Raw genomic sequence first — 72,089 nt, 5'->3', positions numbered from 1 at the left:
GGGAACATTCGGCTATGTCTTGATAAAACAGCGTCACCCGACTTCTTTATGACAAAATTAAAATTTGACATGTTTTTTTATTGGCTATTTTTAGCAAAAGGGGAGGTTGGACACCACTAGACTTATTTATGACAAAATAAAAAATTTTGACACGTTTTTTATTTATTTTTTTGGTTTTTGACTATTTTAGCAAAAAAGGGGGTTGGACCCGATGAGGGTTGCCTACGTATCTCACATCCGGTGAGAATCAAACCCGCGTAGTTCGGGCCTCGCGAATAAGTAAATGAACTAATATATTTTTTTTTAATTGGAACTGTGAAAGAACTGCTTCAAAAGAAGAAAGGAAGTATATATATATATATATATATATTTTTGATTGATTTCTTTTTGAAATAAAGACTTGTAAAAATTCCTTTTCTTTTGATTTGAACTTTGAGAATTTCAAAAGTAAAAGGAAGTTTTTTTTTTTTGAATTTCCATTTGTTTTTTTTTATTCTAAAGAAAAAAAGAAAATATTTTTTGGAATTTTACTTTTGATAAAAGAAATGCTTCTAAAAAATATTTTTTGAATTTTGAATTTTCTTTTCAATTTTGAAAGAAGTATCAAAATATTTTCGGATTTTTTTTTAAAAAAAACATTTTTATTATTTTTGTTTTATCAACAATGGAAAATAAAGATATTTATATTATTTTTTGCAAGACATATCTTTTTTGGAATTTTACTTTGAATTTTCTTGGCAAGACAAATACTCTTTGCAACAAATAAAGATATATATATTTTTTGGAAATAAAAAAACTTTTCAGATTTATATATATATTTGCGACAAATAATGAAAGACTTTTTTTTTATTTTTTGCATTTTCATAAGCAAATAAATAATAAAAAAAAACAGTTTAAAAATAAGACTCTTTTTCATTTTCATTTTCATGGCAAGACAAACTATATATATTTTTCTATTTTTATTTTTGAAAAACAAAACAGAACAATGACTCTTTTTTTTTCTTTTCTTAGCTTTTAATAAAACAAACTAATAAGACATTTTTTCATTTTCTCAAAATTTCGGCAGAGTTTTGACAGTATTTGGGCATTTGTTTTCTTTTCAAAAATAAACAATCAATTCCCTAACCGTTATTTCTTTTTTTTTTCAATTTCAAAATATTATTCCTGATATTCACAAGTCAGTCAACACACAAGTCCGAATCAAATTAATGCGCAAGTAGTAACAAGTAAGATGCATCAGGATGGTCATTTTCATTTTTGGTGCACCTGTCCTAGACAGACCCAACCCCTGTGTTGAGCCTCCAAAGTCAGATGCACGTGATGCAAACAAACGTTCCTACTAGGGATCCGGCATGTGGCTTTGTTATACTAGGTTCAGAACCTGGGTGTTTGTTCTAGACCTGGCTTACCCGAGCGGACAGCTCGAGCCGAGGGGGGTAGCGTACCGGGAATACAGAAGCTTCACCGGCTTAGCAACTTGTCCGAACCTCGTTCTAAATTGGGATTTGACACTATACAGAAAAGAAGTCGTACGAAGTACACCCTTCTTCATGATTTAGAAGACTCAGAGAGGAGATGGGTTTCGGCACAGTTTATACACAGTTCACGTAATATCAAAGCGGTAAAAGCAGCATTTAGCACATTAGGCTCAAACATGTAAAAATCAGATAAAACCAAATATAACAATTTATATGAGCTCGAATTTCTAACCCTGAACCAGTGGTTCTGGGTTAAGTCCCCAGCAGAGTCGTCAGAGCTGTCACACCTCCTTTTTCCGCCCCCGCGAGGGTGCAAGGGAGTTTTTTTTCCAATTAAAGGACAATCGAAACGGGATTTGTTTAGTTATTTCAGAGTCGCCACTTGGGAGATTTAGGGTGTCCCAAGTCACCAATTTTAATCCCGAATCGAGGAAAAGAATGACTCTATTTAACAGTCTGCGCACCAGAAATACGGATAAGGAATTCTGTTAACCCGGGAGAAGGTGTTAGGCATTCCCGAGTTCCGTGGTTCTAGCACGGTCGCTCAACTGTTATATTCGGCTTGATTATCTGATTTTTATACAAATATGAACTTATGTGCAAGTTTTATCTTTTTACCGCTTTTATCATTATTTATTTTTATTTTTACAAAAATGTGAACATTGTTTAAAACATGTCTTTGGATTACGTCACATGAAATGCACTCGCAATCCGGAACACATTTTATTCAATGTTTTGGGATTTGGATTTGGGTCGTATAAAATACGCACCCGAGTTTAAGAAGATAATATTATTAAATACGCGCCTAAAGCGACTAGCGTATCATTATTTTGGGTAGGGCCGAGAAATTTACTAAACGACTCCTCCCGAATTCTAAGCAATTAAATGTACATTTATTGAGGGCCCCGCAATCTATACATTTTATTACGCGAGGCTCATCTCATTTATTTTTAAAAGACAATCCTAAAATGCCTATAATATTTTCTATTAAATCTGTCTCTACAAAATAAAATAAAATAAAAAATCTTAATTTATTTACATGCTGAAATTAACCAATAATATTTACTCTAAACAATATTTTTACCAAGTTCCTACTAGATGGCCTATTCGTTTGATTTTTGACTCGACGAAGTTACTACACCATTTATTTATTTAGGCAATATATGCAGATAGTTCAACTGTTAAGCTATCGTCGAATGTTCCACTATGTGTATTAAATAGCTACATGATTCTGATTTTTTGCAAACTAAATAATTTGTACATACAAATAAAATCAGAATATAATTAAAGCTAATTCAGAATTTCAACTCTTCATTTTTTGTATTCATGCTTCATATTCGGATTACAATAACCAGCTTTTCAGTTGTGTACCTGATATTGGAAGCAAAAGAAAATGAAGAATAGAATCAGCAGCAGCACTAAAATCAGTACAACACAGCAACAATAGCCCAGCAACAGTAACAACCCAGTAACAGACCGGTGGAGTAGTAATCCAAAAAACAAAAGCTTCAGCTTTTATGAAACAACAATCAATTCTGATTTCAAACAACAAAAGAAAACAGAATATTTTTTTAGTTTTTTTTATTTGAAAGCTTCAATAATTTTCGAAATTTTCTATCTCTTAAATGTTCAGCCCTTTTCTCTCTTATTTTCAGATTTGTTTCTCTCTCCCCTTTTTTTCTGTCTCTGTCTCGTGTATCTTTTCTTGTCTCCCCCTTTGTGTTTTTGATTTCAAGACATCTTATAACTCATCCCATAAATCTTTTAATCAATTAAAATCAACCCATTTTCTCTACCAAACCCATTATCTTCCCACTCATCCCCATTACATTAAATAAACATATCACACCACCCCATTATATTTTGTCCCCCATGCCTAACATAAAATAATGCAAGATTCCCCCCACTAAATTTTGTCTTGTCCCCCCTTTATATTAAATAACCATATCACAACCCACCCCATTTCATTTTGTCCCTCATGCTTCAAATAAACAATTACAAAATGTACAATTCCTAAACTACCCCTCACGACCTTACTAAAATTACCAAACTACCCCTGAACGTACTACAAATTACCAAACTACCCATCAGCTATAACACATCAATTAATCAAACTTAACCAAAATATAGACAATATGATTAATTTCTAACAATGTTCAAACAACAAATTTCATGAACATGATTTCTTCAACATTTCAACAACAAATCACATGAACACAAATTGAACAACAAAGAACAACTAAAATTTGATTGAACAATATTTTAGCAACAAACAATCCTATTTTCGGATTCAACAACAACAACAAACAAGTATATTTAGATTTCTAAATTCAATAATATTGAACTTAAAATCAACTACTCTAACAACATTACAACAAACAATTCCTATCTTAAACTTAAACAAGATTATGAGACAAATTCAAGAGATAATCATAAATGATAAACAAAAAATCAAACTATACACATTTCGGATTCAAGATCAAACAAACATAATATGAACATGAATTAAATCTAAAAATCAAAACGATGGATTCAAATGATTAAAACCAACATACTTCCCTTATTACAACTAAATTCTTTTAGGCAAATGACAAAACAAAACCTAAGAAGAAACAATTATGAACTTAAGCTTGAACTTAACAATATTAACAATTTCCGGAAAATACATAAAATACATGAAATAAATTGAGGAAACAATTAATTAAACTTCAATTTGTATCTAACTAATATTAAACTAACAAATATTCACTTAAACAATAATACAAACATGAAATGAATATGAAAACAACTAATTAAACTTCTATTTTGAAATCTGAAAATTAATTTTAACAAAGCACATGAACATGAACAAACTAGAAAAAATGATTTCAACGATAAACAACGAACAAAACAAGAATCAAATATTTAACGATTTTAACTTTTAGAAATATAAAAACGAAATATGGACAAAATAAAACTCAAAAACAACTAACCGGAGATGAATCAACGAAGAACTTTGATTGTAAACAAATCTGTCCGAGCCTCGACCAAAGCTCGAACAAATGACGACGAAGACGAAAAGAAGATGAAGCAGCCCGTAGCTACTGCCGCGACGAGCAGTAGCAACACGACGTCGAGACAGCAGCAGCGGCGGCGACAGGCAGCAGCAGCGGCGGCGACAGGCAGCAGCACAGCGCGGACAGCCATGGACGACGACATGGCCGACGTCGAAGCTCGTCCATGGCTGTGTCCGTTTGATTGTTTGGTTGAGATAGAAGCAGCAGCGACGGGGCTTCGAACAACAGAAGGAACAAACAATGGGCTGGTTTACACACAAGCAGAAGCAACTGGTGGCGACGACAGACTGTTTTGCCGGAGAAGATGAAGCTCGACCAAACGACGACGAACTAGAGCAACAATGGTGGACAAAGAAGATGAAGTGCTTGGGCAGAAGCTGTTTGGACGATGAGGGTGTGTCGAAGAAGAAGGTAAAGGGCAGCCATGGATGCTTGGTTGGAGCTTTGGAGGAAGAAGAAGAAGATAGGAGGGGGGGATGGTTTAGATTTTAGGGTTTTCTTCTTTTAGTTTTTGTTTTGTTTTGTAAAATGTAAGACAAAGGGGTTTGGGTCTTTTGGGTTATGGACTGGGTCGACCCAGTTCGAAATGGACTGGGTCGTAGGTAAGTTTGGGCCATTTTTTGGGCCTGTGGCTTGAAATTGAAGAAGATGCCCAATTTTGACTTTCTTTATATTTTTGCTCTCTTTTCTTCTTTTATTTTTCTAAAACTAAATTATAAAAATACTTAAACTATTATTAAGAATTAAATTAAGTTATAAAAGTGCAAATTAACTCCCAATAACAATTAACGCACAATTAAGTAATAATTAAGCATAAAATTGTATATTTGGACATTAAATGCTAAAAATGCAAAAGATGCCTATTTTTGTAATTTTCATTTTTTGTAAACAAATTTAATTAGTAACAATTATAGAATTAAATCCTACATGCAAATGCGACATATTTTTGTATTTTTTTATTAATTTAACAAATAAACAAACACAGACAAATACAAATAATTATCAAAAATATCACAAAATTTCACACCAAGGCAAATCATTTTATTTTGAATTTTTTGGGAGTAATTCTCATATAGGTCAAAAATCACGTGCTTACAATGCCAAATTGCACCTACATGACATGATTATGTAGTGGGTCATGACATGAGACTAAGGAATTTATCCAAAGGTGTTCAAATTTGAATGAAGTGAAAAAAGTTCTCCAACAAAAGGTATTCAATATATATTATATATGCCTCTAAAGCCTAATATTTTACCTATATATATAAAAAAAATTGATAAAGGATAGTCAATTGACCACTATTAGGACAATGTAGCTTCGCACATGCTATCAATAAGTTGTCGATGATGCATGATCACGCCCAGCTATGCCTCTTAAGAGGTCTAGCGGTCGTTACAAATATAATATGGTTTACAAGTTCGGAGTTGAATCCCATAGGTAATTAACTTATTAATCACAACCGCTAGTTTCGCAAGAATTCAAGTAATCAACTTTCAGAAATAAAAAATAATGATTTAACTGTTTTCTAACTAAGAGCAAAGTACTTAAAATGCTGTATTTTATAACTAACAGAGCAAATGTTGTGGACGAGATTGGAAGAGTCTAGAGTTATGATTTTCTCTATTGTCGGAATCCTCCCCGCTACTTTTTTTATAAATTCGCCAAAGTATTCTCTACCAATCGTCAGTACTTTGGGTGTCGTAATTCTCTTCCAAGAAACTACCATAATTTACTAGACTTATTATTCTTCCACACTATGCCAGCTAGCACTAGTTTACCGCTCACTATGATCGCACTTTCGTTATTCCTAATGCCACCTTTAAAACCTCCGTATTGATTCCTCATATACATTGGAAGTGATATTGTTCAACAAATACCTAAATGTATGTGTATCTTTCTCCAAGCAATACATATTAAATAGGCACAGTCAATTGAGAGCTCTTCAATCACCCATAATGAAAACGTAGATCAACAAGTAGAGAAAAATCAAAAGCAAATTATATATTAAACGCAGTAGAAAATCATCCTCCAATAGGTTCCATCAAACTCTATATGATAGAGTTTAGCTAATCATACTTGTATAAACAATCATCAGAATATCCAAAAGCATTAAACTACAGATTAAGGAAGAACAGAGAGAAAACTCTTGTGATTTGTTGCTTTCAAGTGTTCCCGTAGCCTTTTTGCCTCTCCAATAATGTCTTCCTCCTAAAAAAATAGGTTTGGAACCCCTATTATACATGTTAGGGGTATGAATTACCAAGTCCTAGCCAAAATAGGATAGGTTTCCCGTTTCGGCATTTTGAATCGTGCCTTGTGCAAAGATGGGCGACTAACTCTGTGTAGTGTTGTCTTTCGCATTTTGAACTGTGTCTGGCTCAAACATGGAGGCCAAAAACTATACTCCTCTAAATTCTTCCATTTTAACCTCAAATTATGCACAATTCTTCCATATCACCTCTGATAGATTCCTATATAAATAAATACCAAAATTAAGCTCGAGTCACAAATATTCACACTAAAACATGATCGTGGCATAATCCAAGGTAATTTACATACAAAAACATAAATTTTTAGCCTAACATCACCACAACACAATTAAACTCTTGCTTGTCCTCGAGCAACCTAACACTTTGCTGACACAACAACAGCCCACAAGACATCATACAATGGAGGAATATTTAGCAATTCAATGCACTACACCTATGATAATGGTTGATACCAACAATAAGCATGCACTTCTCAACTTTCACATGTCAAAACATGAACAATTCAAAACACTCAAACAACCTACCCATAATCACCCAACATCAAATATTGATTCATTGTCAACAAGCACTCTTGACTTGCACACTCACTCCAACAAGAAAGTTTAATAAATTTACCTATCCGTCGTGGAACCATGTGCCATCACCAAAAAAACAAGAGAGTATGTAGTCCACACATTTAAATCAAAAGTTTTACACATAAGTCAAGAATATTATGAACAAAAATTAACACTTAGATTCTGGAGAATATACTTAGAGTATGTGTTATTGACTTCGTAGGGCAGTGAGATCGATTCTTATCATTGGCCGAGTTTGCTTATAACAACAGTTATCAATCCAGCATCGAGATAGCTCCATTTGAGGCTTTATATGGCTGGTAATGTCGCTCCCCCATCGGTTGGTTTGAGCCCGACGAGTCTAGGTTATATGGTACTGATTTGGAAAAGGATGCCTTAGATAAGGAGAAGTTGATTTAGGGGCAACTTCGCACAACACAATCCAAATGGAAGAGTTACGCGGATAAGAAAGCGTGTGATTTATTATTTATGGTGGGCGAGAAAGTTCTCTTGAAAATCTCGCCGATGAAGGGTATCATGAGGTTCAGAAAGAAGGGCAAGTTGAGTCCGAGGTTTATTGTCCCATTTGAGGTGTTGAAGCAAGTTTGGGATGTTACTTACGAGCTTGCTTTGCCTCCCAGTCTCTCGGGAGTTCATCCAATTTTCCATGTTTCTATGCTCCGGAAGTACTGTACTGACAGGTCGCATGTGTTAGATTACCGCACAGTTTAGCCAAATGAGAGCTTGGGTTATAAGGAGGAGCCAATTGTCACTGTTGCCAGGAAGGTCCGTTATTTGAGGTCTAAGAAGATTGCAATGGTAAAGGTCTAGTGGAGGGGCCAACCAGTCGAAGAGGCGACTTGGGAGACTGAGGAGGACATGTGGAGCAGATATCCACACTTTATTCAGTACTCAGGTATGATTTTAGGACTTTGATCTAAAAAAATATGTTATTTTATTAGAGTCTTTCGTATAAATTCTATTTATATTTAGGGTATTGAATTCCAATCACTTCACGGGTATTTTTTTTATATTGGGTTTATGAGTATTTTTTTTTGTTACAAGACTTTAGGTTAGTAGTCTTTATTTTTATTTTCTGGGTTTATGGGTCTTTATGTTTCTCTTTTTTATGTTTAGAGTACTTCTTCAAGGTTTACGAGTATTTTTTTTAAATAATAAAACAGTCATTCAATTATTTTTCTTATATTTCGAATTTTAATATCAACTAAATTTTTGTTATTAAATCATGATTGGGAGTAAGAACATATATTAGCAATCACAAATGTAGTAAACTCAGTCAATTCCAATTTTTAAAAATTTAAGTATCAAGCTTAACTAACAAAATATTTTAATTTTAAGAATATAAAGAAGGAGAAATGTTGGTGAGATTCAAAAGTAGCAATGGTTGTTAATCCTAAAGTGCTATGTCATAGTAATTTTTTTTTATTACACTGAACATAGAATTTTTATTGGATAAAATTATAATTACAGTTAAATATTTAAAACTTGGGATGAGCTAATATTAAGATTTGTATCAAAAAAAATTCTCTTTAACATTAAGAACAAATAACTAAATCGTACTTAACCAAAAAAGTCTTTGATTTAACTAATTTGCAAAATTCAAGTTATTCTTTTTGAAATTTATCATATAAATCAGTTATAGAAAATCGTATTAAGAACAAAAAATGCAAACGTTAAACAATAAGGATGAACATTAGAAGACAATAAATATTCTAAGTGAGTTGACATTTATTATTTTTCTTTCTTTTGGTATTTATTTAAACAAATAACAACTCCCTATACATTTGGATGTAAGAAGTAACTTATTGTAAAATGTTAGCTTAGATTTTAAAACTTAGCATTTGATAACCTCATTTACATACTCATTTACATGTTTTTCCTGTACAAATATTTTATGATTGACGCTAAGCACACATACAACGCATCGTATACTAAAGTTAGTAATTTTAAAAAAAAATTCTAGTGATGTAAAATTTGTCTAGTAAGCGAAGATTTCATGTTTCTGAAGTTGGCCCCTTGCATATATTTTTACATCCTAAAAAATAGTCAATCTAATTTTCTCTTTTCAACTTCTAAGTCCAAGAGATTACTTTAGTTCGTCCATTTCTTTCTGTTGACTAGCTAGCGAGGGGCATAAAAAAGTGTGTATAGGATTTACTTGACCCCATAGCGTGTTTGATTGTTCGCCCTTCTCCCATTAAACTGACGAGTTTCGTCGTTATTTGATAAATGAACTTTAGCCCTAACTCAACGTCAAAAAATTATAGAATTGACTATCACCTCTCCTTGTAAATAATGCGTATTCAAGCACTTATTTATCTGATACATGTGACTTTCGCAAAGTAAGGAAAATCGCTGTGATATATATCATCATGTAACATCCATAGGTAAGTCGATTGAATAATTATCTCATCATACATAATTGAAGATATCTCTGTAATTTAACAAATTGGGCAACTTATCACTTCCTACATTGTATTTTCATCATGCCTTTTAAGATAGAAAGCCACCAATTTATAATGGAAGCATTCGAAGATGGAGAAGTAGTCGTTAGCTTTCTGATATACTTTTTGGACCAAGTTGCAATAGACTAAACTCTCTAATTTTTTATTTTTTGAGAGCTAAAGTCGTCGAGATAGCACTGATCAAAAATCAATCTAAAAAATTAAATGACGGATAAAAAGACTATTGGAAAGCATATCATTTATACAAAGTATGTCGAGCCAATTGCCAATATGTTGGGAAAAAATTATAGAGAAAATAACAAAAAAATCTTCAAAAGATAAAAATAAGGCTTGCTGGCATCCAATAATCAATACTATAAGTTGTCATCACTGGTTTTTGCTTTTTCCCTTTTTATGCTCTGCACTCCTTTTTACCCACTAGGGAAATCTTCCTAGGATCATTGACTAAACAAGATAATACACGAGAGAATATAAAAATGTAAGTCACTCTAAAATTATATCTGTATAATTTAAATAACTAGTTTGAATCATGGAATATGCTGTTAACATTTGTTTTAGGATAGACTATTTATATCACAACCTCTTGAATACGATCATTTCATACATAAATGCATAATACCTCGTATATTGAATTATCTTCTTTTTTAAGTCACCTCTTGTATTTATAATAGGTATCAAAGGTAATATATTAGGTATCGATTAAGAGAATAAAATCTTTAAACGATTGACTTCTTTTCTTTGTATTTCTCCAATTAAAAACAAATTCACGAAGCTACATTGACATTTGTTAAATAAAGCAGGTTTAAAGCTGACTCCAAGTGGAAACCACATGGAAACGTATAGCTTTTTGCCTACTAGTTGACTACTTGACTGGCTTTTGTCAACCGGCTATAGCCGGTAACAGCTTCTCCTAACTTCTTGACCGTCGGATTACAAGAGATGAGATTTAACGGTGGAGATTCTGAGATTCACCAATACGAGTTGACCTTGACTTTATTTATTTGTAGAGTAATCAACCATCTCGGCTGTTGCGCCACTAATATTCTGCAATATTATGTAGTACAGTCAAACGTCCATGTAACAGCATCGTTTGTTCCGAATATTTTTGAATGTCATAGTAAAATGCTATTATAGAGAACATATATTATAACATAACATTAAAATTGGTTCCGGAAAAACTTGACTTTTATAATGAAGTGTTGTTATAGAGAGGTCTGACCAGTGGCGAAGTTAGAAATTTCCGTAAGGGTCTTCAAATCTTAAAAAAGTGGAAAAAGTTTTCGACAAATGGTATTCAGTATGTGTTATGTATTTTTAAAATATAATATTTTATACACATACACAGTGTAATTTTTCGACGAAGGGTGGTCAATTGATCAACCTTATGACCATGTGGCTTCGACCATAGGTCTGACTGTATATGTTTATTATTATGATAGTGGTTCGTGTACCAACACAATTTATAGGGTAACTGTCCGTCAAAGTTCAAACAAATAAAAAAAATCACTTAGTACAAAAATTTGAATTCTGATCTCTTATATATAGTTTTCACGTGAAAATATGAATCGAAAATTTTGATTTATGTGTAAAAAAAGGTCAATGGAACGGAGCTTTGACATGACCAACTTTGTTTGAAGTGACTAACGTTAGAACATAGAATGAGTCTATGATTATGACTAGGTCCATAAATCTTTTGACAAACAACAATGCCAAATGTAATACAATATGTTGGAAAACGATCTTTTCCTACGCGTATATAGTGAGTGATTGTCAAGTCTTTATGGTCACCTTAGAACAAAAAGTCTTTGGTCATTTTCAATAGAGTTAGGACAATCTTTTCCTAATTTCATGTATTGTTCAACACGAATAGAGTATGACTATTCTACTACTTAGATAGCTAGTGACAATCGGGTGCTTTTTCATTTTCTTAATTTTTCTTCCCTTAATCTCCCCTTAATCATTTTGTCAAATTCTCCATTCTTTAACATATTCTATAGGATAATAATTTTGTGGCCTCAACGAGATAAATTACAAAGTACGTAATATGGCTATTTAATAAAAAAAGAAATTACCAATTTAAACTAATAATCTAAATTCTAATATGAATTTACGGTCTTGAATTGGTACAAGGTAAAAGATGCCTTGTACCAAAAGTTAGGGATAAGAGAGGGTGATAATAGTCTGTGAGTAGAATTATTCAAGCTTATTCCATGTGCTAAATAAATGAATTTGAGTGAAAAATGACATTAAACAGAAGAGTCGTAATTTTATTTTCTTGTAATTTAATTATGTCAACTACTGATTTTTGTAAATGGTTTGAGATAAATTATTGTATGTCATATCCTAGTCCAAATAGACTTTATAAATGATGGTATATCTATGTTACTTTGATGTTTTCGTCCATATGTTTTGTCTTAAAAAAATAAAGCAAGTGATTTCTGTAGTTACTCAGGAAACATGAACCCAACCGTAAAATGCCCCAAAACATTCTCTTCTCCATTTCCTATTTTCTTTTGCTAAATATTGCCATTTCTTCACAAACCAAAAATGATAACAAGAACCCAAACCATTAAACTTCCGGAGAAGAAGAGTCCGGTCACAATTAAACCCCTTCTTGGAAACAAAGGAAATATTTGATCCAATTCTAATACTGGGCAGGATTCGCTAGTCGCGACATAAGCCAACAGCAGTATGAATGAACACAAAAGATTACAATGTTTAGGTGTGACAGCAAGTCCATGGTCAAGATAATATTAATTGAATAACACGTGCTTTACTACCTTGAAAAACCCAATGCTGAATTCAACTGTAGTTTTCTGTTCTCATATTGTAAAAAAAAAAAAAAATTGAACTCTCTGGAAGCTTTATTTACGATGACTTTCAATAATCTTGGGCAACTTGCTCTTCTTCTGTTGATATTTGGCAAATGAATACCACACACCACCGGCTGTGTTGACCACCAAACCAGTGACATTCAAAGCATGTACTTCTACACCTCCCAACATGACAAACCCAAGTGTCTGAATAGGGAAACACTATTAGTGCTTATAATGAACCAAGGAAAATTTTGAAGTGAAAAATAAGAGATATCAACGAAACAATTTGCCAGCAACTTTACTTTCTGTCTTGAAGAAATAAAAGAAAACTTGAGGCTGTAGACAACATACCGTAGATCCAACTCCCTTGAGGACTCCAACAATCGTGGTAGTTAAAGCTGAGTTAACGATGGTACACAGGAACATAGTGTAGTTCAAGACAATGCCCATCACCAACGAAAGAATAAGAATTGCAAGAAATGATATTGAACTACTCTGTTCATGGGGGAAAAACCAGTTTTAGAACCAAAATAAGCATTCAGAAACAATAAAAATAGACAGTAACCTAGAGTTGCAATCTAAATCCTGGTCTCCGATTGTTCATTCTGAATATAGCAAAGAACCTAACCTTTTCAAATAAAATAGATAAAGAATTTGGAAATTCTCCTGTGGCTATGATAAGGAATAACAGAAATGGCAAAGACAAAAAGCTGTTGTAAAACATGATCTCAATTGATGAAAGCCCATCCTCTGCTCCTGATTTCTCCACTAACACAAGGTACATGGTCTGAAAAAGAAACAAGGGCATGTAACTAAGACGTATTTAATCTCAAATAAGTGAGATGATACATGCAACAAAATCACTAAATGATAAAAACAAGGCGAGACCTGGAAGAAAACAGAAATAAAGGCCAAACTGTATCCAAAAAGATCAAAGGAAAAATCTCCAAGCGCCGCAATAAGAACTCCAGTAGCAGTAAGTATAACAGAAAGTGTTACCTGAAATAAGAGAGAAAGTCCTATTACAGTAGGGTTATAAATAGAAATATAAAAAAATAGAGGTGGTGACACTTAGTAAATTGGTCAGCAAAATCTTGATGGGTGATTAATTGGTAGGCCATCATGGTCAGTAGATGGAAATTCTCTTCTACAGATGCCAAATTGGTATATCAGTAAAAAGGAAAATTTTCACATGTTTCATGTATCAGTTCTTTGAATTAATTGAAGGTAATGCTCGAGCTTTGATTTCATCATCAACAACAACAAACCCAGTGTAATCCCACATGTGAGACTCGAGTTTTGAATTAAAGAATACATACATTAAAAAAAAAAAAAGCCTCACTCTACAAACAAAAATAGGAAATAAACTAGTCCCAACAACTAGAAAGTAGAAAAGAAGAGAATATGCCATTACAAACGACATCATCAGCGTCAGGTATACAAAGTCTAAGAAGAGCAAGTAAGGGTGTTGGCATGTCAAAACGGAAAAAACAGTGGCCCCACCGGAACCAACAAGGGCGGAGGTAGGGTATTCTTTACGGGTTCGACCGAACCCTGTAGCTTTTGTGTGGACCCTGTATGTATATTAGAAAATTTATTAAATTTGTATTTATATATAATCGAGAACCCAGTAACTAAAACCTACTGTGGGTTCGGTGTCAAGTTCAAAACCCACCAACTTTAAATCTTAGCTCTACCTCTGGTAATCAATGTAATGGGCCCTCAAAGTGCAAGAATATTTCCAAGTTCAAAAAGGAGAAAAGGAAAACAAATGACAATAATCCTAGTCCCAAGAAGCTATACCTCAATAGCGATGCTCTTTGGTACCAAATTTTTTCTTAATTTACAACAACAACATACCCAGTCTTATCCCACACCGTATGGTCTGGGGAGGGTAGTGTGTATGCAGACCTTACCCTTACCTTGTGAGGATAGAGAGGTTGTTTCCAATAGACCTTCGGCTCAGGAAAACACAAGCACCACATTAATAAAAATACAGACAAGAAGGGACAGTACCAAAAGCTATATAAAAGCAGAATAAAAACAACAAGGTAATAAAGTAATCCACAATGAAAGAAAACAACAGTTAGTCATAAAAATCTACTGCCCACAGAAAGCGAGATTGTGTGTCAATACTACTGTTATGAACACTCTAGACTACCTACTCTACTACCCTAATTCTCGATCTTCATACCTTCCTATCAAGGGTCATGTCCTCGGTCAGCTGAAACTGCGCCATGTCTTGCCTAATCACCTCTCCCCACCTTTTCTTTGGTCTACCTCTACCTCTACCTCTCCGTAGGCCCCCTCCAATGTCAACCTCTCACACCTCCTCACCGGGGCGTCTGTGTTCCTCCTCCTCACATGACCAAACCACTTAAGCCGCGTTTCCCGCATCTTGTCCTCAATAGGAGCCACACCCACCTTGTCGCGAATAACCTCATTTCTGATCCTATCTAACCTGGTGTGCCCGCACATCCATCTCAACATCCTCATCTCTTCTACCTTCATCTTCTGGACATGAGCGATCTTGACTGGCCAACACTCAGCCCCATACAACAACGTTGGTCATACCACCACTCTGTAGAACTTACCCTTAAGTTTCGTTGGCACCTTCTTGTCACATAAAACACCGAAAGCGAGTCTCCATTTCATCCATCCCGCCCCAATCTCCCCATCCCCCTGAATAATAGACCCAAGGTACTTAAAACTCCCTCTCCTAGGGATGACTTGCGAGTCCAGCCTCACTTCCTCTTCCCTCCTTGAGTCTCGCCACTGAACTTACACTCTAATTATTCTGCCTTGGTCCTGCTCAACTTAAAACTTTTAGATTCCAGGTCTGCCTCCATACCTCTAATTGCGCGTTCACACCGTCTGGCGTCTCGTCAATCAATACAATATCATCTGCAAATAGTATGCACCACAGCACCTCCCTTGAATGTGGCGCGTCAGTACGTCCATCACCAGAGCAAACAAAAAAGGGCCGAGTGTCAACCCCTGATGCAACCTCATCATAACCGGGAAATGGTCCGAGTCCCCACCCATCGTCCTCACTCGGGTCTTTACTCCATCACACGTCTTTAATCAGCCTAACATAGGCAACAAGTACACCTCTAGCATCCAAACATCTCCACAAAACCTCCCTCGGAACTTTATCGTACACCTTTTGGCACTGTATTTTTTTAATCAACGTACCCGAATTTTAAGAGAGTGAAGTTTACCAAAAAAATTCACAAGGAGAAGCATCAAACTTCTCTTCTAAATTCTTTGGTCTGTGCAAAGAAGTTTCTAAAACCTCCTCAAGAAGAAACTCTTGGAACGGTATATTATACAAAATGGTAACATGTATCTAAAGTTATTAGGTTCTGGTCACTGTTGAAAGTATTGTTGCATTCCGACGCAAAGGTATCATGCAGGAAAATAGCTTCTTCAAGATCTAAAATCGTAATTTTTAGATATGACAGGCGGTAACGTTAACCCAAGCTAAGGATTATTTCCTACCTAATCCATTGTATTTCCTTGTTTCAATAGCCAATGAATTTGTTAAATGTGTGATACAACTTATCCAAATTCAGAACCTTCCTTGTGGTAGCTGGACCTAAGCGCTATTCTCCCTTCTTTACTCGTATCTGGTTCTTCACTTTTGTCTATTTTAAAGAAGCTAAAGCCACATTGATTCACAACAGTAGCTCCAATCACTCACAATTAACAAGATATTTTAGCTAATATATACCCCTTCTTATGCCAAGTGCAGTAGTGTCCTACCCCAATATCGGGCCCTCTTGTTGTAACACGAGCGTCCACTTTACCCCACTCTAAACATTTATTGCAGAGAAGCAACTGTCATGGCCAATGGACAGGAGTACAAGTATGGCACCTTTACATTTTTTTATAATGTACTACCTCCGTTCCAGTTTATGTGAACCTATTTCTTTTTTGGTCCATTCCAAAAATAATGACCATTTTCTAAATTTGGAAACAATTTAGCTTAAACTTCCAATTCTACTCTTAATGAGAAGCTTTTATAACCACACAAATACTTTGGGTCCCTTTTTGACTTGTTTAGGACCACAAATTTTAAAAGTCTTCATTTTTTCTTAAACTCTGCGCCCAGTCAAACAGGTTCACATAAATTAGAACGGAGGGAGTAATAAATTAGTTATTGTAATGGCAATTTGATAATTATAATACTAAATTAATATATGTATAGTAATTTTAAATTTACATAAACTATGCGCTTCATTTCTCACTTTTCGCCTCAAGTCCCATAGACCTTGTCCCTTTTTGAACTTTTTGCTTTTAAAAACACTTGCTTAGTTATGATAGTGGCTTGTTGAACAGACCTGCCATGTCATCAATCATAACTAATCCCTGTCTTCTCTAATGGGGATTTTGATCCCAGCTAACTATATAGCATAAGTGTGGAGGCCGGGTTTAAGCAAGTTTTGTTGGAAAGGCTCCAAGTACGCCCTCTTGGCCATCCACAACATAGGCTGATTTACAGATTTTGTATTTAATGCAATTCATATTTAGGACCCTTCAACTTCTGTTAAAGCCTATTTAGGACCCTATTTCACTAAGACTAGAAAGAGTTACTCCCTCCGTTTCAATTTAGATGAGGTAGTTTGACTCGGCACGGAGTTTAAGAAAAAAGAACACTTTTGAAACTTGTGGTCTTAAAAGCTTAGGGGGTAAAATCTTTGTGGGGCCATGATATTTGTGTGGTTATAAAAGCTTCTCATTAAGGCTAAAACGAAGAGTTTAAAATTTAATTATTTCCAAATTTAAAAATGTGTCATTTATTTTGGAACAGACTAAAAAGGAAAGTACCTCATCTAATTTGAAACGGAAGGAGCAACTCTTTTGCCAGCTATGTCTGTGACTACTTTGTCAGAGACCAGAGACACAATAAGTTCCCTGTATCTCTTAAGAGGAAGGGGTAGAAGAAGTGCACTAGCAAGCTAGCGAACACGTTCGGCTCTAAGCTAAATAGTTTTACCCTGTAAACAGTGAGAAAATGAATTAGGTAGACTGCGTTAGGCACTTAGAGATGCTCGTGATTCGAATACATCAGATTCGAGGTTAACAATAGCGGTTTAAGCGAGATTAGATAAGGGTTTAATGATTTATGTTAGCATAAGGGGACCCATAGTCCTAGGCTTTTCTCAAACTGATACTTCGCCAGGCTAATCTTTTAACTGTGTTTCGCTATATGCATTAGCTAATTGTTTCGGTTAATAGACTAGTCAATTGTAAGTATAAAGCCAACACAATTGTTTGGCCTAGTCTCACTAACAAGGGACCTAATAATTAATTCATATCTTCCCTACTCCATGTGGGCACGACCAGACTTTTTAGCATGGTATCTTACAAACGGCTTATCTTTTTAAAAGGTAATTTGGGTGATATCAACTACATAGTAGACTAAAGGAATAATGTTACCTCTATGTGATTTTCACTTGCTTCAAAATTCACCAAAGCCACAAACTTTTCATATCAACCTTCCACTCAGTTTCCTCACATGGAGAAAAGAAACCAAAAGGCATAAAACAAAAGAAGATGAAGGAAAACTAAAATGCAGAATCATAATATTGTTGTTTACAATATGTATTAGTAACATTTAATTCTCTAATTTATAGTGACAAGTACACAAATTTCTGTGTAGAATTCATGGAAAAACAAAAACAAAAGTAACTACGCAATTAGAGAGTCTATGAATTTCAGTATACTGCCAACTGCCAAGGCATATACTAGCTAATTATTTAAGCAAATCCTAACCTTAAGTTTCCACACTACCGGAGCGCAACTTTTATCAATTCCAAATAAAATACAGTATGTTACAGTATACGCATAGGCCAAAAGACATATAACAGCATCAAAAGAATTGCAGATCTATTATGGCGACATGCAATGTGAGAGCACTTAAAAATGAAGATACTCATACACTATTAGTAGAGAAAACAGTAAAACTTGGCTGCACCAAACCAAGAAGTAACCTCCGATGATTATACCCAGGATATCTTGATCACTAACCTGAGTTGTAGGTTTAGCCTTTCCGGTAAAGAATCCAGCTACTAGTACAGCAAGTGGTGTAAGCCTTTTGATGGCAATATACATAGGAATATTCACTCCTTTCAAGCTTGCTAAAGCAAAACCCACATTTGCATTGTAGAACAACGAAACTGGGAAAAGTTTCTTCGCAGTCTCTGCATTCAATCCTCTGGCCCTTGTGTATCCCATGACTCTACCGAAGTGTATGAGCAAAGCTGTTGCTAATTGCTAATAACAGTGTAGAAAAAAGAAGGTAAGAAGAAAAGAAACACAAGTCAATACTTACTGTTGTGTGTATTCAGCATACTGATAAGTCATGCAATTGTACCTGGACTGTGAGAAGAGTCATAGAGTGTGCATATTGCATGATCACTGCCTTGTTGATGAAAACCATAGCCATTGATGCAATGCCATAGGATAACGCAGAAAATAAACTACAATTTAAAGCATGCATTCTGTTAGTCAATAAAGTCCTAGAGGACATATACAATGATATAACTTTGAACAGACAAGAGAAGGTTGATCTTGTATATGAGACACTCTACCTCCAACTAAGAGGTTCCGGGTTCAACTGTCAAGTCATGAAAGAAAGAGAGGAAAATGCCACTGTTGGCCTATCGGAAGGAGAGGTTTGAAGCGGCATTTATCATATAAAAATGATAATAACTTCGAACAACATGATCATTATATACTTCTAAGTTTTAACACCAAATGTACCATATTCGTTCTAAGTTCGCGAAGTGTAGAATGGGACTACTCTTAATTCCCCGACCACTTAGTTTTCATAATATATTTTGCTTTCTAAAAGGAAGCAAGGACATGTTTGCCTCCATATAAATACTCTCATTTCACTAGGCTTTCACTTAATAAAGCTCTACGAGCCTATCATGCATTTTTGTTGGCGGGTTGAAAGATGACTCTCTCAAAACCCCAAGCTTTGGGAATAGTGGTAGAGTGGAGAAGAAATGAGTCACTCAATGAACTAAAATAAACAATATTCCATTCTTTTCTTAGTTTTTTCAGAAACTTAAATAGGTCTATGAAACATTTGCCGTATTCTCTAGTCCTCAAGAAGTGCTGCTTACTTCAACAGAAGTGCTTCTTTATCAGAGGGGGGCCTGCTGACCTAGTGCATTAGTTATGGGTCCGTCCAAACCCAGTAGTTTTGGTTCATGGTCTTCAGATCCTACCCTATATGTTTGTTTAAAAGATCAATAAAATAGTATAAAAAATAGATTCCGAGTCTGATAAATAAAAATGGGTTGTGAATAGAATCTGGAACTCGAACCCACAAAGTTCAAATTCTGGATCCGCCTCTGTGGTTAATCAGCCTCTAAATTTCAGTGAAGCTAAAGATTCAACTAGGAGATAAAGACGTATTGACAATGGAATTTTTAGAGAAACCATAATTTACTTGCATGCAAGAAACTGAAAATCAGAAAAATGTTCACAAAGCCAAACTAATACATTTCATTCAGCTCATTTAGTGAGAAAATTGGAATTGAAAGTAAATGTACCTCAAATAAGGACTTGTATCCATAATTTCCATGTTGTCCCACAAACAAAAAGGAAATTCTTAGAACCTTAAATACAGCCTTGAACCTACTTCATTAGTAGTCCTTTATTAAAAATAATCCTGCAATTAAAGCAAGAAATTAAAAAAGAAAACATCCATATTGTGATCAAAAGCGAAAAAGTATAACATGCACTCCAAATCTGAAAACTAACAATCTCCTGATTTCAATACCAATGCATGAGATTTCTTAATTTGATCTCAAAGATAGCTATATTAATTCAAGATTAAATCTTTTGCTAAAAAAGTAATAGAAATTCCTGTAATTGAAGCAGCAAATTAAAAAAAAAAGACCCAGATAAAGATAAAACACAAAGCACAATACCCACTTTCCCAAATAGCAAATCAAATAACCTGCTTTTTGTTTCTTGTTTGAATTACAAGTCTTGAAATGTAAAAAAGCTAAAATTCTTGTGATTACATATTATGTAGTGAAATTTGTGTGAAGTATATAGGAATTGGGAAATGGGTTTTGTTGGATCAAGAGAACGGGAAATACACGTTGAAGGGCAACAGTGTGGAGTGTGGAGAGTGTGAAAGTGGAAGCAACTTGGAATTTGGCGTGGAAAGGGCAAAAATGGATCTTTTCTTTTTCCTCCATGAAAAAATGTGTAGTAATATTTTATTTTTTTTGGTTCAATGTGTGGGTAGGTGGGTAAGATGGGCATGACCATAGGCCATTTTCATCGCCGACGCGAAGGTAAAAAAAGAAATGTGCCGGAATTTGCGTTGAGGGGATTGGCTTCTTACGCGCCTGTTTACCCTTCTTTCCCACATTTATCTTGCAACTAGGTCATTAAAAAAAAATATATATATATATATATATATATATATATAATTTATTTGTAAAAAATAAATAAAATAAAAAATTCTAAGTATTTTTAATGACACTGTGGTTGCAATTTTCATACCTTCAACACTATACATATTACAAATTTGTCATGGAAGAATACAATAGTACCCACATCTATAAAGGGATTAATCTGTGTATGAAGATATGTATTTCTTAATCAATCTTAAAAAGTTGAAGAAGTTTAAGAAATATGTGTGTTTTAATAGAATAATAAATGTCTTTATTTAATATATGCATATCTATAGACAATAAATTTGCGTCGAGAAAATAAAATCAAGACCGAAAAATATCGCAACAATCGTAGTATTTGATTTCGAATATTTGAGTGTTACAATCTCTATGAATCCTCTGATTCTTCTTTTAAACAATAAATAAATTCAAGGGCCTTTGAGCTTGATCTTGAATATGTAGTTGTTGCCACGAACGATGATCTTGTTCTTGTGCTTGAGCTTGATTGCTTGGACTTGAATTCGATTTGACCTTCATTCTTGAGCTTGAACTTGATTGCTTGAAGCTTGAATCTTGTGGAGGAATTTACAGCATTTGATCCACGAGCTCTTTCTTGCTTCTTGTTATAACTTCTGGTGTCTTTTCTGAGTTATGAAGACCACTATTTATAATTTTGGAAGAGATGAGTTGTGACAAGAACAAACTCTTTCCGACCAATCAAATTGAAATGTGACATGGCTATATTTGATTGGCCAGAACATGTCACTTGCACATGTGGCGCGGTTTCATTGGCCTTCTAATGTGACTTGACATGCCTTATCATTTTGACACGTGGCATGATCCTATTGGCTCTTCTGTTTGACTTGGCGCCACGTCATTTGACACGTGGTACCAAATTGGGCCTCTAGGAAGATAGCATCTTTGGCCTAATGAAGTGGGCTAATCACTTTAGCCAATTAAATGGGCTAGCCCAATGGATTAAGAATTATTTATCTAATCCGTATATATTGGGCTTATATAATTAATTCAATTATATTGACCCGTAATATTTATTTGGACCAATATATTTTGAATTTAAAATATGATCCAAATGATTTTATGGATTCAATCCGATAAAATTTAAGCCTACAAATGCCCCATATTTTAAGACTTCTTTGAGGTGTAAATAATTTTGGCAAACCTCAATACCAGGCTTGAAGTACGACTTAATTTAGACATATATCCTTCAGATGGTAGCTTAAATAAGAAACATCAATTTTCACATAATTGAATTATCTCAAAGCTTCAGAATTACTAGACAATGCAATAACGAATATTGCATTCCAGACATACTATTTTCTTAATCAAACAACTCATATACCACAAACCTCTCAATTAATAACCAGCCATGAATACTCCTACACAACAGCTTGATTATAACAACGGTATTAATGAACCACCCGACATTGGCACTATGCAAATAGATGATAAAAACCAAATCATCCTTCCACATCTTTTCTTCAAACATTAATCTCTAATAATACAACCAACAACCACTCTCCATATCCAGCAGTGTCTTAATCACACTTTTGACCTAGCAGATGAAAGCCTTTCTAGCAACCAAGATGAAAATATCTTTATCCCTATCACTTCTGAAGATAAATGCCGCTTATATCTGCCATGACAATACTCAGTAATAGTTAAGGTATTTAGCAGGAAAATAACACATCAACTACTCCACACTAAGCTGCTTGTATTACGGAAAATAATACATCAACTACTCCACACTAAGTTGTTTGTATTATGGAATCCAACTGAGGATCTACCTCTAATAGATTTGGGCTCTGATTTTTTCCTCATCAAATTTCAAAAAGAATAAAATATGCTTAAAGCACTGCATGGAGATCCATGGTTTGTACTAAATCATTTCCTGTCTGTTCGAAAATGGGAGCCTAAATTCATTGCATCATCTACACAACTTACATATTCAGCCATATGGGTTCGTCTACCGGAGCTTCCTACGGAATTTCATGACGAACAATTCTACAAAAGGTGGGCTCTAAACTGGGACAACTATTAAAGGTTGATGTCTCTACTTCCTCTACCACTAGGGGAAAGTATGCTCGTATATGTATCGAAGTGCCCTTAGAGAAGCCACTTAAAACACACCTACTTATAGGACATCATAATCAGATACTACTCTACGAGAGGCTTAATTTATTATGTACAAAGTGTGGGCGATTTGGACATAAAAATGTTAACTGTTACTTCATATCACACCAACCTCTAGATCCATATACTAGTTGCCACCCTTCTACTTCATCCAATACAAAAACAGCACATGAACCTGAATGGAAAACTGTAAACTTTCCAAAGAAATCCCTACCACGCTACAACACTAACCGCCACCAAATTATCAATAGGGCGGCGTAGGAGGCGGCAAAGACAAGACAACATACATGTAAGTCTCATATCTCTATTGGGCCTTCTGAGGCCCATCAACTATTAAACAAAGCTCCTTCTAATAAGAATTTTGCTAACAAATATAATGAATTTGCGAATCTGGATGAATTCATGGAAACTCATATGGACATGGACACTACCAAAATCACAAGCTCAATAAGGGATAAACCAAAAATTGAAGCCCAAAACTGATTTAGTAGGAGACAAATCAATTAATCACTGCCCGTTAGAGATAGGGCCACAGACCATTTCCTCCAATCACACACCCTCTACATCTACTCATGCTACACTACCAACTCCTACACATCTAATAAGCACCATACATCAGAGCACGCCTAACACTCCACACACGCCACCTAAGGAACCCCAAACAGATCACACACATAACACTAATTCTGGCCAATCCACAATACACAAGTCTACTTCTTCACATGACACTAAAGTCACACCTGGAATACCCATTGATAGCAACAATCCTAATTTGCATGCTACAGTTCCTTACGTCCATCACCAACCTAGCCAACCTTATTTCCCATGCAAACCAAATCATTATCCCCCATGTGATACCCATTAGAAAATATTCACTAACACACAAGACCTCTCAAAGGTTTCAATAACACCACTACTTCCTACTTCTGCAAATACTATACCTTCATCTAACACCACAACATTAATTCCTTCTTCCACAGAAATCAACCATGCAAAGACCAACTTTCCTAGCAAATTCCAACCAAACTTACCTGAGAAATCTGGACAACAATCAATTCTTCCATCTTCCGAGATTAACCATGCAAGGTCCACAATTCCCATACATCATCACACTACTAGTCTACATATCTCAACATAACACGATGGACCTCTCACTTCAATCGTGGTTGGAGATGGGATTACAAGAATATGCACTAGTATTCACCATGGAACTCAACAATCAGGAAGGTGTTCTCCTACTCCAAAATTCAACACACTTGGCAGAGATAGTAATGGAGGGGATGAGATTGGGGATGAAAGCATTTTCTCAAAATCAATGGTACAACACTCAAATGCCATTTATACTAGAGCACCAAGCATCAACTTTAAATCCACAACAGTGGGCATACCCCATGCCTCCACCAATTCCAGTGCTCAACTCAACAACCATTCTACTGCCTTTTTATCCTCCACATCACATGGGGAAGATTTATGCACTATGGTTTCAGCATCTCAACTCCTTCAATCCACTATGTCTATACTCCAATCCTAACAACTCATTAGAAACACTAACACCTCAAAAAAGTCCACCACCGACTCCACCTCCATCTCCAAATGTACTGGATATAGAAACAAGGCAGGAGTTAGCTCAGATTCTAGTGGAATTAAGGGAGACAAGGACAAAGTTCTTATGGTTAAAAGGAATCCAGCTTTACAGTCTTAAGGAACCGTACGAAAAAAAGTTCATTCCGAAGTGTCTTATAGAAATGATCACATGCAGCCTAAACTTTCGAGTCACAAACAATCGAGAGGAAGGAAAGTACTCAATGGTGATTATTCCTACACTTTGTCCACCTCCTCCAGTCATGGATCATCAGACTCAGATGACAACCTCTGTTGTCAATCCTCTGATCCCAACTCCTCCAGTCACAATACCCATCTCTTTTATTATGAATTTTATAGTATGAAATTGTAGGGGTTCTCACAATCCCAGTTTAGGTGACATTTTAGGTCTCTATTAGATAATCATAGACCAGTTCTAGCAATCCTTCTAGAAACACACATGCAAGATCATGAGAGTCTTCGTGAGGAATTCAATTTTACGAACATAGCCCATATGTCTGCTAATGGACTCATTGGAGGGTTGGTTGTGCTATGGCATGAAGCTTTCATTAATGTGGAGGAACTGAGGATGTCTGAGCAAGACATCCACTGCCTCATCCAAGTATATCACACTAAACCTAAATGGATCCTATCTGCAATATATGCTAGTAATTCTTATCAATTACGTGCTAATCTTTGGGAAAACTTAATGAATCTGCATGATACTTTTAATACTCTTTGGCTAATAGGGGGTGATTTCAATGACATATTATATGCACAAGAAAAATTTGGAAGGCTACCTATTAATGTTAATAGAGTAGACATATTTGCCAATTGCATTAATTACTGCAAGTTAATTGATCTAGGTTTTAGGGATATTGGTTTTACGTGGACTAATAAGCGTAGAAATAGCCCTGCAATTTTTGAAAGACTTGATCGCTTTTTGGCAAACTATGAATGGCTAAATATGTACGCTGAGGCTACGGTAGAACACTTACATAGAACATATTCAAATCACTGCCATCTTTTAATAACCTTAGAGACCAAAAGAAATATTATAAAAAAAATATTTCGATTTGAAACTATGTGGGTATCACATCCACAATTTCCTCAATTAGTACAACAAACATGGGTTGAGCCTCAACCTCTCATGGAAACAACTAAAAAATTTCAGTAAGTAGTCACAAATTAGAATCATTTGATATTTAGAAATATTTTTACTCGTAAAAGGAAAATACTAGCTAGGTTAGCCGGAATACAGTCTTCAATACACTATCCTACTAGTTTTTTCCTGCAGAATTTAGAAATACATTTGACTAATAAATTTAGTAGTATTCTTAGAATAGAGGAAGACTTTTGAAAGTTAAAATCAAGACTAATGTGGCTAAATCAAGGAGACGCCAACACGAAATTTTTCCACATGTCTACTTTAAATAGGCGTAGGAGAAATAGGATAACTTCACTAAAAGACTCAGTAGGTAATTGGAGTTATGACCATAATGAAATTCAAGATCTTATACTAAATTACTACTCGAATCTTTTCACTACAGAATAAGACCACTCAGCTCTTAGTATTAATAAAACAGATAATTGCCTACTCAATTTTATGGATTTACAATCTTTAGATGAACCTCTAAAGGACAATGAAATCACTCAGGCTCTATACAACTTTAGTCCTTATAAAGCATCTAGTCTAGATGGGTTTCACCATTTTTTTTATCAAAAATATTGGGGTGATGTAGGTAACAAGGTAAAGCAATTTTTCCACCAAATTTTTAGTACTAGACTTATACCTCCCTTACTAAATCAAACTTATATATGCCTTATACCAAAGTGAGGCATGCTCAGACACTCCAACAATATAGACCAATAAGTCTCTGTAATACCACTTATAAAATTATAACAAAAATAATAGTTAATAGGCTTAAGCCTATTATTTCAAAAATAATAGGACCCATACAAACCAGCTTTTAACAGAGTAAACGAGTTTCTGATAATGCCATAATAGTTCAAGAAGCTTTAATCATTTTGCAAAAAGGAAAGGAAAGACTGGTTATATGCTTTTAAAAATAGACCTAGAAAAAGCCTTTGATCGACTGGAATGGTCATTTATTAGGAAAACACTTCTCTATTTTGGCATACCTACATCTATGATTAAGCTAATCATGTCATGTGTTACTACTACTTCTACTTCAATCCTCATTAATAGTTCACGTACTCTTTATTTCACCCCATCAAGAGGGATTCGTCAAGGTGACCCTTTGTCACCATACTTATTCATTATGTGTATGGAGATGTTTTCAAGATGCATTAACTTATATGTGATTATTTACAATGGCAACTCATCAATATTGCAAAAAAGGGACCATAACTCTCGCATCTATTTTTTCCAGATGATATTATACTTTTCTCAAAAATAACTACTAAAAATTGCAATGCAATAATAGATGTAATAAATCATTTTAATAAGTATTCAGGACACCGTATCAACTTTGAAAAATCAAAATTATTCTTCTCAAGGAACTGTGCAACAAATGATAAAAACTTGGCAATGAATTACTTCCAACTTAAAGAAGGAATCAATTTTGGTAAGTATTTAGGATTTTCATTATTCCAATCACGCCAAAAAGGGCTGAGTTCCAGTTCTTACTCGATAACTTCAAATCTAGACTAGCAGGATAAAAAATCAATTTCCTAATTATGGCAGGTCGGGCTACGCTAATTAAATCTACACTGAATAATCTGCCAAATCATATTATGCAATATATTCACATTCCAACAACCATTCTTAATAAAATGGAGTAGTACCAACGCAATTTTCTATGGGGCACAACCACAACAAAAAAGAAACTACATCTTTTAAAATGGAAGAAAATTACTACGCCTCGAGAAATAGGAGGCCTAGGCATCCAAGACCTGCGCCAAAAGAACAATGCATTACTGGCGAGTCTAGCATGGAGAGTATTTTATACTCACCAACATCTTTGGGTTAAGATATTAATTAATAAATTCCTTCATATTTCATCATCTATATATTATTCTACAACTTGGCGTAACATACTAAGGGGTTGGGAACACTGCCAACTAGGTTTACAATGGTAAATAGGAACAGGTACAAATGTTAAATTTTGGCATGATTGTTGGGTAAAAAATGTGATAACTATTCGTTCCCTAATTAGTGGCCCAATACCTTTGGAACATCAGTCAATGAAAATTAACTGCATATATGATGTTAATGGTTGGAAATGGGATTTTTTGCCATTCGAACTTCCTAATGATATAAAAAACCTTATAAGAACTCTGTACATTTTGGCATATAATTAAAAAAGGTGACAACATCTACTGGGGATTAACTCCTAATGGTAAATTTACAGTTCACTTGATGTACAAAGCCTTGGAATATAATTCCAACGACGACCATAACACGGTATCTAAATTCACATGGATATGGAAGCTTCCTATACATCCAAAAATTAAGTACTTCATTTAGTTACTTAACCATAATAGACTGCCTACATTTCAATTTCTGCAATATCTTAATATTATCACAAATGCGGAATGTCCTTACTGTCGCAAAGCTGATGTCGGCAAAACATATTTTTCTAACTTGTGAAAATGCTCAAACATACTGGAATAAACCGAGAATGGGACGACATATAAATACTTTACTTAATTTTAATACACCACAAGAATGGCTTACTCCTTTAATTAACTACAAACAGCAAAAATTACCACATAACATACATCCACATACTTATGTGCCATTAAGCTTATGGAATATTTGGAATACTAGGAACAAAAATATTTACGAGCGACTACACAAATATGTTAGCATCAATTTTACTACACAAGAAGCTACTAAATTCTGCTATCTTGCAGCTTTATCTCATAAAATACAACGGCATATCAGGGTTCCTCTAAAATGGATACCACCAAAGCCTAATGATAACTAGAAATTCTAGTTTATTTTACACTCCTTTTACTTGAGTTTTGATTAAAAATATATATAATTAGTCCCAAAGGCTTACATGTTATACTTGTTTGTAGGGTTTGGTTAAAAAGGTGACAAGTAGTAAAAATCAGCTCAAAAAGGAGTGAAACATATACAAGTACTAAAAACAAGTCAAGGCACTGCTGCAGCATAAAATCAACTGCAGCCGCAACAGACCCATCGCAGCCACATACCATTTAGTGTGGTCCGCGGTGGAGGAGTTCAGAGAGGTGCAAGTTTGGAGGCTAAAGCTGTGCAGTCCGCGGAGGATGTCTTGCGGCCGCAATCCATTTTATATGGTCCGCGGAGAGAGGATTCAGAGAGTTGGGAATTTGGATGATTGAAGCTAGCGCAGTCCACAGAGCATTTTGTGCGGACCGCAAAGAAGCCACCGCAATCGCGGTGCATTTTATGCGGCGCGCGGTGGCTAGATTCAGAGAATGACAAGTCAAGCCAAAAAGCCTCATTGCGGTCCACGGTGTATTTTATGCGGACCACAGTACCTCCGTCAGGGGTATTTTTATCCAAAAAATTCGGCCTAATATAAATACTTTCTTTTCACATTTTTAGGGTATCTTTGGTAATCTGTTAGAGACCAGAGTCCGTGAACGGCTGTTTTATTCCATTTTGAGTAATTTGTAGCTAGATTAACACTGAATCTTCATTATCTTAGTTTGTAATCAAATCTTATGGGTTATTCTTCATCTATTTCTCTGTTTTCTTCCATTATTATGAGTAGCTAGACCCATTAGCTAGGGTTGTGGCTCAACCCTAGTGTGGGTATTTGATGGGTCTTTTGATTTAAGGCTTAGATGTTTATGGGTAGTTGATATTTGGAGTGATTTGTGTTTTCCATGTTAAATTGGTGGTTGTAAATACTAATTTATGCCTATTTTACTTGGGTTCTTCTTGAGAAAGAGAGCTTGATTCTAGGAAAATCAGTCCAACAAGGAATTGGGGTGTAATCAAGAGATTGATAGTCCCAATTAAAGGGTTAAACCTAGAGATAGTAATACCCGACTTGAGCCTATATTGTTTGCACAATTTTGACCCCAATTGGTCTTGAGAAAGTCAATTAGGGCAAAGTCACTCAAGATACCGAGAGATATAGAGTGAGTAATTTCGTGCATTGGCTATATCACAATCCCCAACATAACTTCTTTGCCTTAGGCTTTAGATCCCATCAATTATTCACCTAGGAGAAAGTCACTTCCCTAGTGCCTCTTTAACTATTTAGAAAACTTACAAGTAATCACTCTTAGTTTAATTTAGCATATTATTAGCATAAAAATTAGAAGTACAAAACAAACAAATATGATTGGAAGTGTAATTAAGAGCACTACGCACTACTAGTTTAGACAGAAATCCAATTCCCAATTCTAGCTCCGTGTGGATTCGATCCCGACCATCTCGGGTAAAAGCTGCTTCGACCACTCTCGCCACTTTATAGTGGTGTAGGGTTGGCACCGATCACTTTTTGGCGCCGTTGCCGAGGAACTAATGCTTTTGGCTATCTATCTAAATAGCTTTGTGTATTGTTCTTCTTTCCTTCTGTGTTACTAATTTGTGTGTCGCAAATTCAGGTACAAAATGGCAGCAAAAAATGCACCTCTTGGAGATCTTCCGCCGGGGGAGGAGGTAGATGACAATATTGATGATGAGGTTCCTATTGTACCTCAAGGACAAAGGAGAGGCCACTAGGCCAATGATAATGTTCCAGACCCTCCCCTGTCACCTCCAAGAGTGGCTCCTCGAGTGTTTCTCAACCAAGGATATGCTAGTGCAATTGTCCCACCCCGGATTCGGGCGAGCAATTTTCAAATTGCAAATGTGATGCTGACATTATTGGAGCAACGAGGGTATTTTAGGGGTGCTCCCAATCAGAATGCTTACAAACATCTCAAGGGTTTCGTGGATACCTGTTGGGGGAGCAAACAAACTAATGTGTCAGAGAATGCACTTTGGTTGAGATTATTCCCTTTCTCACTTAGAGGGAAGACATTAGATTGGCTTGAACGACTTCCCAACAATTCCATCACTACTTGGGATAAGTTGGCGGATAAATTCATTACCAAATTTTTCTCACCGGGACATATGGAAGCATTGAGGGATGAGATCTTATCTTTCAAGCAGGAGCCCAACGAACTATTGCATGAGATATGGGAGAGATACCGAACCATGGTAAAGGAATGCCCCACCAATAATATGACTGGGGCAATGATACAACAAATATTCTACTGGGCATTAACATAACAAATCAGTATATAGTGAACCAACTTGCTGGGAGTAATTTCATGAAGCTGTCTTATGATGAGGCTTGTGACATTCTTGATGAGATGACTGACACGTCCTCCGCTTGGCAAAGTAGAGCCAATGTGCTATAGGGAGACCCCACGGTCATCCACTTGCACAAAGAGCTCCATGATCATGGGCAGGCAATATTAGAGCTGACAACAACAATGAACCAGCTAGCAAAGGCGCAATTACAACATGTTCAAAATCCAAGATAGTTAAATGCTATAGAGGGTGTCAACATGTTAGTGAACAAAAGAAAACAGAGGTCAACAGAACCAAGAGAGTTCAGATCAATATGACAATGATAGTGGTGGATTCCAAGATGATGGTTATGATGGGCAGAATGAAGAAGTGCAATATGTGAACAATTATCAGGTCTAAAGGGGCAATTCTTCCAACCAACAACAATGGAGACCCCAAGGCAATTGGGGCAATCAACAACAATAAGGGAATAGTAATTGGGGGAAAAACAACCAAAATTCCAATTGGGGCAATCAAAACAATCAGGGTAATTAGAGTGGCAACAACAACAACAACTGGGGTAGAAACAACAATCAGGGTGGTTGGAACAATGGCAACCAAGGAAATTGGGGGCAAGGCTTTCAAAGACCCCCAATGTATCAACAATCGAACAATCCACCCCCATTTCCACCCCAAGGTCTTAGTTCTTCCAACAATGAAATGGGGAAAATTGAAACGATGTTTGAACAGATGATGAAAAAGAATGCGGACTCTGATGCTCAGTTGGCGTCCCACAATACTTCAATCAGAAACTTGGAGGTTCAATTAGGCCAAATCTCACAATCCTTGAATACTTGCCCTAAGGGGGATCTACCAAGTGATACGGTAGTAAACCCGAAGGGTGGGAACAATTCCGGACATGTAATGATAGTAACTACAAGAAGTGAACGAGACGGTGATGTGAATGCCTCCAAATAAAAAGAAATTTTGAGTGATGAAGTTGAGTTGCAAAAGGACGAGATCCCTTTGGTGGTTGAAAATGTGATTGATGAGAACGTGAATGGGGAAGTGAGGATTGATATCCAAGATGCCGAGGTGGAAACTCAGAATGACGTGAACCCGTCTAGGGAACACGTAATAAACATGCCGGAAATGGTGGTGCCTAAAGCCAAAGATCACTTGCCAAGGCCACCTCCACCTTATCCTCAAAGGCTAGCGAAGTAGAAAAATGAGAACCAGTTTAAGAAGTTTATGATATGATGAAGAGCTTATCCATTACTGTGCCTTTGGTGGAAGCTTTAGAGCAAATGTCGGGTTATGCTAAATTCATGAAAGAGTTGGTGACAAAGAAAAGATCCATGGATTGTGAAACTATCAAGATGACCCATCAAGTTAGTGCAATAGTGCACTCAATGGCTCCGAAGCTAGAAGATCTCGGTGCTTTCACCATTCCTTGCACCATTAGGAGTGTAGACTTTGCTAAAGCTCTATGTGATTTGGGGGCAAGTATCAACTTGATGCCCTACTCAGTTTTCAAGACTTTGGGTATTGGGCAACCGAGGCCGACTTCCATGATATTGCAAATGGCGGATAGAACAATGAAGAGACTTTTGGGTATAATCGATGATGTTCTTGTCCGGTTGGACAAATTTATCTTGTCGGCTGATTTTGTGATCTTGGATTGTGAGGTAGATTATGAGGTTCCGATCATATTGGGAAGACTTTTCCTTGATACTGGGAAGGCCTTAGTTGATGTGGAAGTAGGGGAACTCACCTTCCGGGTGGGTGATGAGAAAGTGATCTTTCATGTGTGCAAGTCAATAAGCAACCCAACAGTTCTGAAGTGTGCTCTTTTGTGGATCTTGTCACGACAGTGATAGTTAATGATACTAGTGCAATGATCAATGTGGAGGATCCTCTAGAAGCAGTATTGTTGAATCTTGACGTAAATGAGGATGGAGATCGAGTGGAGTGTGTCAATGCTTTACATGGAATGGGCTCGTACTCTTATGAGCCTAGGAAATTCTCTTTGGATCTTGAGAATAGGAAAACCCCATTAGCAAAGCCTTCAATTGAGGAACCTCCGGTATTGGAGTCGAAGTTGTTGCCTCCACACCTCAGGTATAAATTCTTAGGCCCTAGTTCAACTTTGCCAATTATTCTTTCCTCTTATCTTACTAACATGCAGGTTGATGCCACATTGGCAGTGCTCTAAAAGAGGAAGAAGGCAATTGGATGGACCTTAGGTAATATTCGGGGGATAAGCCCCGCATTCTGTATGCACAAAATTATTCTAGAAGATGATGCAAAGCCCTCCTTGGAACATCAAAGGAGGTTGAATGAGGCAATGAAAGAAGTTGTGAAAAAGGAGATGATCAAGTGGTTTGATGCCGGGGTTGTGTACCCATCTTTGATAGCTCTTGGACTTTGCCGGTGCAATGTGTGCCGAAGAAGGGTGGCATGACCGTGGTTACCAATGCACAAAATGAGTTGATTCCTACCAGGACTATCACCGGGTGGAGGGTGTGCATGGACTACCACAAGTGGAATAAAGTGACCCGCAAGGATCACTTTCCATTGCCTTTTCTTGATCAGATGCTGGACAGACTTGTTGGGCGTGCCTTCTACTGTTTCTTGGATGAGTATTCTAGGTACAACCAAATCTTGATTACTCCGGAAGATCAGGAGAAAACCACCTTCACTTGTCCATATAGCACCTTTGCCTTTTCTAGGATGTCGTTTGGGTTGTGTAATGCACCGGCTACATTTTGGCAGTGTATGATGGCCATATTTACTGAAATGGTGGAGGACATTTTGGAGGTATTCATGGACGACTTTAGCGTTGTTGGTGACTCGTTTGATGAATGTTTGAAAAATCTTGACAGAGTATTGGCCCGTTGTGAAGAAACCAATCTTGTTCTTAATTGGGAGAAATGCCATTTCATGGTTGAGGAGCATAGTTCTTGGGCATAAAATTTCAAAGCATGGCATAGAGGTGGACAAAGCAAAAATTCATGTGATTTCAAGACTCCCTTCCCCTACTTCTGTCAAGGGAGTTAGAAGTTTTCTTGGGCATGCAGGGTTCTACCGAAGATTTATCAAAAAAATTTCGAAGGTAGTGAATCCCTTGTGCAAGTTATTGGAAAAAGATACCAAGTTCGTGTTCAATGAGGGATATATGCAAGCCTTTGAACTTCTCAAGCACAAGTTGACCACCACTCCTATTATTACCGCACCCAATTGGAGCTTACCTTTTGAGCTCATGTGCGACGCGAGTGATGTTGTGGTTGGGGCGGTCTTGGGTCAAAGAGTGAACAAAATATTTCATCTGGTGTACTACGCGAGCAAGACAATGAATGATGGTCAAGTGAACTACACGGTGACTGAGAAAGAGCTTTTGGCTATTGTGTTCACAATAGAGAAATTTCTGTCGTATCTCATGGGTGCCAAGGTCATAGTTTATACTATCATGCCGCACTCCGGTACTATGACAAAAAAGGATTCCAAAGCTAGGCTGATGTGATGGGTCTTGTTACTTCAAGAGTTTGATTTGGAGATTGTGGACCGGAAAGGTAGTGAAAACCAAGTGGCGGACCACTTGTCCCGCTTGGAGGAGGAGGGGAGGCCTCGTGATGGCCTAGAGATCAATGATTCATTTCTCGATGAGCAACTCCTTTCGGTAAATGGTATGCCATGGTTTGCGGACGTTGCTAATTTCCTTATGACTGGTATAATCCCGTGTGATCTCTCTTCTAACCAAAGGAAGAAGCTTAAACGGGATAGTTTGGACTTCTATTAGGATGAGCCGTACTTGTTCAAGATCTGCACAGATAGTGTGATCCAAAGGTGTGTTCCGGAGGAGGAGAAATTGAGTATCTTAGAGGCTTGTCATTCCTCTCCCTATGGTAGCCATCATGGCGGGGCGAGGACGGCTTCAAAAGTTCTTAGTTGTGGGTTTATTGGCCAACTTTATACAAAGATGCAAGTGAACTCGTGAAGAGATGCGACGAATATCAAAGAGCGGGTGGAATTTCGAAGAAAGATGAGGTGCCTCTCAATACCATTCTTGAAGTTGATATTTTTGATATATGGGACATTGATTTCATGGGCCCAGTTGTTAGTTCATGTGGGAACACATACATTCTAGTGGCAGTTGACTATGTTTCAAAGTGGGTTGAAGCCGTGGCTTTGCCCAACAATGAGGCCCGGAGTGTTGTTGCATTTCTCAAGAAGAGCATTTTTACTAGGTTTGGCACTCCTCGAGCAATCATAAGTGATGTGGGGTCTCATTTTTGTAATCAAACTTTTGACACTTTGCTTGCAAAGTATGGTGTCAATCACAAAGTTTCTACTCCTTATCATCCTCAGGCGAGTGGCCAAGTTGAAATCTCAAATAGGGAAATCAAGAGTATATTGTCAAAGACGGTCAACGCAAATAGGACCAATTGGTCAAAGAAGTTGGATGATGCTCTATGAGCTTATAGGACTGCTTACAAGACTCCGATTGGTATATTTCCGTACCGGTTGGTGTTGGGAAAGCTTGCCATCTACCGGCTGAGTTAGAGAACAAGGCCATGTGGGCTTTGAGGAAGTTGAATCTTGAATGGGATGTGGCAGCGAATCTTCGTGTGGAGTAGCTTAATGAGCTTGATGAATTCCGATTCCATGCTTACTCCAGTTCGTCCTTATATAAGGGCAAGATAAAGTACCTTCATGATAAGTATGCTCGTGGCAAGGAGTTCAAAGTGGGTGATTTGGTTCTCTTGTTCAATTCTCGGTTACGTCTATTTTCGGGAAAGCTTAAGTCAAAATGGAGTGGACCTTTTGAAGTAGTGTTTGTGACTCCGTTTGGTACACTTGACTTGAAGAATAAAAATGGGGAGGTTTTCAGAGTTAATGGGCACAGGGTCAAGCACTACCTAGGCAAAATTGATGACAATCACGTGGTGGCACTGCTCCATCTAAAGTGATTTGAGTGTAACCTGCGTCGTGCCGCGACGTTAAATCAAGCGCTTCTTGGGAGGCAACCCATGTGTCTTTCTTTTTTGTTTTTCATTGATTTTCTTTTTAGTATAGGATTTGCTTTTGGACTAACTGGTTGTGAGATGTGTGTATGATTGTTTTGATGCAGTGCAGGACCAAGTTGGAAAAATGTCACTCTCTGAAGTTTGCACTACGACCGCATTGCATTTCTTGCGGCCGCAAAGGCCTTAGTGCGGGGGCAAAATTTCAATGTTGTCCGCAGTGGTGAATGATTAAAAATGGGGTTCTCTGAAGTTGTCATCGCGGCCACATTGCATTTTGTGCGGTCCATGGTGCCCTACCGCTACCGCGGAACTTTTCTTGCGGACCGCAATGCCCTTATGCCCAGTGCTTTATATGTTCAAGCACCACGGACCGCGGTGCATTTCTTGAGGTCCGCGGTGGGTAAGTACGGTGGGTCCCAAGGTCCTTTTCTATAAATAGGACTTTAGGCCTTCATTTAAAACTTTTCGCTCATTCTCACCCTCAATAGTAAAAAGTACTGTTCATCCAAGCCCTAACTGTACAAATTCAAACCCTGTTTCTAAATCATCTGTGTTGCATCTCACTACTGGTAATTTTAATCTTTTCGTAGTTTTTAACCTTGTTTTATTTTCTTTTAATTAGTTAGTTGTACTTCTTTTTTGTCCCTTTTCTTTAAATTGTAGCATAGGTTTACATAATGATGTTAAATTAGGGTTAATTAGTTAAGAATAATGATTGAACACCTAGTGGATTAATGATATGTAATTTTAGGCTAAAAATGAGACGAAAATTGAAACCCTAGGTTGGTACTGCTGCTTATGGCTTACCGCAATCTGCGGTGGATTTATTGCGATCCGTAGTGCCTCTCTATGGTCCGCGATGCCATTTTGTGTGGACCGCGGTGGTGAAACTTCAAAAAGTTGAATGTTGAGGACTGCGGTCCGCGATGCTTGGAATCAGAGAGTGGGTATTCTGACCCCTACCTCAATGCTGACCGCGCTGCCATTTTGTGAGGTCCGGCGATGGTTTCTTTGCGGCTGCACTGCATTTTATGCGGTCCGTATCCTATTGTTCGCAACTATTTTCTTCATTGTCTGCAATCATATATTTCACTGTTTCTTTTGGTTTGATACTAACAAGCTTTAACTGACTTTCACTTGCAGATAATGGTTCAATCACGAGGCGGCGGTAGAAAACAACAGGGAAAAGGAGAGTCCTCCCAGGGTAGGGGAAAAGTATGATCAAATTGACTCCCCAAATCCGGCAGGCAATCAAGGACATTAGGAAGTCAATAAAGGCTGCAGATAGAGCTGTTTCCCATTCGGGAAGTGAGTATTTACCCTCTCGGGAGGCATCCAACTCCGAGTCAGTGCCAGAGTATGTTCCTGACTGGCCGGAAAGGCGAAGATTGAGAGATACACCTCCGAGCACTCCTACTGCTCAAGCTTCAGTGGCAATTTCTTCTGAGTCATTTGAGGGCTCAGCTGAGAGCGGTGATGATGTTTCTTCTACCTCACCTACAGCTTCAACACCCGATGAGGATCCCATAGAAGAAGAAGAAGGAGGGGGTGTGCCTCAAGTAAGGGGGTGGAGAGAACTAGAAACCCGGAGGCTTGGCAAGATAAATTTGTCAGTAAGCTTGCTTACCACAAATTCCGAATGGTGGCCCGAGAGGAAGTTAATACTTGAACGGAGATTCATTGACAAGGATCTTCTGCCTCATAACCCAAATGTGCAGAGGCAATTCAGAGAGAGGCCTGACTGGGATTATTTCATAGGCAACGTTGAGGATGCAAATGAGCACTTGGTGAAGGAGTTTTACACTAATGTTGCCCACATCAAAAAAGGCACTACAGTGACTAAGGTGCGAAATTTGAAAGTAAAGTTTGATGGGAAAACAATCAATAACTACCTGGGCTTTCCGAAGGAGGACGAAACTTTATACTTAGAAAAGGTAGCATTGGGAGAGGATGCCCGTCTGTGGTTAGCAGAGTACTTGGCAATCCCAGGTACTACCCTAACATGGTTGACAGCGGGAGTCAAAATTTTAAGGAGAACCCTGAACTTCGAGGTGAAAGGGTGGGAGACCTTTATGTGCAGCAGGCTAGACCGCACCACTCACGAGAACTCTCTTCCTATCTCCTGGGCTATATTGGTGGCGTCTATCATGGTGGGGTACCCGATCAACATCGGAAATGTTATGTCTAGGGTGATTACACGGGTGATGAATGAAGGTGATAGATCCTATCCCTTCCCATATTTCCTGACCATGTATTTTGAGGATCAATATGTAGAGAAAAGAAAGTTTGATGAAAAGGTGAAACCAAAGGCACCCTTCTCCTGGTACAGCCTAAAGGGTGATGACAACCCTAAAGATCCGAAAGGTAAAGCCACTGCTTCTACTAGCTAGTCTGAAGAGCCAGTAGTAGTAGTAGCCTCTTCTCAGATACACCAGGCATTGCCCCAGGACCCTCTACTTCCACAGTTCCAAATATCCCTTTATCCTCAGCTTACCCGTTGACTGCCCACCATTTGAGTCAAATCCTTGCCAGCATCAACAAATAGATGCAGACAGCTACTTCTAAGCTGTCTGTGCTTTCTAGCTCGGTGACAGCCCAGTCTGTACCCCCTCAGCCACAAGTTCCACAGTTAGTGGAGGATACTCTCAAGGAGCTTCTGGACAACTAGAAGAAGCTACTGGAGAACCAGAAATTAATTTTAGAGGCTGTAGGTTCTCATGGTAAAGCATTAAAGGAGTTGACAAAGGAAACAAAGAAGTTGAGAAAGACTCGGGCATCAAAGGAGTCAGTGAAATAGTTGAGGGTGGAAGTAGAGAAATTGAAGGCTGATCACTTGCCCTTAGAGCTACTATTGCATGACCCGGCACCAGCAGCCCAGCCTGAGCTGAAGTAGGAGGTGGAGAGGCCAACAAAGAGGAAGAGGGTGATTCCCCATGCTGATGATGCTGTGATAGAGTTGGAGGACCCGCAGGGAGGTTCCTCTAGCCAGCCCCATGTCCCAGTGCAGATATAGGTTACATGGATCCAATCACAGGTTCCCGAGCAGTCCGAGGACCTAGGGACCCAGACTCATGATCCTATGCAGATGGAGGGCCAATTGGGAGTTTTCTTTACTCTCTATTTTATTTTGAGCTATTTTTGGTTAGTTAGGATTGAGGACAATGCTAGCTTTCATTTGAGGGGGTAGCCCTATTTGAATGATTTGGTGTTGTAAATATGATACTATTTTCTTTTTATTATGCTTTGATTTTCACTTTTGGTATGCACATAGTTTTACCATTTTATTTCACTTTTCGTACTTTGCAACTTTGGTCTGTATATAAAGTTACTTTCTGATGTATATATTCATTCCCCCTTATGTATATTCGTCTAAATCCCATCTTTTACATATTTATTCTACTTTCCGCATTTTTCTTTCGTAGCTTCTTATTTCATTTTGGTAGCTTTTTATTTTGAGTTTTTGCGTTCAATAAGCCTTTGGTATTTTTAATGCCACGGTTCTTTCCAAAGGTGGAATTTGTGTGAACCGGGTGGCTCTTCCGGATGATGGATGGCATGACAACCTTCTTAAGGTTTTGAGTCTGTTTTCTTTTTGTTTTTGCGTAAATAGTAGTTAGTGAGTAATGGTGCCTCAAGCAAAGCTTTACTTGGGTCTAGCACATTTGCCTTTGATCTTATGGTCAAAAACATATTGTTATGTATAGGATGGTGAAAATTGTGACCTTGAAACTCTTGTGTTGGCTGATAATCTTCAAATGGTTTTTCGGGACCATTCATGTTGCTGAAATCTTAACTAAGGTTGTTGCGGACCCATGATTCTGTCTCTTTAGCAATCCTATAGCTTGTGCGGTGAGAATTTGAATTGCAAGTCCAAGTCCCGTGCCATTAGTCTAGAACTTGCCCTGAATGTTTGTCTAGGCGAAATCCTAAGTGTAATTTGACTTGAGAAGTGATTATAAGCTCTCATTGATCTGAATGTTATCTTGAAAACTTCCATAGCCTACCAATGACAATATCCCTAGTCAACCCTTTTGAGCTATAGACCTTTTTCTTTCAAAGACCATGATACAAGCCTTTACCCGTTCGCAAAAGCATAAGTTTGAGAGGAGAGATGAGGAATGCAACGAAGTGGTAAAAGGTACAAAATGAAGAAAAGAAAAGGCAATAAAAAAGAAAGAAAACCAAAAAGTCAAAAAAAGAAAAGAAAAAAAAGAATGAACATTGTAGAAGAAATAAAGGGATTCAATAAAAGAAAAGAGATGAAAGGTGTAAAAATTTTATAAAGGAGAAAAAGGTTTGAAAAGAACAAGAAATAGTGACAGTATGTCTCTCTAACTGCTAAGAAAGAAGTAAATGACTCAAATAGTCAAGAGAATGTGTGCCAAAATGAAGAAATGAAGTGCTTAAGGGAAGATGGAACCTACTTAGACCAAATATTTCCTATCCTGAACCAAAAGACTTCATTATATCTTCACAAAAGCCACATATGATCTTGAGTTCAATGAAGCTTAAATAAGTGGTGACTCACATAAAGGGCAATCTTATGGTAATTAGAGCGGGACTTGTGATCTTTCTCTGAGAGAAATGAGTGTGCTTTCCACAATCCTCGTTCTGAGTGCTACAACCTAAAAGTGAGGTTTGCTTATGGAGAGTTGAGGAGTATGAGTTTGGGTTCCACAATGGCCAAAGTTGTAGAAAGAGTTTCCTTGATGGATTGAGTCAACTCTTGATGCTCTTGTGTCGCACTAAATTCATGGTGCTTAAAAGGTCGAATGTTGTTAATGATTCATTTGAATTGAGGGCAATTGTTAGTCTCAATTGATGCTAGATGAGGTCACTTTAGGTCAGCTGAATTTTTTTTGATTTTGCTCTTAAGGAGGTGGGACTTATTTTGTTTGCTTGAGGACAAGCAAAAGCTTAAGTTTGAAGGAGTTGATAACTAGGGATTCTAGTTTATTTTACACTCCTTTTTACTTAAGTTTTGATTAAAAATGTATACAATTAGTCCCAAAGGCTTACATGTTGTACTTGTTTGCAGGGTTTGGTAAAAAAAGTGACAAGTAGTCAAAACCAGCTCAAAAAGGAATGAAACATGCACAAGTACTAAGAACAAGTCAAGGCACTGCTGCATCAAAAAATCAACTGCAGCCGCAACAAACCCACCGCGGCTGCACACCATTTAGTGCGGTCCACGGTGGAGGAGTTTAGAGAGGTGCAAGTTTGGAGGCTAAGGCTGTGCAGTCCGCAGAGGATTTCTTGCGGCCGCAAAATCCTCTTCACGGCCGCAATCCATTTTATGCGGTCCGCGGAGAGGGGATTCAGAGAGTTGGGAGTTTGGACGATCAAAGCTAGCGCGGTCCGCGGAGCATTTTGTGTGGACCGCAGAGAAGCCATCGCAACTGCGGTGCATTTTATACGGCCCGCGGTGGCCAGATTCAGAGAATGACAAGTCAAGCCAAAAAGCCTCATTGCGGTCCACTGTGCATTTTATGCGGACCGCAGTACCTCCTTCAAGGATATTTTTGTCCAGAAAATTTGGCCTAGTATAAATACTTTCTTTTCACATTTTTAGAGTATTTTTGGTAATTTATTAGAGACCAGAGCACGTGAACGGCTGTTTTATTCTATTTTGAGTAATTTGTAGCTAGATTAACACTGAATCTTCATTATCTTAGTTTGTAATCAAATCTTATGAGTTATTCTTCATCTATTTCTCTGTTTTCCTCCATTATTATGAGTAGCTAGACCCATTAGCTGGGGTTGTGGCACAACCCTAGTGTGGGTATTTGATAGGTCTTTTTTTCTAAGGCTTAGATGTTTATGGGTAGTTGATATTTGGACCGATTTGTGTTTTCCATGTTAAATTGGTGGTTGCAAACACTAATTTATGCCTATTTGACTTGGGTTCTTCTTGAGAAAGAGAGCTTGAGTCTAGGATAATCAGTCCAACAAGGAATTGGGGTATAATCAAGAGAGTGATAGTCCCAATTAAAGGGTTAAACCTAGAGATAGTAAAACCCAACTTGAGCATATATTGCTTGCACAATTTTGATACCTAATTGGTCTTGAGAAAGTCAATTAGGGCAAAGTCACTCAAGCTACCGAGAGGAATAGAGTGAGTAATTCCGTGCATTGGCTATATCGCAATCCCCAACATAACTTCTTTGCCTTAGGCTTTAGATCCCATCAAGTATTCACCTAGGAGAAAGTCACTTCCCTATTGCCTCTTTAACTATTTAGAAAACCTTACAAGCAATCACTCTTAGTTTAATTTAGCATACTATTAGCATAAAAATTAGAAGTAACAAAACAAACAAACATGATTTAAAGTGTAATTAAGAGCACTACACACTACTAGTTTAGACATGAATTCAATTCCAAATTCTAGCTCCCTTTGGATTCGATCCCGACCATTTCTGGTAAAAGCTGCTTCGACCGCTCTCACCACTTTGTAGTGGTATAGGGTTGGCACCGATCACCTAACATATATAAATTAAATACGGATGGAACACACTCATCTACTCAGCATAAAAATGGTATTGGAGGAATAATTAGAAATCACAACGAAGATTGGATTATAGGATTTTTAGGCAACATACCATATCAGTCTATTATTACAATAGAAATATATGCATTACTACAGGGACTTACATTGGCAAAGCTTCATAATCTAATGCCAATCCACATGGAAATTGATGCCAAAAAGGTAATTACACTACTACGCACTGATAACTTAACCTTTGTTAATCTATTAAATGATTGCAGGCACCAGCTATGGACGCTGTGTGATCCAATAGTTAGCCATGCGTACAGAGGACAAAATAGATTAGCAGATCAACTAGCACATTCGGGAAGTCTTTTGGAAGGGACCTATAAAATGCATGTTTTGCACCAGGCACCACTTTTTGCTCAAAAACTTTTAGAAGATATAAGCAAGAACTGTCAGTTACCTGTTCACTACCACGAACTGCAGCTGACTTGCCAGATGAAGAGCCTACAGTGCATGGAAGGAACGTTTACAACAACAGTCCAAGCTGCTTCTGCTGTTCCAGTAGTAGATCAAATAGGGATGCTAATAGTGATAACTTAGCTTGTAATATGGTAACTTAGTTTGTAATATGGTGCAACCTAGGCACCAACATCTCTGTACGCATGTTTAATTAATATATATATATATAATATCTATCTCTAGTACAAAAAAAATATTACTTTTAAAGTAGTCTCCTAACTTTGAATAAACTAATTTACACAAATTGCCTTATTTACGCACTAAAATCACTGTTATACCCTTTTCATTGTTACTTACTTTGCTATTGAATCATTGTTGTGCATTATTTAATATAATCAACATACACGTTAACTAATCAAATATGAAACCTTATGTAACCTGACAACATCTCATCCAATAATTTCATATACATGCATCAGTTTGACGGCTTCGACTTCTATGCTGCCGCAAAATTAGTATGTTAGAATCCAACTAGAAACTGAACTACCATACCAATTTTAACTTGGATTTTAAGTTAGCTGATCCCACATCGATCCATATTTTTACAATGCCTTTCTAAAACTCTACAAGTACCACTCGCCCATGCTTGTTGAGCATCATCCTGATCTGCAAGCTTCTCTGAGTCCCTTTTTTGACGACTAAGAAGCACTAGTGCTCAAGGTAATCTCTTTTTCTTCTGTGTTTCTTTTTTCTAGTTGATTTTTTTTGTAGGCTAATAAGAGAAGGATTTGTTTTTGTTTAACAAGATGATCCATACACGAAGAAGACAATCATAGGGTGTAAGGGGATAGGTACTCATCCCTACTTGAATGTCTGAGAGATTACTCTTATGGCTCGATTATCGAAGAGATTACTCTCAAAATGACCCGACTACCAGAGAGATTACTCTCAATGTGACCCGACTACCGGAGAGGTTACTCTCAATGTGGCCGACTATTGGAGAAATTAATCTCAATGTGGCCCGACTATTGGAGAGATTACTCTCAAAATGACCCGACTATCGGAGAGGCCAACTTAAGGTGCAAAGGGACCCATATGTCCACCTTAAGTTTGGAAAGTTATAGTTCCTTTTAAGGACAAACCCATGAAGAGGCAAAACTTAAGGTGCAAAGGGACTTATATATCCACCTTAAGATTGGAAAGTTATATTTTCAACTCGAAGACGACATCGACTTGAACCCTTGGAAAACTCTGAAGATTTGGCAGATTTTGCAGACTTCAACTTGAAGAGCGGTTGACTTTTGAAATTCAACTCGAAAAATTAGCAGACTTGAAGACTTCTACTTGAAGATTTGGAGGGCTTAAACAATTCTACTTTAAGACTGGCGAATTTGAAGACTGAAACTTGAAGACCGGCGGACTTGAAGATTTCAACTTGGAGACTTTGAGGGCGTAGATATTTCAACTTGAAGAGTGGCGAACATGAAGACTTCAACTTGAAAACCGAGGGACTTGAAGATTTCAACTTGGAGACTTTGAGGACTTAAATATTTCAGCTTCTCTTTTGCTTTACATTGTCCGAATTTTATCTTAGTCGCATAATTTTCAGCTTTACGCGCTTGTAACAAAAGATTCATATTTTGTCGTGGGAGAGTCCAAATAATGAACTGTTTGATTTCTCAAAAATTAGACTTCAATATTTAAAATATTTTTAGAATCAAACACCTTCAGAATCGCCCCAGATAATATTTTTGAACCCAACTTTAGATTCCACCACGTTGAAAATTTAAGATTTGCGTAGTCTCACCAAAAAAATTATAGAAAAGTCAAAATCATGAACCGTTTGATTTTTTTAAAACCTTAATTTGTAAATATATAACATATCCAAAATGCAAAATTTAGCGCCTTGAGGATAGTTTCAGATAATAGTCCGAAATCTATATTAAATTTTGACGCGACGACTGTTTCAGATTTGCACGACTTCACCAAAACTTTTGTATCTTACTGTAGGAATATCAAAATCACGAACCGTTTGATCTACTGGAAACTTAAGTTCCAAATCTATAACATATCCAAAATGCAAGATTTCATGCCTTAAGGATACATTCAGATAATATTTTGAAGTCAATACTAAATTCTGACACACCGACAATTTCTGATTTGCGCGACTTCGCCGAAGGTTTTGTATCTTGAAGTAGGAACGTCGAAATCATGAACCACTTAATCTATTGGAAAATAAACTTCAAAATCTAAAACATATCGAACATGTAAAATTTAATGCCTTAAGTATAATTTCAGATGATAGTTCGAAGTCGACTTTGGATTCTGATATGCCGACAGTTCCAAATTAGCGCGACTTCACCAAAAAAATTTTGTATCTTGGTATGGAAGCCTCGAGATTGTAAGACCTTTTTAATTGTCAGAAATTAAAATTCAAGAGCTTCATTCTCACCAAATATCTTGGGTTCAAATCTCACTAAATTTGCAATGTCGTGAAGGTACACCAAAAACTTGAAGGTTTGACGAACATGAAGGCAAAGCAAATCCCCGGACTTCAATGCAAATGCTTGGAAACATCCTAAAAGATATTAATCATTTTATTGAAGTCACCAATTTACCCTAGCGGCTTGCCCCTTTTAAATCAAATGGAATCCAAAGTTTAACAGAAGAATGGTATCTCAGCTCGATTTTCAAGTGCCGATTGAATGGATTACATTCCATCATACTTCATCCGGACAACGATTGGGTTTATATATCTTTTGAACTTATGCGTCTGAACTCAGAATAAAACTCTAAGCTTCCTATGTACCTCGGTGAAAAGGATCAAGTCATACCGTAGTTCATAATGGGTAGAATTTTTTTTACGTCCTAACTTTTGCCTAGGCCGTCTCTTTCGAGATTTTCGACCTAGCGGACTCTTTTTTTGGGTCGTACACAGTTTAGACTCATGCGGGCCAGGAGTGTAGGAACATGCAGTTTAGGCTCATGCGTCAAGGAGCGTTGCAACTTCAAGGATAATACTTATTTTAAAAACTTGCCATTTATAGGACCGATTCTCATGCCATCTGCATCAACCAACTTGTAAGCCCCACTTGAGTAAGCTTCTTGTATGACGTATGACTCATCCCATTTTGAAGTGAAATTCCCTACAGGTTTATGGGAAATAATTATGGGTCTTCGTACGACAAGGACTTGATCTCCTACGTTAAAGGATCTCGGGCAAACTCTTTTATTAAAGGCGCAAGACAATCGAGCCTGATAACATTCAATACTTTGTTGAACTTCCAACCTCTTCTCATCAAGAGCCTCCAACTCTGCTAATCGAAGTCGAGCATTTTCTTCATCAGTGATCCCTTCTTGAATAGCCAGACATAATGAAGGTATTTGATGCTCAAGTGGCAAGACGGCTTCGACTCCATAAACGAGTGAATAAGGAGTAGCTTGTGTTGGCGTGCGGTGAGTCGTCCTATATGCCCATAGAGCTTCTTCCATACGGTCATTCCAATCCCGTTTGGATTTGAAGATGACTTCCTTTAACAAGTTGCATAGAGTTTTATTGAATGCCTCAGCTAGACCATTGGCGGCAACATTGTACATCGAAGAGTTGCGTTGCTTGAAGCCAAAGAGATCACAAATCTTGTTCATCAATATATTATGGAATGACTTTCCATTATCCGTTATTATGTAATGTGGAATGCCAAAGCGATAAATAATGTTTACTCGGATGAAACTTTCAACATTTTCCTTCTTTACTTCCTTAAGAGCAACAACTTCAACCCATTTGAGAAGTAGTCATTTGCAGCCAAGATGTATAGTGCCCACCAGAGGACTTTGGCAGTGGTCCAACAACATCCAATCCCCAAGCATCAAATTGCCAGGATGCAATAGTCAGGTGCAACACTTCATGAGGTTGATGAATAAAATTTGCATGGAATTGACAAGCCTTCCATCTTCAAGCGTAGTTCAAGCAATCTTTTACCATCGTTGGCCAATAATATCCCATCCTTTTTATATGGAAGTGGAGTTTTGGTCCAGACTGGTGTACCCACATATCCCAGAATGCGTTTCTTGCAAAGCATGGAGTGCGTCTTCTTCCCCAAAGCATCCAAGGGTACTCCCTCGAATGATCTTCTGTACAAGGTATCTTTGTAATAAAGGAAGCGAGGTGTACGACGACGGATTTCAGTCCTTCTCCGCGAAATTTCTACAAGTATCCCATAGCATAAGTAGTTGATAATGGGTTGTCGCCATTCTTCTTTCTCAACTTCAGAAACAACGACAGGATGCTTGAGTTTATTTTTTTCACCTTCAACCTCATTTGGCGGCGGTACTACCTATTTTTTGGCAGACAGTAACAAGTGCTTGATCAAGCAGGATTAACGATGAAGCTAGGACAGCTAAAACATTAGCCTTCTTATTTTGTTTCCTTGGCACATGCTGAATAGTCATATCACCGAGTCACCCTATTAATTTTTTAGCGTAATTATGATATGGACATAGTTCAGGCTTCTTGACATCGTAACTACCTAAAAGTTGATTGACCACTAACTGGGAGTTACCAAAGACTTGCAATTGCAATTGCTTTATATCAACGACCATTTCAAGCCCAAGTATTAATGCTTGATACTCAGCAACATTGTTGAAACAGAATTATGTTAAGGTGAAAGAGTAGGGCAAGACTTCACCTTGGGAAGTGACAAATACTACACTGACACCATCTCCTCCACGATGCGCAGCACCATCAAAGTACATTTTCCATGGAAGTTGAACTTCAACGACCATTGCGTCCTCATCAGGTAGTTTGTCAGTTAGCTCCCAATCATCAGGTATAGGGTGATCTGCTAAGAAGTCTGCTAACGCTTCTCCGTTTATAGCCTTTGGAGGGATGTACACGATTTCAAATTGTTGAAATTGGAGGTACCACCTTGCTAGTTGATCACTAAGGACAGGTTTTGACATCACGAACTTGATGGGATTTTCTCTAGAAACAAACGAAAACATGAGCTTGAAAGTAGTACTTCAACTTTTGGATTGAGAAAACTAGCACCAAACATAACTTTCCAATTGGCGAATAATTCAGCTCATTTAGTGTCATCATCCTGATTAAGTAGTAAAGGGAGTTTTCTTTCCCTTCACTATTTTCTTGGGCCAACAACGCTCCAACAGACCTTTCTTATGCTGAAATGTATAGTATCAATGGTTTTTCAAGTATAGGGGTTGCCAAAACCGGAGGCTTCATCAAGTAGGATTTAATGCTCTTAACGACATTGCCACATGTTTGGTCCCATTTGAAAGGGACATCTTTCTTCATAAGGTGACTAAACGGTTGGCACCTCCCAGATAGGTTTGAGATGAATCTCCTAAGGCATGCTAGCTTTCTTATAGACTTTTCAATTCATGAATATTGCGGGGCTTAGGCATTTTCAAGATTGCATCTACTTTGGCTTGATCTTTTTCAATCCCTCGATGTCGTACAATGAAACCCAGGAACTTTCCGGAGGTAACTCCAAAGGCGCATTTTAATGGATTCATGCTAAGTTGGTATCTCCGGAGCAACTCAAAGACCATTCTCAAGTCTTTCAAGTAGGGTTGTGCACGGATCGGATCGGATCGGATTTAACATATTTTGGATTTGAATTTCGGATTTCGGATTCTAGAAAATGCAATCTGAATCTGATCCGAATTATATCGGATCAGATCGGATTTTAAAGTTTGGATCGGATTGGATATCAGATCGTATTATTATGCCTCAAAGTTAAACTAATATGTATATTTTCTTTGTAAAAGAGGCAATACATTAAGAAAAATTCATGTTTATGCAATTATGAGAGTACTATGGTGCCAATATAGTTAAATCTAGCAATGGTAAAGGTAATAACTTTGAGGTTGATGTAAATTAAAGTGTAGTATTTATACATGTCCTAAAAATTTTGAATTTCGGATTGGATTGGATTAAAATATACCAATCCGAAATCCAAAATTTTAATAAACATAATCTGAAATCCGATCCAATCCGAAATCCGAAATTCAAAATTGAATGGATCGGTTCGAATTTCGGATATCCGATCCGAATGAACAGCCCTACTTTCAAGTGGTCACTTTTCTTTCTTGATTTTACCACCAAGTTATCAATATAGCATTCGACATTCTTGTGGAGAAAGTCATCAAAGATATTTTGCATAGCTCTTTGGTAGCACCAGCATTCTTCAAGCCAAAAGGCTTTACCTTTTAACAATAAATACCCTTGGGGGTACGGAATGCAGTAAGCTCTTCATCTTTTGGCGCCATGCGAATTTGGTTATAGCTTGATGAACCGTCCATAAATGATATTGCCTCTACAAAGTAGTAACATCGATCATCAGTTCTGTAATGAGAAGCGGGAATTCATCTTTCGGACATGCATTGTTAAGATCCATAAAGTCAACGCACACTCGAACCTGGCCATTTTTCTTCCTTACAGGGATAATACTTGAAACTCATGTTGGATATTTAACTTCACAAATAAAGCCAGCTTCGATGAGTTTGCTAACTTTGGTTTCAATCAAGGGAACCAAGTCCGGCCTAAAATGCCTTTGAGCTTGTTTAATAGGGCGAGTGCCATGTTTGACTGCAATGTGATGGATTTCTACTTTCGGGTCCAAGCCAAGCATCTCTTTGTAACTCCAATCAAAGGCATCCATGAACTCCTTGAGTAACTCAATATAAGTGCTCTCTTCATCAACTTCTAGTAAAGCACTAGGTAGGTGGGTTTTGGTTCTTCGTCGGTGCCAAGGTTAACTTCTTTTAAGGAATCAATTGTCGTCTTAACTCCTTCTTCAAGTTCAGGTGGAACATCTTTCACATCTTCATCTTCTTGAGGGTCTCCATCGTTGAAGGATATGTGATAACACGGTAAAACATCCTCTAATTCTGCATCCTCCATTGAAGATGGAACACGATTCTCACCTTGTACAGTAACATGATACGGATAACCCACACTTTCTTCATCTTCGTCACGTTCCTTAGTGTAGACCACAATATATGTCTTTACCTTCAGTTTTTCTTTACATGAAACCATAAGTTTTTTTTGTTGCCTCATTCTAGAAGGAACCAAACTTTGGAAATCCTTAGAGATCTTCTGGATTTTAGGCGAAGTGGGTGTTCTTATGCTTTGAAAATTTCTCTGGAACTTGTTCCCCTTCTTTAATGGACCTAATCTTTCAAACACGAAGATCCTCACAGGTGATTTTCCAAGTCTATCAAAGACAGAAGGCTTGTTAAAAGCGGCAGATTCGTCTTCTATTGTGATATAATTGCTACTGGCCTTCTTATTGAGATGAACACTGGTGATGGTTGCTTGTATCCCAAACCTTCATGTGGTTGCCTTGTTGCAGCTTCTGATGGGAGCTTTTCTAACTTTTATGGCTCATTAGGATTATATCCAGCTTTTGTAAATAGCTTGTAAGCGTTAGGTTCAAAACCTTCATCTATTCTCTTTGTAGGGAGTGACACATTCTGCAAATAATTTTGGGCTACAAATCTTGCAAGAGGCTTTGAGGACAACTTTAATGCCTCAATTCGTTTTATCAGAAGAGTTAACTCCTTTAGCGTGTTAGTTTAGAGATTAGATGATTCGCCCTCGTCTTTCTTCCTTTTAGGGACATATTGGAGCGCGAGACTTACTTTCTTTCCATAAGATGCAATATCCCCTTTGTGAGATTTATTCGCGTAGGCATATACCTCATCAGTAACAGCTTTGGCTTTAACAATAGTCACCTCATCTTTTTTAGTTATGGGATCGTCATTCTTGCTTTTCATGCCTGATCGTGCCTATGGCTCTTTGCCCCTTTGGTTGAATCCTTGGATCATTACACGACTTTCTAAGAGTTCGTTCATGGGAATTCCAAGCTCTTTCACAGTGCGAATTGGCAAAATATTCACTGAGGATCCTCCATCAACCAAAATTTGATTTACCCTTTCATCACGCATATAGATAATAAGGTACAATGGGCGGTTATGAAGAGTATCACCTAGCAGAAGATGTCATTTGTGAACGTGACTTTTTCCTCACAAGCATTAACTTCTTGATTGGACTCGATGAACTTTTCCGAAGATGGTGCCAACGGTAGGTCATCACTCTTTTCCTCCCCTTCGTCAGCATGGCAATAAGAGGCATCGATATCCCCATGGGAAATCTTCGTGCAAAACCAACTTGGTAAAAACTCCTCCAAGGTCACTGAATTTCGTGGCTTTTGAGAGTGGTGCACCTCCACTTTTGCTTTTTTTTTTTTAAGTGCTTAACCGGATTCCATATCCTTGGTCTTTTCCCATCATTTTCCTTGTTGGTTGTTCTACTGATTCTTTTCGTGATCTCCTTTTGTGGTGCCTACGACGAGTCACTAACGACCAACCTTCATCATCATTAGCTTGATTGACTTCAACTTTGTCGTACTCCTGTAATTCTTCATCTTTACTTTCTTTAAAACCACATAATTCATCGGGACTGAATGAGCCAAAGGTGATAGAGACTTGGTTTGCGCTTTCTTTCTCATCTTCAAGCACGATCTTCTTTTTACGAGCCAAGTCTATAACTTTGTCCTTGAAGACAAAGCACATCTCCAGAGGGTGGCTCACAAGTCGATGGTATTTGCAGTAATTTGGGTCATTTGTTTTCCCACCTTCATTTGGTGGCTTCATCTCTGAAAGCTCAATGAGATTTAACTCGAGGAGTTCTTCAAAAATAGTTGGCACATCAGAATCCAGAAATGGGTACTCTTTCTCTTGCATTTCTTTTAGAGTCAACTTTCCACTTGGCTTATCTTGACAAGAAGTGAAAGTCATACTCTGCTTCTTGCTCACTTCGTTGTGAACTTCACAGGTGATGTGTTGACATTCATAGCTTCTTTGTCTTCAAATTTGGGTACAAAGTTGCTCCATTTCTTGACTTCTTGCTTGTCGTTCCCTTTTCGAGGCTCATAAATAGGCAACCTTTCATTTCCAGCGGAGGCCATGCTCAACTCCATGTCATGGGCACGAGTCACAAATTCTTCAAATGTGTCAGGCTTGATACCTTGCAAGATATAGCATAGCCCCCAATGCATGCTTTAGATGCACATTTCTGTGCCCGAAGCTTCACTAAGCCTATCTTTGCAGTTGAGGCTTACATTGCTCCATTGATTGATAAAGTCGATAACTTGTTCACCCTTTCGTTGATGAGTATTTGTAAGTTCTATCATACTCATAGTATGTCTCGTGCTATAAAAGCGATTGAGGAATTCTTGCTCTAGTTGATCCCAGCTATCAACAGATCCAGCCTCGAGGTCCATGTACTAATCAAAGGCATTTCCTTTTAATGAGCGGACAAACTGCTTGATGAAGTGATCTCCATAAGTCCTAGCATTGTTGCATGTCTCAATGAAGTGCGCCACGTGTTGCTTTGGATTTCCTTTGCCATCAAACTGTTGAAATTTTGGAGGGGTATAGCTAGCAGGCATCTTAAACATATCGATCCTTGAAGTGAACAGCTTTGCGTAGGTAAAAGAGGAGTTAGAAGCGACTTCATATTTGTTTATTATAGTCCCTTCAATGAACTCCTTTAGTTGATTGATTGGAATCATCCCTTCCGAAGAGACTGGAATTTCCTTAGTGGATGCAACTTATCGTGGGGGAGCATCAATCTCTTAAACTTCTGGGAGTTTGTCAGGTGCATGGGTGGATTCTTCTTCCATCAAGATTCCCACCCTGTCTGTTAGCTTGTCAATTCTAGCCTCTTAATTTTGCATGCATTTGGTCACGCCAGCGATTGCTTCTTCAAGTTTGCTAATTGCTCCTCCATAGATGAAGTGTTTGATACCATGGCTTGCATGATTGTCGTGGACGATGGAGAGTAGCATTGATTTTCACACAGATTGATCCTTGATTGGCTCGCGCTATGTGGTGTAAGTGGGAAGGATCCATTACTTGAAGCATCATCCTCTTCCTTCACAACAGAGTGCTTGGATCCGGAGAGGTCAAGTAGAGCAAGAGTTTTCTTGATCTTTTAGCAACATCGCTTCCTCCTTCAGGTGCGTTTGTGGTATATCTTGCTCCTTTTGAGGATGAAGATTCGAAAATAGGGGTTGATGCGGACGACACTTGGGGTGCTTGTTGTCCTAAAGAGATTGCTTTGCTCCTCGTAACTGGTCTGAAGCTTTCAAATTTGACATCGAGGATGCTTTCCACATCAGCATAGAACCTGGAGTTAGCAGCCTTGGTAGAAGTTGAACCGGAGTTGATTTCTTTGAAGCTATTTCAATATTCTTAGAACTTTGGTGATTGAAAAGTTGAGATGAGAGGTAGAGATTGTCCCACTGGGCGTGTCAGAATTTGTGGACAATAAATTTGCGTCAAGAAAATAAAATCAAGATCGAAAAATATCGCAACAATCGTAGGATTTGATTTCGAATATTTGAGTGTTACAATCTCTATGAATCCTCTGATTCTTCTTTTAAACAATAAATAAATTCAAGGGCCTTTGAGCTTGATCTTGAATATGTAGGTGTTTCCACGAATGATCTTGTTCTTGAGCTTAAGCTTGATTGCTTGGACTTGAAATCGATTTGGCCTTTGTTCTTGAGCTTGAACTTGATTTATTCGAACTTGAACTTGATTGCTTGAAGCTTGAAACTTGTGGAGGAATTTATAGCGTTTGATCCACGAGCTCTCTCTTGCTTCTTGTTATAACTTCTGGTGTCTTTTCTGAGTTATGAAGATCCCTATTTATAGTTGTGGAAGGGAGGAGTTGTGATAAGAATAAACTCTTTCCGACCAATCAAATTGAAGTGTGATATGACCGCATTTGATTGGCCAGAACATGTCACTTGCACATGTTGCACGATTTCATTGGTCTTTTAATGTGACTTGACATGCCTTGTCATTTTGACACGTGGCATGATCCTATTGGCTCTTCCATTTGACTTGGCACGCCACGTCATTTGACACGTGGCACCAAATTGGGCCTCTAGGAGGATGACATTTTGGGCCTAATGAAGTGGGCTCATTACTTTAGCCAATTAAATGGGCTAGCCCAATGGATTTAGATGCCTACAATATCTAAGTTTTTTTTAAAAAATAATCTTGTTTGGATGTTTCTCTTTATATGAAAAAGAATGTAAAATTATAATACAAATAAAAAAAATTAAAATACAAACAAAGAAATTTGAACATGACGAAACAATAGTCTAAAAATAAAAAAGAAGTTGCACCTGCTTGGACCGTTGGCCGTTTCTATCTTGAAAAATACAATGATTTTATAGAGAAAAAGATTTTTTAGATGTGATCATCTCTTTTGAGAGACTTGTAAACATAATTCTTGTCCTTCATAGTCCTTGAAGATGGTTTTGCTTAATATATTTGAAATGTAAATAGAAAAAAAAGATCCGATCTGACCTAATTCCATGAATTCCTTCATGATTTATTTTTTATGGTTCTTGCTTTTTTCACTTCCTTTAGCGGAAATCAACTACCAAATTTTTATTTTAGCAATGTTATTTCCTGAGTGTTCCAAGTTGGCATATTCCTTAAAATTCTTTTAGAGCTATTCAACGATATATGTATTTATATATATTTTGATCTTTAGTATACATTCAAAATACATTAACATCAGAAAGAACATGCTATTGATTCATGAGTCTTACATTTTTCTTAAAACAAATTACATAGATACACCATGTCACGACCCAAATTCCGTTGTAGGTTGTGATGGCGCCCGACACCGTTGTCAGGCAAGACAACCCTAATTCAACTAATGGGTTCTCATTATTTTACCAATACGTCCCCAGTATTTTCTTAATATTTAAGCTTTTAAATAGTCGATAATTAACAAGTTTGTAATAATATAAATACATCCCAAAATAATAGTTTATAGTGTGTGCCAGGAACTAGTGTCACAAGTACTAGGGCAACTAGTAAAATGTACAAAATACCACAATCCTACTGCCTGAAATAGAATAGACAATACATAACAACAACAAAAGAAGAGAACTCTGGTATGCTGTTGAACGGCTTAGAAGGGGCAGTTCACCGTGAGATCTCGATCAGGAATCAGGAACGCGCGTCGGAGGGGTAACTAGATGCACCTACCTCAGATCCTGTGCAGTTAAATACAGAAGCGTAGTATTAGTACATAAACAACATGTACCCAGCGAGTATCCAGTCTAACCTCGAAGAAGTAGTGACGAGGGGTCAACTTGACACTTACTAAGGTCAATATCAATAATATTTAAGGTTTACGGTAAGCATGGATAGCATGAATATAATGACAGTCTTAGAATCAAGGAGAAAGGATATATCAATTTCAATCATGTCATATAATAATTTGCATTTCAAAGCATTTAAACAGAGTAAATCAGAGATGAATTCCACATAAGTAACATGCACACATTGTGCCGAGATCGTACGACCCGGTACAACATACTAATAATTGTGCACTGCCAAAGGGTCAAATGGCAACCATAGATGCATCTATTTCTACCGAGGCGATCGGCCCGATCCACAAATAGCAATTATTATTAAGTAAGCACACATTGCTCATTTATGATTAAATAAATTCATACAAGTTCTCAAGTAAGTGCGTACCTTCATTTATATTAATTTATAATTTCCTAGCATGTCCTAAGTGATCTCAATAGCAATCCAAAACCAAAGCATTGCATGTATAGCATGATATGTGTCGTAAACTACCCAGACAATTAGCATAATAGTAGCTACGCACGGACTCTCGTCATCACGTACATACGTATGCCCCCATATATAGTCACATATATTTATTTAATTCACCTAGGGGTTTATTTTCCTCTTACGAGATTAGAAAGAAGACTCACATTGCTCCAAAGCTTACTTCCAAATTCAAGAATGTGCTCAAAACCCTCAATTCGAGCCGAACGATCCAAAACTAATCAAACAGGGTAAGAGCTAGTCAATACGAGCTCAAGAGTTCAAATTCTAACTATTAAAGTAATTTCCCAACCCTAAATGAAAGGATTCTAAAATTCATCCCCGGGCCCACGTGCCCAGATTCCAATTTATTTTGAAGAAACTTGTTATCTATAACCTAAGGATCAAGAATATATGATTTTTACTCCATCCCATAACAAATTTTGTGGTTAGATCTTGTTTTTATCAAAACCCTAAATTTTACTCTAATCTCATAATTTTCACTAATCTTTATGTGTTAATCTACCCAAAACCCAAGTATTAAACTCACATTAAGTAGAAATAACTTACCTCACAATGCTAGGTTGAAATTCCCTCTTTGGAAGCTCCCAAATCGCCCAAATGTAGAAGTGAAATGAAATAAATGGCCTAAGTCTCATTTTTTTAAAAGCTGTGTCCAGGCCATCGGGTTCGCAAATGCGAAGTTCGCAATTGCAACAAAATCAACGCAAATGCGAACCTGGGCTCCCTCTGCAAGGGTCACAAATGCGACAAAAGGGTTGCAAATGCGGACTCTGCTGTGTTCGCAAATGCAATCAAAGTGTCGCAAATGCGATCATTGCCCAACTCAGGATTCTTCGCAATTGCGAAGCCTTCCTCGCAAATGCGAACAAATCCTGCGAGACCTGCAACACATGCCCAGAAATACCAGAAAACTAGAGTGTTTTCACTCCCAACACACGTCTGAAACTCACCCGATCCCTCGAGGCTCTACACCGAATACTCACACAAGTCTGAAAATATCATACAAACTTGCTCGCGTGATCGGAACACCGAAATAACATCAAAAACTAAGAATCTCCACCTAAAACCAATGAATCAAACTTAAGAACTTCAAGTTCTTCAATTTACTTTCAACGAGCCGAAACGTACTTATACTACTCGGATTGACACCAAATTTTGCGTGCAATTCTTAAATGACATTACGGAACTATTACTGATCTCAAAATTTTGTTTGGACATCGATATTACCAAAATGCGTTCCAAACCAAATTTATAGAACTTCTAAAACCTTCAAGAACCAACTTTTACTATTATGCGCTAAAACGCTTCTGGGTCATCCAAAATCCAATCCGGACATACACCCAAATCCAAAATCATCATACGAACCTATTAGAACCATCAAATCCTGATTCCGAGGTCGTTTACTCAAAATTTTTGCTGAAGTCAAACTTGGCCTTTTAAGCCAATCTTAAGGAGCCAAGTGCTCCGATTTCAACCCAAACTTTTCCAAATCCCAAACCAACCATCCTCGCAAGTTATAAATCAATAAAAGCAAGTACGAAAAGTCTTATTTAGGGCAACGAGATTCTAAAAAGTAAAACTACCAGTCGGATCGTTACACACCATTTCTCCAAGTCAGAGAGAAAGTAGAAGAAAAAGAAGAAATACAATGCACATCCTTTTTGGAACCTTAATCATAAGAAAATAAAATGAAAAAGAAATATAGAATTAGTGGTTAGTTTCTCGAGCTATTGTTGATACCCTCTCTCACAAACCGATTATCATTCAAGATCCTTCTTCAAACATGAATCTAATACTGCGACAAATATAACACCATTACTATTTCAGGTATGGAATGAAAATGGTTAACCTTGGGTAGGGATCTCATGAAATAAAAGTTATGAATTTATATAGGCAAAAGTAGAGGAATATCATAAGGTATCTTAAATTTTTAAATTACATATTTGGGGGTTATAAAAAGCATAGGAGTTATAGATATTATAAAGAGTGAAAGTTAAAGAGGTGTGAGTTACGAAAATAAAATTTTTAAAACAAATAAATGACAAAAGATAAATACAAACTGTCATAAATTTACATATTAAATATTTGGGGTTTATCGATATAAAAGACATGAGAGTTATTGAGATTATTAAAAATATAGGTTATGAAGATAATGAGGTGAGAGTTATGAAGATAGAATAATGATAATGTCACGACCCTAAACCTGGACTCGGTCGTGATGGCGCCTCTTATGAAGACAAGGCCAGCCGATACATTCTCACTTCATTTTAAGCAATTAAAATAATAAGTATTAAGTCTATAACATGATAAAATCTCCAAAATAATTAGTGAACAGTACAATTTGCGGAATTTAAAACCAACACAGCCTGGCATCGGGGTATCACCAGTCAAGAGCATCTATAATAATACTACAAGTCTGCAAGAGTCTACTCAAATTATTAGAAAACACTAATAAGAGAAAAGAAATGAGATATGGGGAGGAACACGGGGGTGCAAACACCGAGCAGCTACCTCGTGAACTCCGAAATTTGCCGGGAGCTCTCAACCCTCGCAAGCAGGATCTGCAGCGCCTGAATCTGCACACGGGGTGCATGGAGTAAAGTGAGTACTCCAACTCAGTGAGTAATAATAATAAATGAAGATTGAGAAATAAGAAATCACGTAAGGCACATTTCAGGCTATAAGGAAGCAGTAAACACCAGTAAAAGTAATGGAATAGTGAAAATATGCAAAGTTACTTTAGTTCAGTTTAAGCTTCTTAAAATGCCTTTTTAAACAGTTAAGCAAGTAAAAGACAGGCAACTAGAAAAGGTAAGCACATAAAGAACCACCCCTCGGGCACAATACCAATAGAATTAGTCCCTCGGGCAACACATGGAACAATACCAGCCCCTCGGGCTCTATCTCATATCACAATAGGTACTCGCACTCACTAGAGGTATGCAGACTCCTGGAGGGGCCCCTTACGGCCCAAGCGCAATATCAAGCCATCTCGTGGCATAGTCACATAAGCTCTCAGCCTCATATCAACAAGCCACCTTGTGGCATACAAATCTCAGGCCCTCGGCCTCATAATCATAACTAGTGTTTCCTCACAATATATGTCATCGTCCTTACTCAATTAGAATCTCACAAAGCCACTCGGGCAACAGTAAAAACATGATGCTCAGTCCAAAATATCATTTAAAATATCATTTTAAGTGTTAAAGCAGAGTAAACATGACTGAGTTATGAAAATAGTAGAATATAGCATGACTGAGTTCAAGTATAAAGTTAAAACAGTGAGGAAATATCAGTAAAAATCCCCTAAAGGTTCAAATAGTTGGCACGAGGCCCAAATATGGCATTCAGCCCAAAACATGATGATATCAAACAGTTTTTAGTAAAATACGCGGTAAAACAATCATTCGGGATGGACTAAGTCACAATTCCCAACAGTGCATGACCCCACGCTCGTCATCTAGCGTGTGTGTCACCTCAATATAGCACAACGACGTGCAATCCGGGGTTTCATATCCTCAGGACAATATTTACAATCATTACTCACCTTAATCCGATCCAAACTCTAGCCCGCAATGCCTTTGCCCCTCGAATCGGCCTCAACTCGCGTCGAATCTATCGAAAATTAGAATCACGACGTCAAAATATGCTAAGAGAACGAAGCCCAAGCGAAAATAATCAATTTATAGCATAAATCCCAATATTACCAAAACTCGACCCCCGGACCCACATCTCAAAATTCGATAAAATTTACATCAATAGATATCTTATCTCCCCACGAGTTCATACATATCAAAAGTACCAAAATTCAACCACAAATGGTCCCTCAAATCCCCAAGTCTATGTCTCTAATACCAAGCCCTAGTTTCCCCAATTTTAACCCTTAAATTCCATTATTTATATCTCTAATCTGTGAAATAATACCATAGGAACGAGTTTTTGGTCTAAAATCCTTACCTCAATGAAATCCCCTTGAAACCCTTCTTCAAATCGTCCAAAAACCGACTTAGAAATGGTGGAATAGCTTAAAAATCGCGAAGGAAATAATTTATACCTTCTGGCCCAGGCATTTCGCATCTAAGGCCCCTTCTACCACTTCCACGGTACCGCTTTTGCGATCCTTGAACCGCTTCTGCAGTTCTCACTTAAGCGGCCAAAATTGCATATGCGATGCATTGCCCGCACCTGCGCCATCGCAGGTGCGGCTCCTCAACCGCTTTTGCGGTCCTTGCCTTCCTACTCTCTTCCACTTTTGCGACTGGCTTCCCACATCTGCAGCTTCGCACCTACGGCCCCCAATCCGCAGGTGTGGAAACAATAGATCAGAAAAATTTGCAGCTTTACCAAATTCCCAAACTCTCCGTCAACTATCCGAAATCACCCTGAGTCCCCCGGGACCTCGACAAAAAGAACCAACAAGTCCTATACCACTATCCAAACTTGTACCAATCTTCAAATCACCTCAAACAACATCGAATCAACCAAAACACATCGGATTCAAGCCTAAGTTTCCAAAAAACTTCCGAATTATGCTTTTGATCAAAAAGTACACCAAACCATGTCCGAATGACCTGAAATTTTGCACACATATCCCAAATGACACCACGGAGCTACTGCAACTCTCGGAATTCCATTCCGAGCCCTATATCAAAATCTCACCTACCAACAGAAAAATGCCAAAAATCCAATTTCGCCAATTCAAGCCTAAATCTACTCCGGACCTCCAAAACACATTCCGATCATGCTCCTAAGTCCCAAATCACCTCCCAAAGCTATCCAAACCATCAAAATTCACATCCGATCCCTCTAACACATAAGTCAACATCCGGTTGACTTTTCCAACTTAAGTTTCCTCAAAAAAACTAAGTGTCTCAAACCTTCTCAAAACCTTTTTGAACCCGAGCCAACCAACCCGATCACATATAGAACCGATAAATATAGCAATAAGAAGTATAAATGGGGGAAATGGAGCGGTAACTCATGAGACGACTAGCCGGGTCATCACATCTTCCCCCTCTTAAACAAATGTTCGTCCTCGAACGAGTCAATGTTGATACCCAATTTTTCCCTATGTATTTTTTATACACAAAATACTTTCAAAATAGCATATACATGCATACATAAGCATACCCAAGTGTTCCAGTATTTTTCCAATCTTTTGAAGAGTTTTTAAAATCAAATTACTATCTATTTTAGCAGTACAAAATCCATAATTATTTTCAAAATCATCAATTTTGGTGAATAATTAATTTTATTCCCATATTTATACTAAAATATAGTTAAGATAATTTTACAAATTTATTTGGTATTTAAAAGACTAAATTGCATACAATTGCAATTATAGCCTACTTTAAGATTAATAGCATTTTATAATTGAAAAATTTGTTCCAGTATTTTTAAATTAATATTTGTGTATTATTAACTGGCTCAGTACTTTTAATTTGCTTTTAAAATTATTTTTTACCGTTTTTATAAAATAAAAGGGGAAAACTGGCCATTTAACATTTAGCCTTATTTCATTTCAATTATAGCCTATTTACATTTCAATTTTAGCCCTCAAATTAACCCAATCCTAACCCCCAGGTAGACCGGCCCAATTTCATCTTTTACCCGACCCATGACCCAATTAAAAAACCCGCCCGGTTTCCTTTTTTGATCCAGGTCGTTGATTATTTTGATCAACGGCCATAATTCCCCCTTTCCTTTTTAATTTACCAAACACCCCTAATCCTAATCACTTTCACCTAACTGGCCGCATTTGAATCCCTTCGTCTCTCAAACTCTCTCAAAGGTTCTTCGGAACCCTAGTCGACCTCCACCCTTTTCAACCGTTACTTCACCGGAATCCATGGCTTCTCAGGCCATGGATGGCCTGTACCCACCCTCTCTCACCATTAAACCTAAGCTTTTCGATGATTTGAAGCCCAAATCTGATGGTTCTCTTTAGATCCTACTCAGATCTGTAGATCTATGGCTTCTCCGGCCATGCTCCGGCATATTCAAGCACTAGAAGCTTTTTCTGACCTCTCTGACTCGAGATCGGACCTTCTTCCAAGCCTTTCTCATTTCTAGGGTTTCTCTGAAACCCTAGCTATTCAAGGTTTTTTTCTGGTTGTTTTCTTAGATCCATGCTATATCTGTGTTCTACTGGAGTTTTAAAACGCTTTCCCCAATCTTCTCTTTCAAAATTTGTTTCTCTTCGATTTAGGGTTTCTGAAAAGTTTTAAAATGTTTTCTGACTCCTCTTCTTCTTTTCTTTGTGTGAATCTGCCTATGCTATGTTTTTATGTTCTCTTTTCTACCTCGCATGGCCTTCTCCTAAGTTCATATGTTTGCTTTATTATGCATATTCTTCTACTATGCTCCGTTCTTTCTCCTATTGGTCCCTATATCATGCTTTCACACGTTTATCTTATGTGTTCACTTAACCCTGTGTCCCTTTACTGTATTTTCTACTAAGCTCTTAGTTTTTATTTGCCTTCTTCTGGATTTTGTTCGAGTTCTTTGATTGTTCTCTTAAGTGCTATGCTGCCTCTTTTCTCTTCTGAACCTGTTTAAGTTCTAGATTCTTCTTAAAACATGTTCTTTATGTTCTCTTAAGTGCTATGCTGCCTCTTTTCTCTTCTGAACCTGTTTAAGTTCTAGATTCTTCTTAAAATATGTTCTTTGTGCTTCAAATCAGTTTCTTCACTATGTTTGCCTCGAACTTGTTATTGTATCTGCTTGTTTTTCTCATAAGTCTCTGAAAGAGATTCCTGAGCATGTTTCAATTACTTGTCTCCTCCTCTTTGTATCTTATTCGAGTTGGAAACCCTAGGATTTGGGGTTTTTGGGCGAGTTTTTATCTGGTGTTCGGACTAGGGTTCTACTTTGGAACTCTGGGCTTTCTCAGACTCGTTTTGAGTCTATGTACTGAACTTGAATTTCTTTGTTTATGGCTCTGAACTTTTGTATAGTAGATCTTCCTAATTAGCATGACAGTTCTTTCTTGTTTGACATGTCTGTATGCTTTATATATGAAGAATTCTTCCTTCAAAAAAGGTTTTGCCAATTTGTGATTGATTCAGAATTCCTTTTTTAATAAGGTTCGATTGATTGTTACTGATTTTCTTTAATTAAACCTTTCTTTTCCTTTTCCGGTTGGATTCATTCATACCAAAACTCAATTTATTATTTTTACTGGCTGTTGATTGATCGCCTTTCCTTATTTGCATAAACCGTGTTGCTATCAAACCCTTTCCTTAAATGGTTTCTATGTATTTGCCCTTCTTGTACTACTTTGGAAAAGATTTTAATCCAATTCTTTCCTTAATTGTCTTCTACCCGTTTGAAATCAGAATCCCTTAATTGAAGGAAGATTCTGTGTGATTGATTGCAAACTATTCCCTTACCTTTTCTTACTTGTTTTCTGCACTATAAAAGGGGCACGACCCTTCTGCACTTATACACCTTGAACCTTCAGTTCAGCACTTCAAATTCAATACTTTGCGCACACACCTTTCAATTTCAATACTCTTTCAATACTCTACTCTCTTCTGAGAACTTTTGTACTGATTGCTTGCAATTTGGTTTACAAGACTTTAGCTTTCACTTATTTGTTTCCCTGAAACTAGTATGCCTTAATTTTGATTTCAGCACCATCCCTATGTGTTTATTTTACAGTTGCTACATTCCTGTCTATTTGTTGTTCATGTTATGTATTGAATATGCTACTCTCTCTTTGCATCTGCTGTTTGTTATGAACTCCCTATACCCCACTACCTTCTATGTGTTTGAGTTAAGGTTCATGGCCTGGCAACATCTAAATTGCTGCTTAGGCCTGAACCTGATCCTCAATGAATCCCAACTCTCAAAATGAGGCTAATAGGCTAGTCAGGGGTGTGCCAGCACTCCTGATTGCTGGGCATGACCACCAGCCTGCCATGGCTTTCCCTGATTTTCCCCCTTTGTGAACTTACACTCTCTCTCTTAGATTCTAAGTTCTGCCCTCTTATGAGCCTTGCTTTGGGACCTTGAGTTCCCTCTGAACTTGGACATCTAAGGGCTGGCATTTCCACACTGCACTATCTTAATTTTGCAATATAGTTGGGTTGTAAGCACTGCCCGGAATCCACTCGAGGTTCTTAGGGAACTTTGACACATCCCAAATAAGAGAAGGCTTTGGAAATCTGTTCCTAGAAGTTGGTTCATCTCATATTGTTGGACCTTACGTCTGAATTAGGCTCCTTGGTTGTAGCTTAATTTCTGATGTAATTTTACCTTTTTCTTAATTCATTCTGGTCTGTAATATGTTGTAAGAACTTATGGGGTTCTAGTGAAAAGGGGAGGGTCACTTATGTATGCATACAGGTAGACATCATGATCTTAGGTATTTATTCCTGAAATCACAGCCTGTTTTACTTCTGCATTTCATATAGAGATCCTGACAATAGGATTCTGCACTTCTAATTACAACCAGGGAAGGCTAATTAAGACTTCTCATCTGAGAAATATGTGATGAATCAGCCTATCCCAAGCCTTAATTTGATTTCAGACCATAACCAGTACTTGTAAGGCATGCTAGCCAATTTGTCTCTTTAAATGAGGAGGCCTGTTTCAGCCCTTTAAACTGTTATGTGTTATTCCCATACTTGCCCTATATTTTTTTATTGTCGCCCTAGAATTTTATTCTTTTAAAACTCTAAAAAGCCAAATTTCCCTTCCCGCTAGGACTAGTAGTCCCAAATGCCTCCGGGACTGATAGGATTGGGGTGGGTACTAGCATGCAATAAGTAACGACACCATTCTGCGTTGTACTACCTTAATGGGGTGGGAAGGGCAGATATAGATATGATGACCGGTGCGCTAATACCACGTGCAACCCCTCTTATGAGGAGCGATTGCCGGGTATTGCATTGATGTGATCCATATTAACCATAAACCTAGGACCCCCTCCCTTTACCTGTCCTTATCTGCTTTCTTTAGAATTGCTTAAATCTTTCATACATTTCTGCCCTCTTTGTTGTTCCTCAAACATTTTCAATTTATTTGCCATATTATATGCAAGCCCCTCTATTTGAGCCCTTAATTGCTTGGTTGATTATGTGAAGTCACAATTGTAACATGGCCGGGAACTACACTAGTGGATCTTGAGGGGTGCCTAACACCTTCCCTCGAGATAATTTCTAGCCCTTACCCAAACTCTGGTTCTTCAAACTCAAACCCTTCTTAGTGTCCTAATGCACTTAATCATTAGGTGGCGACTTTTCAAGTTCCAAAACCCAATTCCCAAGAGGGAACTAGTTGTCCTCCCAAATGTCACAAGCCCGATTTCGCGAGAAAAAGGGGGCGCGACAGCATGGCGACTCTGCTGGGGATTTTGTTCTTTAGGCTTTTACCATTTCATGTTATTTGTGACTTTACTGCTTCTTTATTGCCTTTATTTAATGTCTTTATTTCTCTTTTATTACGAAACTGACTTGGCTCTTTGTTTCTTTTCTCTAATGCGTTCTTTTACTGCTTTCCTTCAATACTGTTGTAATTATGAGAAATTATTGTAATCATTACTTTATGAACGTGCAAATACATGACAACTTGTTTCATTCTTGTAACTGCATATTCAACATCATATTCCACTCATGCCAAACAAAATACCATAGCAACGCTTATAATGAGTGGTTGCGCCCTTCCGATATCATTACCCCTTAAATTTGGCAAAAGCGTATTTGCGGTAAAACCAGTCGATCAACGGTGTATTCGATGGTTCCGTGCCTTTCCCTATTGAGTTGTCCGCTCAAGGGTACCAGTCTAATACCCTATAGAAACCCTACTCTGTTCAATTGTGCATGCATCACTGTCAAAACCTAGCTGAGTCAGTTATGTTGTCCACATAATGACTCTTTAAGATAGTCTTGTCCAAAGTCCACTGGGTTCCCTGGGAACCCAAACGGACGTTACCATATTTTGTGCATTTATTTAGAGAACTAAATGATTATTATGCTAATTATTGGTTTAAATGATCGAGTCTGGCAGGGTAAGGGTCTAACACTTTGGTTTGCAGAAATAAGGCACGAAGTCCCCAGATTTGGCATGGTCACCAACATTCACCCAAGGTTGCTAAACCGGTGGGAGGATCTTCACTCCAGTGATCAGGATCTTGTCCGAAAATACCTAGGAAATTTGCCTTCTCTCCTGGAGGTCCAACCCAACAACAAAATCATAGAAGCTGCTACTCTGTTCTGGGACTATGATAGGTCTATGTTTCGCTTCGGGGAGATTGAGATAACACCTTTGCTCGAGGAAATAGGAGGATTAGCTGGTATTCCGTGGGAGACTCTGGATTTACTTATGCCAGAAAATCGCAAGGGTAGGGGTTTTCTCAAAATGATGGGCCTAAAAAAATACAGACTTGACCTATTTAAAGGATTCCTACATTCCTTTCGACTATCTGTACGAAAGGTACGACCATAGTAAGTCCTACCGCACTTATCCAGATGAATTCGCCCTCACCTCATTGGGCATATCCACAGAAGGGTCTTTGTCTTTATGTTCTGCTTCTTGGGGATGATAGTGTTTCCTATGAAGAAAGAAAGGATTCACACCAGGCTAGCTATGGTCACTAAAACCTTAATGGAGGGAATTGGTGGGCAACCCTTTAGCATAGTGCCCGTGATCGTTGCAGAAATGTACCAAGCCTTGGAAAAGTGTCAACAAGGAGCCCCACACTTCGAAGGCTGCAACTTGCTACTCCAGCTCTAGCTCATGGAGCATCTCCAAAGGAGTGAATATCGGTAAGAGATTTAGAGGAGAGACTGGGACAATCATATAGCCTTCTATCAACAAAGGCGAATGAACTATATGCCCGACATGTTCGCTCAGCCAGAAGATGCCAAAGGATGGGTGGAGCTGTTTGAAAATCTGACTGAGGATCAAATACAATGGATGTTCGAATGGTTCCCTACTGACGAGTTCATCGCCCGATCCAGGGACGCGCCGTTTCTGATACTAATCGGCTTAAGAGGACTTACCCTTATGTCCCCCTCCGGATCATGAGACAGGCTGGTAGGAAGCAGGTTATACCAAGGGTCGACAAGATGAGTCACTTCCGGGTTGATTTCCAAGCTGATAACGGTCCTTATAAGTGCCAAGCTCAGCATATGTGGCATTGCAAGATCATCATGGGAAGAGATACTATCTAGCCAGACAGATACCATGTTGGCTGCACCCCATACTATTCGGGATGGATGGAGGATAATCACAATGGTCTGGGCCAACCTGGGTTTGTTCGAGGTCACATGATCATCGATGAAAAGGCTGAAGCACAGGTCAAGTACAACCAATTACGCAAGAGGATACGGGAATGCGAAAGTGAGCACCGAGAGATTCAAGAAGCCCATCAAAAGTTGATTGAAGAATAAAAAGATATGGCTGTCAGCGCCAACAAGCGACTAGGGTATTTGGAGCGGGGTTTATTGGAATTGGAAAGAAAGTTCATCTAGAGGATTGAAAACTGCCAGAATGCTGAGGGAAGCGAAAAAGGACACTTGGCTAGAGCCTATTTGCTGCTGGGACTGCGTGAGCTGGTAAAACTGTTCGATGGAGCTAAAGATGCCGAGTCTGGGGAAGGTCCTTCTGGGACCAAGTAGTTAGGAGTCTTTTCTTTTGCTTTAAAAATGTAATAAGGCCAACAGTCATCAGTGTCATTTTATTTTTCTGCTATTTTAGTGTCGTTTTGGGACTCATCTTATTTTTATCAATAAAATGAGGCATTTAGCATTATAAGTTCTCTAAATCAACTTGTCGCTAGGCCTACCTCGGGCATAACGAGACTCCCAAATTAGGACACGATTTATATTCTTAAACTATGTGTTAAATATTGCAACGTTTTCTTGTCCTAATCCGCACTAACTTGCTACCTTTTTTGTTTTTTACCTTTTGTTTATTCCCCTCCCCAAAGGTTAATTCGTGAACTCTGGCATCGTCATCATACTCCACAAGATCTAAGGGCCCTCCACCTCCTCCTCCTCCGAGTCCTATCAGAAACACGAACAAGGGAAAGATGGAAGATTTGAGGAACATCAGAAAGGAGAACTCAGTTGAAAGGGTAGAGGTTCCTCGGGGTATTCAGGTTTCCAAGGAAAGTGCCTCCCATCTCGAACAGAAGTTATTGAAGTTTCAGGAAGAACTGGACCAAGTTCGGAACTTGGAGAATTTGCCATTTTCCCTCACTACCCTAAATGTCAACTTTGCCAACAATCAAAACCCCACACCTCCACAAAGCATCCCGAAACCACAAAACCAACCCACTCCCCATCACCACTGCAACACATGCCACACTTCAGACAACACCCTACTACTCATCCCTGAACCACTAAACTCCACAAATGATCATCTCCACAACACCCCCATCTATGTGGAAACCACAACACACTATACTCAACCTATTTCAAGCACACCGGAGTCTGACTCTCTTATCAGGAATCTGGCCGCAGAACTCAAGAAGCTGACTAGCAGAGTTCAGGGTGTTGAAGGAAGCAAGGGGATTAAGTGACTGAATTACGAGGACCTTTGCATTCAGCCACATGTCGAACTTCCTGAGGGGTACAAACCTCCTAAGTTCGAGATGTTTGATGGCATAGGGGATCCTAGAGTCCATTTGAGGATGCACTACGATAAGCTGGTTGGAGTAGGAAGGGATGAAAAGATTTGCATGAAACTCTTTATGAGAAGTCTGAAAGGAGATGTTTTGTCTTGGTACATAAACCAAGACCCTAGGAAGTGGTCAAATTGGGTAAGTATGTCGTCTGATTTTATGGACAGGTTAAGGTTCAATGCGAAAATACACCAGGCATGTTCTACATCCAGAACTTAAAAAAGAAACCCTCGGAGACATTCTACGAGTATGCTACTCGTTAGAGATTAGAAGCCTCTAAGGTCAGACCGGCTTTAGAAGAAGAACAAATGAACAAGTTTTTCGTCTGAGCTCAAGACCCACAGTACTATGAAAGGTTAATGCTGATTGAAAGCCAGAAATTTTCCGACATCATCAAGCTAGGGGAAAGGATCGAGGAAGGTATCAAAAGTGGTATGGTCACTAACTTTGAAGCTTTGCAGGCCACCAACAAGGCTCTACAGTCTGGTGGCACGTCCAAGAAAAGGGACGTGAGCGCCGTGATGGTTGAACAAAGAACAAAATCCCCAATTGAATACCAAACCTACCCAATACCTCCACTCACAATATAACCTACCCCAAATTACCAAACACCCTCACCCTCCTACCAAGCTCTACCACCTACTTACCAATCACCTCCACCTCCCACATATCAGCTCACTTCGACCAGATATTCCCGTCCCGCACATGTCTATCAAGCCTACAATACTCAACCCTCTCACTATCAACCACATCCCACCCGCCAAAACTTTCCTAGACCCCGACCAAACTTCGACCGCAGACCCCCCAAACAGTATACCGCCATTGCCAAACCTATCGACCAACTGTATGAAAGGCTCAAAGCTACTGGTTACATCACCCCTATCCCTGCCATAAACCCCGAAAACCCCTCCCAATGGGTCAACCCAACAAAATCTGTGCATACCATTCCAGCATGAAAGGGCATACCATTGTGAGTGCCGCTCTCTGAAGGATAAGATCCAAGCTTTGATTGACAACAAGATCATCATAGCAAATGAGCCAGCTCCGAATGTCCGCAACAACCCTCTACCTAACCACAAGGGTGGGGGCATTCACATAATTGAGATAGAGGACGATTGGGACCCCAAAGGGTCGATCGGATTGATCGCTGAAGGTGATGAGCCAAAAGAACCAATGGTTACACTTAATCCGATTGTGGTCCAGATCTAGCCTTCTAAAAATACTGAAGTAGACATGTCCATACCACTTGAATTCGAAGCACCGTCTTCTGCAAAGACGCCAGGACCTATTGAGGTCGAGTTTGGGTCTCCAAAGACACCTGTACCATTCGAAGTGGCTATTTTACCATCCAAGGCAAAGGTACCCATCCCGGTGGCCATGACAACCGTAACACCGTTCCACCCAAAGGCCATACCATGGGATTACACCGTTGAGACGAGAAGGAAAGGGAAAACCAAATCTAGAGAAGCAATTGCAGCATAGGGTACGACAAGAACCGGCAGGGTTTATACCCTAAAACACCTAGCCGAGTCCAGTAAGCAGGACTCTGGACGACCAACCGTCACTAAAATCGGGCCTGATGATCTCTAGAGGAAGATACAAGCCAAAGAGTATTCAGTCATTGATCAGTTGAACAAAACGCCAGCCCAGATCTCTATCTTGGCTCTGCTACAAAGCTCTGACGCACATAAGAATGCCTTATTGAAGGTGCGGAGCGAGGCATATGTACCCAACAACATAACTGGAGGAGAAATGACAAACATGGTGGGGCAAGTATTGGAGAGTCACAAAATCACTTTCCACGAAGATGAGCTGCCGCCTAAAGGGCTAAGCCACAACAAGGCCTTGCACATTACTGTGCAGTGTGAAGATCATTTCATCACCAGAGTCCTGATTGACGGAGGGTCCAGCCTCAATATTTTTCCATTGGTGACTCTCAGAACACTGGGAAAGAGCATGCATGAGATCAAGGATGGAACCATCAATGTCAAAGCTTTTGATGGATTCTAAAGGTCCACTATTGGGGAAATCAGTTTGTGTCTGCAAATGGGACCGACTTGGTTCGACGTTGATTTTCAAGTGATAGACATCCCAGCATTTTACAACTTGCTATTAAGACGACCCTGTATCCATTCCACTGGAGCTGTGGCATCAACCCTACATCAAGCAATGAAATTCGAGTGGAATCACCAAGAGGTAATTATTCACGGCGACGGTAGCAATCCCATATACAGTTGCCAGACCATCCCAGCAATCGGAGGAAGAAGGAAGATAGGCAGAGAAACCTACCATCACATTGAGCGAGTTAATGCCGTGGACAAGGACAAATGGTGGGATAGCAAAACTAAAAGTATACTGAATTGGTGCGGATACGAACCTGGCAGGGGACTTGGCAAGAATCTCCAAGGAATCGTTAAGCCTATCAAGTTGAAGAAACACGAAACCACTTTCGGGTTGGGATATGAATACACTTGGGAGGAATTCAACCACTGGTTGCCACTATGGCGCAGTGCCTACTACCCACTGGAGCATCCAATACCTTGCTTGGAATAGACTTTCCAGCCCGCCAATATCATATATGGGTCGGGAGAAGAGGAAGCACTGGCGGCGATAAGGAATTTGTTTTTGGAAGATGATAATATGGATTGTTGTGTCATTTTCGAGGAGGAGGGGGAGGAAAGCCCTTCTATACAAGCTGTGAGCCGAGGGGCATGCCTCAATAATTGGTCCATCAGAACCACCAGGACCCGGAAAGCTTCAAGGTAGCAAGGCTGAACAAAGCACCATGCATTATATTTATTTTTTTGCTAATTAACTTTCTTTCCGCATTTTTTATTGAAATAAGAGCTCCAATGTTCAAAACAATTATAAAAATTTATCAAAGCATTTCAGTTTCTCATCCATCAGTTTCGGATCCCAACCGGGCCAGTCCGAAAGATGACTTCCCCTTGCCGAACATACACATTCTAATTGATAACTACGCCAAGCATGAACTGCAGTCGTTTATTGATTGTTTTGCTGGGTATCATTAGATATGGATGGATGAGGAAGACGCAGAGAAAACGACTTTCATTACACCGTGGGGGATGTATTGTTACAATATGATGCCGTTCGGGTTAAAGAATGCTAGGGACACCTACATGAGGGCCATGACTACTATTTTCCATGACATGATACACAAAGAGATCGAGGTGTATGTAGACGATGTCATCGTCAAATCCAAGAGAGCCACTGACCACATGGAAGATCTAAGGAAGTTTTTCAACAGATTAAGAAGGTACAACTTGAAGCTGAATCCCACCAAATATGCATTCGAGGTTCCTGCCGGAAAACTACTCGAGTTTATTGTGAGTCATCAAGGAATAGAACTGGATCTGTCAAAGGTCAAAGCCACCCAAGAATTGCCACCACTGAAGAACAAGAAAGAAGTTATAAGTTTCTTGGGAAGGCTTAACTACATCAGCCGGTTCATAACTCAATCCACTGTCATTTGTGAGCCAATCTTTAAGATGTTGAAGAAGGACGCTACTACCAAATGGATTGATGATTGTCAGAAAGCCTTCAATAGAATCAAGGAATACCTGCCAACACTGCTAGTTTTGGTCCTGCCCGAGCCGGGTAGACCTCTATTACTCTACCTTGCAGTATTAGATGGAGCTTTCGGTTGTGTTCTGAGGCAGCATGATGAAACGGGAAGAAAGGAGCAGGCCATCTATTATC

At 38.2% G+C, this 72,089-nt stretch overlaps 2 protein-coding genes across 4 annotated transcripts; both read right to left on the bottom strand.

Annotated features, from left to right (window-relative positions):
- Nucleotides 1-12,521: 12,521 nt before the first annotated feature.
- Nucleotides 12,522-21,037, bottom strand: LOC104221253 (UDP-galactose/UDP-glucose transporter 7). Of its 3 annotated transcripts, none has more exons than XM_070160172.1 (8): nt 20,785-21,037; nt 20,230-20,348; nt 19,041-19,146; nt 18,695-18,940; nt 13,550-13,660; nt 13,290-13,448; nt 13,013-13,156; nt 12,522-12,865 (listed from the first exon to the last, which is right to left on the bottom strand). In XM_070160172.1, exons 2-8 carry the CDS (start codon nt 20,259-20,261, stop codon nt 12,710-12,712), a joined length of 954 nt encoding a protein of 317 aa, XP_070016273.1. In that variant the 5' UTR covers nt 20,262-20,348; nt 20,785-21,037; the 3' UTR covers nt 12,522-12,709. The 3 variants fall into 3 exon arrangements, with proteins under 3 accessions (XP_070016273.1, XP_009770578.1, XP_009770579.1); XM_009772276.2 differs by having other exon boundaries at nt 20,640-20,872; XM_009772277.2 differs by having other exon boundaries at nt 20,615-20,844.
- Nucleotides 21,038-45,468: 24,431 nt separating this feature from the next.
- On the bottom strand, nt 45,469-48,001 carry LOC138879628 (uncharacterized). Its single transcript, XM_070159246.1, has 5 exons — nt 47,750-48,001; nt 47,022-47,376; nt 46,537-46,812; nt 46,081-46,395; nt 45,469-45,620 (listed from the first exon to the last, which is right to left on the bottom strand). The coding sequence occupies exons 1-5, from the start codon at nt 47,999-48,001 to the stop codon at nt 45,469-45,471; spliced, it is 1,350 nt and encodes a 449-aa protein (XP_070015347.1).
- Nucleotides 48,002-72,089: the final 24,088 nt, after the last annotated feature.

The sequence above is a fragment of the Nicotiana sylvestris genome, chromosome 10 (genome assembly GCF_000393655.2).
Source record: "Nicotiana sylvestris chromosome 10, ASM39365v2, whole genome shotgun sequence".
In the NCBI taxonomy this organism is placed as follows: Eukaryota; Viridiplantae; Streptophyta; class Magnoliopsida; order Solanales; family Solanaceae; genus Nicotiana; species Nicotiana sylvestris.
Note: the sequence above shows the minus strand (reverse complement) of the source record. Positions and strands in the feature narration are given on the sequence as shown.

Coding starts and splice junctions, on each gene's coding strand:
- LOC104221253 (XM_070160172.1), bottom strand. CDS start 20,261: ATGGAAATTATGGATACAAGTCCTTATTTGAG. Junction 13,449..13,549: donor TTATTTCTGTTTTCTTCCAG/GTCTCGCCTTGT, acceptor TTTCTTTTTCAG/ACCATGTACCTTGTGTTAGT. Junction 12,866..13,012: donor TCAAGGGAGTTGGATCTACG/GTATGTTGTCTA, acceptor TTCCCTATTCAG/ACACTTGGGTTTGTCATGTT.
- LOC138879628 (XM_070159246.1), bottom strand. CDS start 48,001: ATGTCAAAACCTGTCCTTAGTGATCAACTAGCAAGGTGGTACCTCCAA. Junction 46,813..47,021: donor GATATTATTGGCCAACGATG/GTAAAAGATTGC, acceptor AATGGGTTGAAG/TTGTTGCTCTTAAGGAAGTA. Junction 46,396..46,536: donor CAAACGGGATTGGAATGACC/GTATGGAAGAAG, acceptor CTATTCAAGAAG/GGATCACTGATGAAGAAAAT.